We start from the raw sequence: 72,089 nt of genomic DNA, 5'->3' as shown, positions 1-72,089 counted from the left end.
ATTTTACATATTTTATCTCATTTGATCCTCACAACAATCTTATGTGAGATGCTAGTCATCCCCATTTACTGATGAGGAAACTGAGAATCAGAATCAGCATGTTACTTGCCCAGGGTCCCATATTTATAAGTACCTGAGGTAAGTTTTGAACATATGTGTTCTTAATTCCAAGACATGCATGCTATTCGCTAAACTATAGTCTTTTTTATTTTTAATTTTATTTATTTAATTTATTTAATATATTTAGTTTTCAGCATTGATTTTCACAAGACTTTGAATTATGAATTTTCTCCGCATTTCTATCCTCCTGCTCACTCCAAGATGGCATATATTCTGGTTGCCCTGTTCCCCAGTCAGCCTTCGCTTCTGTCACCCCACTCCCCTCCCATCTCCTTTTCCCTTCCTCTCTTGTAGGGCAAGATAAATTTCTATGGCCCATTGCCTCTGTATCTTATTTCCTAGTTGCACGCAAAAACTTTTTTTTGTTTTTGAACGTCTGTTTTTAAAACTTTGAGTTTCAAATTCTCTCCCCTCTTCCCTCCCCACCCACCCTCCCTAATAAGGCAAGCAATTCAACATAGGCCACATGTGTATCATTATGTAAAACCCTTCCACAATACTCATGTTGTGAAAAGACTAACTATATTTTGCTCCTCACTAACCTATTCCCCTTTATTGAATTTTCTCCCTTGACCCTGTCCCTTTTCAAAAGTGTTTGTTTTTGATTACCTCCTCCCCCAATCTGCCCTCCCTTCTGTTATCCCCCCTTTCTATCTTCTTCCTCCTACTTTCCTGTGGGGTAAGATACCCAATTGAGTGTGTATGTTATTCCCTCCTTAGGTCAAATCCAATGACTGCAAGATTCACTCATTCCCCGTCACCTGCCCCCTCTTCCCTTCCTGCAGAACTGCTTTTTCTTGCCACTTTTGTGAGAGATAATTTACCCCATTCTATCTCTCCCTCACTGCCTCTCTCAATATATTCCTCTCTCATCCCTTAATTTCATTTTATTTTTTTAGTTATAATCCCTTCATATTCAACTCACACTGTGCCCTCTGTCTATATCTATCTATATCTATATATCTATATATACATATATAGATATATAGATATAGATAGATATAGATATAGATAGATATAGATAGATAGATATATACAGATAGATATACATACACATACACACATATATCTATACATATATATACATATACATATGTATATTCCCTTCAGCTACCCTAATACTGAGGTTTCATGAATCATGCACATCATCTTTCCATGTAGGAATGTAAACAAAACAGTTCCACTTTAGTAAGTCCCTTGTGATTTCTCTTTCTTGTTTACCTGTTCATGCTTCTCTTGATTCTTGTATTTGAAAGTCAAATTTTCTATTCAACTCTGGACTTTTCACTGAGAAAGCTTGAAAATCCTCTATTTTATTGAAAATCCATATTTTGCCTTGGAGCATGATACTCAGTTTTGCTGGGTGGGTGATTCTTGGTTTTAATCCCAGCTCCATTGACCTCCAGAATATCGTATTCCAAGCCCTTTGATCCCTTAATGCGGAAGCTGCTAGATCTTGTGTTATTCTGATTGTGTTTCCACTATACACAAATTGTTTGTTTCTGGCTGCTTGCAGTATGTTCTGCTTGATCTGGGAGCTCTGGAATTAGGCGACAATATTCCTAGGAGTTTGCATTTTGCGATCTTTTTGAGGAGGTGATCTGTGGATTCCTTCAATTTCTATTTTACCCACTGGCTCTAGAATATCAGGGAAATTCTCTTTGATAATTTCTTGAAAGATGCTATCTAGGCTCTTTTTTTGATCATGACTTTCAGGTAGTCTAATAATTTTTAAACTATCTCTCCTGGATCTATTTTCCAGGTCAGTGGTTTTTCCAAGGAGATATTTCACATTGTCTTCCATTTTTTCATTCCTTTGGTTCTGTTTTATAATATCCTGATTTCTCATAAAGTCACTAGCTTCCACTTGCTCCAATCTAATTTTTAAAGTAGTATTTTCTTCAGTGATCTTTTGGACCTCCTTTTCCATTTGGCTAATTCTGCCTTTCAAGGCATTCTTCTCCTCATTGGCTTTTTGGAGCTCTTTTGCCACTTGAGTCAGTCTATTTTTAAGGTGTTGTTCTCTTCGGTATTTTTTTGGGTCTCCTTTAGCAAGTCATTGACTTGTTTTTCACAGTTTTCTCTTATCATTCTCATTTCTCTTCCCAATTGTTCCTCTACTTCTCTAACTTGCTTTTCCAAATCCTTTCTGAGCTCTTGCATGGCGGGAGACCAGTTCATGTTTTTCTTGGAGGCTTTTGGTGTAGGCTCTTTGACTTTGTTGACTTCTTCTGTCTGTATGTTTTGGTCTTCTTTGTCACCAAAGAAAGATTACAAAGTCTGAGACTGAATCTGAGTCCATTTTTGCTGCTTGGCCATGTTCACAGCCAACTACTTGACCCTTGAGTTTTTTGTTGGGGTGTATAACTACTTGTAGAATAAAGAGTACTTTGTTCCAAGCTTGAGGGGATGTGCTGTTGTTTTCAGAGCTATTTTTATATAGCCAGCTCTGCCACACCAGCACTCCTCTTCCCCCAAGAACCACCAACCTGTACCTGACTCAGATTTTAAGCAGGTTCTGCACTCCTGCTCTGATCTGCCACTTATTTCCTCCCATCAGGTGGGCCTGGGACTGGAAGCAACTGCAGCTGTAGTCCTGTAGCTGTAGCACCCCCACTGCCTCTGGGGCGGTGGCCAAACTGCGAACTCCTTTCACTCTGTCCCGGAAGCTTTTCCCACTAACCTTCTCTGTTGTCTTTGGTGTTTGTGGGTTGAGAAGTCCGGTAACTGCCCCAGCTCACTGAGTCAGGGCTCTAGGACCTGTTCTGCCTGGCTCCTGATCTGGTTGGTCCTGCCACCACCCACACTGGTCTCTGCTTCCCTCTGCTCCCAGCTCCATGCTCAATAGACCTCACCCAGCAACCATCCAGGCTGTCCTGGGCTGGAGCCCTGCTTCCCTCTCCTATTTTGCGGGTTCTGCAGTACTAGAATTTGTTCAGAGCCATTTTTATAGGTTTTTGGAGGGACCTGGCAGGGAGCTCATGCAAGTCCCTGCTTTCCAGCTACCATCTTGGGTCTGCCCCCAGCTATAGTCTTTCAATATCATGAAAAAAAAGACACACCAACATTTTATTGAAAACCTCAAATAAGTGCAAACACTAGAATCTTTCCCCAATAAGTATTGGTATAAAGCAAGAATAGCCTTTCTCTGCTGTAATGTGATATAATTCTAGAAATTTTAGGAATAGCATCAAGAGAAAAATAATTAAACACATGATAGGCAAAGAGGAGACCAAAGTATCTACATTTGATGATTACATGATGCATTATTTAGAAAATCCTGATTAAGGTGACAGTGGTGGGAAACTGTACCCTTTTCCTCTCCACTCAGTGAACTCTTTCAGTTCTGTGTCCTTGTATTTATAGTTGGACTGGATTCAGGGTTCTTTACACCCAAGCTTGATTTCTCTGGGAAAATTACTTCAAGATTAGGTTTTGACTCATGTTTTAGGGCCTCTCCAAAAGGGCAGAGGGCAATAAAAGAACTCAATGTATAATATATATCATGTATGGGACAGTTATTTATTCCTATACGCAAAAGAGATGCTTAAAATTAAAATCACAAATTGCGCATTACCGATTATTTAAAACTAGTGACAATAACAAGTATTACTGTTTTCTCCCAGAATTTTGGGACTTAAAAACCATCAAAACAAAAAGCTTTTGGCGGGACTCCTGAATAGATATTTTTATTATACTTCATCTCCACAGTGCCCAAACAATTCACTCCAGCTCCATATCTTCTATGATGTAAGGCTTCTGTTCATCTTCTTTTCAGTGGTTGTGTTCACAGATTTGGAAACATTGTCACCAGTCAGTGAGCTCCATCTAAGGGACCTAAAATGTACAATCTCTCAAACACAAGTTTGCCCCAAGGTTTGATGTGTTATTGGATTGCTGTTGGGTATCAGGCAAAGAAACACAAAGCATGAGGTAGCCAGAAGCTCTGGCTTGAGGTTCCCTAGTAGGGCCTTTCTGCTCAAGTTGATACACAAGAAGAGTCACCATGCTACTATGTGGGAGAAAAAGTAGTAGCCTCCTCTCCTTGTGACTCAAGAGATAAGTTCAAATAGTACTTACCTGATCTGTGAAAGAGAAGAGACTCGTTCCATTTTAAGTGTCCACTGAGTCAGTAGCTCTTTCAGATTAGTGGCCAATAACGGATTGTTTTGTTATCTCAAAGCTCCAAAGTCCTTCAGCTAAGCCCACTTGGATGGGCCAGAAGCAAGAAGGTTGACTGTGGACATGCTCACTGGAGATTTATACCAATTCAACAAATGCACACATGACTTCAAACAATACAAATGGAAATTTCAACAAGAAATATTTGAAACTGAATGAAATATAATTATAATGTCCAAGTTTTGCCACAAAGAGGAAGCATAGGTTTCTCACTACCTTCTTTGTAGATGTGGGGAGCTGTAGGAGTAGAACACAGCCAATAATGTCAGACTTTACCTGTGTGGTATTTAATTTTGGTGAATTGTTTTTTTTTCTTCTTTGCTATAAGTGGTTGTACTCTACAAGCAGGAGAAGAAGTGGACATACTAGAGATATAAAAAGAAAAAATCAATAAAATTATTTTAAACAACAAATAAAGAAGCAATATATATTCTAAGCCACCACTCTATTGAAATAGCTCTCTCAAAGGTTACCCATGACTTCTTTATTGCTAAACCCAATGATCTTTTCTCAGTTTTCATAATTTGTTAGGCACTTACCTGCTTAGCAATTTTGCTGACATAATTCTCAGTTGATACTGAATTGCACTTTGGGATATGGGAATCATAATTCACCCCTTGGGTATATAATTTCACTGAGGACAAAAGTTGGGCTCCAATGTCATAGGATTGATAGAATTAAGGAGTTGATAGCATTAAGAAGTAGTTTTTCTGTTTTTAACAGGGCAAAAACTCCTTTACTGAAATCTGATCTGACACTTAAAAATAGTATTGGTAGATATTATACATTAGCCCTTAGAGCTTGGAAAATAGAAGATACCATGTTTCTTTTTATATTCAATTGGGAAGTAGTTTAAGATTAGGATGAATAAAAAGGAATGACTAGGAATGCATGACCCAACTAGATTAGAAGTAGTGATTAAAGTTTAGAGATGATATTCTGAGGGCTCTGATACTTCCCCTGTCTCTTCTTCCTGTTGGACAGAAGAGAATAGCATTTCTCTTTTCTCATCTGTTTCCTTACATTGGATGGGAAAAGAAACACTCCTTGGCTTTACCACTCATCTCTTGAGGCTTTGTGAAAGGGTCTGCTAAATCTCCAACAATTATCAGTTGATAAACCATTTCCAGACTGCTTTCAGAAATATTTATGTTCTCAAATCTTCAGAATAACTTTTAAGGACTATATTCTCAATTTATAAAATTCATTTTAAATTGTTTTATCTGTTCATTGTTAAGCTAGAAGGTTCCTCAATAGTCCACATGCTTGGCACTTCTATACTATATTCCATTCACCTCTAATCTCAAATTGAGTTTTATCTCCAGCGGTGAAGGTCATGACTCATCCGTATCTCCCCTTCCTATATTACTTTTGTCCATGCATCACTATAAATCTCCTAAATTTTACTCTGTACTGAGACTTGTCCTCTAAATCTTTTAACATTACATAGATACCAAAGTATTGATGCACTGCTACTCTGTTGCCTGGGGCAGCTGAAAAATAGGTTGTCCATTAAATATCCTTTAATCTCACTTCATGGCCAACCTACCTCTTTTCATAGGTAATACATTTTTTCTGACATCCATTGTACCATTTCTCTTGTATAATTACTCTTTGTTAATATGTTGTAGCTACTCACATTTGCCATGTACTTCTCCATTCTTGGTATATCTTACTATCAATTCTGTAACTGTAACCCACCACAACATCCCACCTTTACCCTGGAATAATACCATCTAAATCAAAGTCTAAGGTTCTATCCTTGGGCGAATTAATTCCAAATTACTTTCAAGAATGGTTATGTAGTAATCTATATTTTTTTAAGCATCAATTTATCTTGTTTGTCTGCAAGTCATTCCACAACATTCAACTCAAGCACCATTTTATTCATTATTTCCTGATCCCCCAGATCATGTTGTCTCTCCCATAAAAACAGCTTTTATTTATTTTGTTTATATTTCATGTTTACATGTGTACATGTTGTTTGCCCCATAGAATGTAAGTTTTTTTAAGGGAATATATGGTTTTTATTTTTATATCCACAACATCTGGCAGTGTCTGTACATCAATGACAAACATTCATTAAGAAGTTACTGTGTATTGGGGAGACAAAGAAAGGCAAAAACATTATCCCTTCCCTCAAGGAACTCATATTCTAATGGGAGAAACAATATAAAAACAACATACATAATACATACAAGTATATAGGTTGTGAATAGTCCGTTAATAAATGCTTGTTGATTGACAGTTTATAGCGGATTGTTATTATATTGGATTATTTAGGAATTAGGCAGTTAATGACTGATAATATCTATAAATATCTATTTTTTAAAAATCAATTCATTATTTTCAGCATGAAAAATTTATTTAGGTGAGATCTGAGTAGCCTCAGTTGACTACCATATATTCTTATTTTATTCTTTTATATAATTCGACATTCATTTTGACCTTTCCTCTAACAGGTTGGACTACACAAACAACATATTTAGAAATTACTCCCACGTTGGTAACCAATTATTTGCTATCCAGTAAAATCTTGTCAACTTGATTTTTTGTGATATTATTTGGTATATGTAATTTTAACAACTCTCAATTTTCTTACTGAAATGTTCATTTTATATAGAAATGAATTCTCAACATGATTTTTTCTGCTTTTCTTTCTTAGTCTTGAATTGTGTTTTTTATCTCATTCTCTTGAATTGAGGTCCCTGTTAAAATGTGATTTAACTTAAAGGGTCTTATTTTGTTATTCACAGAGTTTCTCTACCTCCTGATCTGTTCTTAAGCTATAATTATCTTCATGGTCATCTTTTTGCAAATACTTATCATGGGCACTGAAATTCCGACCGAGTGTCCCATGAGAGAGTGTTTCCTGTTGATTTTGGACCCATGATAAAACCAAATCTTCAAGCCTAGATGGAACTATTTTTTTTTCAGATTAAACTAGAAAGACACTGAGTTCTCTCCTAAGTCTGAAATTTCTTGATTTTGTGAACTATTTTCTTTTCATCTTCAAGTTAATCCCATGAGCCATCATTCTATTTAGTGACAGATTCTTTTTTTCTTCTGTTTTCATTTATAATAAGATTGTCAAGTTTAATAAGATTCCCTTCCTCCAGTAGTATGCCCACTCACATGTCACCAGATAAGGATCTCACAGCTGGAATATGAGAGTTGATTCTGATAGATGGTCTAATAACTGTGATTTCTGCTTCTTTTCCCAATACTTTGCTTCCAACTCTGCAGGGGCATAGGACTGAAGGTTGCTTTCTATTTTTGTTTCATGGGTAGCCATGGACAAAAAAAATCTTCACTGTGTGACAAGCCTATTGGTGATGAGTCTTGCCACACTTAGCTAGGCTTGTTCACAGAAAAGAGATGGAACTTGTTGCCAGAATGGATAGACCTAAAGTGCAGGTCTAACCATGTTCTGTTACCTTCCTCTTGCTTCTAGAATAAAATACAAACTTCTCTGATTGGAATTTAAAGCTTTTTTTACAATCTGTAGCCTACTTTCTAGAATTATTGTATGTTGTTGTTAGTCCATAAACAATAATTTCCCTCTATATTCCAGGCACTGTGCTAAGCACTGGTAAACCAAAGTCTAAAGACTATCCCGCTCTCAGGGAGCTCACAGGCTAATGGGAGAGACAACATACAAACAACTATGTACAAAACAAACTACATATGGGATAAATTAGACATAATCAACAGAGGAAAGGCACTAGGATTATTTGAATCAGGAAGAGATTCCTGTAGAAGGTAGGATTTTAATTGTGATTAGAAGAAAGTCAGGGAAGTCTTTGAAGGAAGGGGGCAGAGATATACCTCACATTCTTTACATTCTTGTTAATATAGACTACTTGTTGGACCCTATATGTGGCATTTAATTTCCCATCCACATGCTTTTGCACAAGCTGTCCCCCATGGTTGGAATCCATTATTTCCTCGGCATGTTCTTACCAAATTCCTAACTCTTTTCAAGATTCAACTACAATGTTATCTTCTACAGCATATTTTTTTTTCCTGATCCCTCCTAGTTGTTTTTCCTTCCCCTGAATATTACATTTATTTTTCTCTGTTCCCAATGTACATTGTACACCCATCAGAGATATTTTTCTAGGCACATGTTTGATTGTTGTTCAGTCATTTTCAGTGATGTCTAATGCTTTTTTTACCCCATTTGGGGGTTTTCTTGGCAAAGATACTAGAATGATTTGCCATTTCCTTCTCTAGCTTATTTTACAGATGAGGAAACTGAGGCAAGCAGGTTTACGTGACTTGCCCAAGGTCACACAGTCTGAGGCCAGATCTGAGCTCAGTAAGATGAGTCTTCCTCATTCCAATCCCATCACTCTATCCACTGTGCTACCTAGTTGCCCCACATGCTTGTTAGATCTCATCAAATATCTTTGTCTCTTGGGACAACCATCATGTAAAACTGTAATTATGCCAATAATGTATCTAAAACGTCCAGGTATACTGATGTAGAAAATACGTTGTTAGGCACCCATCACAATAGTTCAAAGACATAAAGGACTTTATATACAGTGAAAGTCTTATAGTAGCATTTTCTTCCTTTCATTGTATTACATATCTTTGTAAATCTCTTTATTTATTTGAAAATTTATTTTGTTTCACCCACAATAGAGTTAAAATAGCACCTTAGGGTGAACAAAGTGTGGGTGGAGACAAAGAAAAATAGGGGCACAACCGGGGTCTTCCTCAGACAGTTTGAGAAGATGTGAAGAAAAACCACAGGACCAGGTTTGGTCCCTGCAAGGAATGAACACCTCCAGGCTAGCATCCGTTTCAACAACAAGTGGCATGCTGCTTAAATAACTAGTGGCAAGCCCCAGGGGTAGTTGGCTTGAGAGGCTGCTTTGGCTCCAGCCACTGGGACTTTTCACTCTGGGATAGGGAGGGGAGTAGTGCATTTGAGCCCAGGAAGATTGCGGGAACCTCTGCTGATGAGGAACACCAGACCCAGCTGTGCTCTGAAGAACGTTGGGGGCAAAAAGGAACCAGCATATGCTGGGTGAGTGCATAAGCAGTGGGGCAGAAAGGCCCTCGCTGTGGGCACTTACAGGAGGTTGGAGGTTTGGCTTTGGTTCCAGGCTAGAGGGGAGAACTGAAGATCTGGGGCAAGAGGTACCATTTCCCATACCCCTGGGCTAGAGGCATTATAAAAATCAAGTCATTACCACACACACACACACACACACACACACACACACACACACAGAGAGAGAGAGAGAGAGAGAGAGAGAGAGAGAGAGAGAGAGAGAGAGAATCCAACCATAGAGATCTACTATGGGAATACAGATGACTGGGGTTCATCTTCAGAGGAGGGTATTGAAGTAAAGAAACCCCCAAAGAGCAATGTCAAATGGTCACTTGCCCAGAAAGAATTTATAGAAGATTTTTAAAAAGACTTTAAAAATCAAATGACAGAGATGGAGGAAAAACTAAAAACTAAAAACGATCCAAGAAAAACAAGAAAGTTATGAAAGGAAGGTCAAACAATTAGAAGAGGAGATCCAGAATCTCAAGGAGGAAAATGCCACCTTCATTGGGCAACATGAAGCCGGTAAAATTAGAAGAGATCAAGAAATAATTAAAGAAAATATGAATAATGAAAAAATAGAAGAGAAAGTGAAACATCTTATAAGAAAAACAACAGATTTGGAGAACAGATCAAGAAGAGAAAATGTAAAAATAATCAGAGTAACTGAAAGCTATGATTAATAAAAGAATATTGATACAATAATACAAGAAATAAAGAAAATTGTCCTGAAGCATTAGAATAAGGCAGGGAAGTAGAAATTGAGAAAATCAATCAAACACCACTTAAAAGAGATCCTATGATGAAAACTCGTAGGAATATCATAGTCAAATTCCAAAATCCCCAGCTCAAGGATAAAATATTAATAGCATCAAGATTAAAACAATTCAAATATGATGGTGCCACAATTAGAATTACACAAGACCTAGCAGCAGAAACATTAAAGAACTGTAGGTCTTGGAACACAATATATTGAAGAGCAAAAACCTGGGGCTTAGGCCAAAAATATCACACCCTTCAAATTTCAGTATTGTTTTGAATGAAAAAAATGGACATTTGACAAACCCTCAGACTTTCAAGACTTTGTTAAAAAGAATCCCCAACTTAATAAAAGATTTGACGTACAAGAACTAAGAGAAACACAAGGGACATACCAAAGACTGACTATAAAGGATTCATAAGAACAGACTGCTTACATTTAATACAACATAAAATGTAAAATGTATATCTAACATTCTTATTAATAATTGTTGAGCTCATAAGAAAAAGGGGTATAAACCTGACTATGATACGAATTTAAAAACTAAAACTATTTGAAACAGCTAAAAACAGTAACTATTTTATACAAAAGAGGTGCAAGGAGAAAGGATACAGAGGATTTAGATGGGGGAGGAGGGCTAATAGTTCTGGTAACCTACTTGCATTGGGAATGGGTTTAAGGGAACAATACATATATATTTAGAAGAGTATAAAAGTCTTCTAAATTTAGAAGAAATTAGATGGTAGGGGTATAGTGACGGGGGAGAGGACAAGGGAGGGATTTTTAGAGCAGAGAATGAAGAAATAGGTAAAGGAAGTTCAGATCAATGGGAATGGGAGAATAGGGAAGGGATCCTTGGAGGGGGGAGGACAAATAATAGGAGGGCAGGATGGTTGGTGGAGGAGTTGGGTAGGCAAGTAATAGGAAGGTGATGTAGTGAGTAGAAGTAAAGTAGAGGAGGCAGGAGGTATAGGAAACAAAAGATATGTACAAATATAAAAAAAAAACAAAGAGCAGGAGTAGAGTATGTTTGGGAAAGTATATGTCTATATATGTATGTATATATGTATAAGTGTGTGTATATATATATATCTGTATGTGTATGTATATATCAAGAAACATATCTAAATTATATTGTAGCCTTCTGGGTGGGGAGTGGTGAGGGAAAAAAAGAACAAAGTTAAAAAGTGCACAGCAGAGAACAAAAGAAAACACAAGGAAGCAAAAATGGACAATTTTCAACACAAGGCATATTACTTATCATACAGGCTTTCTTGAAATGAAAATTTGTTGTTACATATTTTGAATCCTCTCCTATGTTCTGCTATGCACATAACATGCTTTTTTCTTTCTTACTTTATATTTAAGTTGCAATATTTAAGTTTATGATATATTTTTGTCTCTTTTTTTTTCTATTTTGTATTTCTGTTCTGGTAAAATAAAAGAACTGTTAAAAAAAAGAAAGTGGCCAAAAGAGTCAGTGATTCCAGGTGCCATCCTGCCAGCCTGAAGGAGCCGACCTAGGGAACTCAAAGAGGTAAGCCCCACTCAGTAAATCCTGATGAAGCTGCTCCTACTGTGTGGGGTGGTAGGGGAGGGTCATGCCATGTGGAACACACTTGCCTCTGCGTGAAGAGAGCTCCCTGAGGGAGTATAGTAAATGCAGAAGACCCCCACCTGGATTACAAAAAATAAACTTTATTTTATTTTTAATTTATGGAATAAAACTAGCATTTCTCTTTTTTTGGAGGGGGGAAGGCAAGGCAATTGGGGTTAAGTGACTTACCTAAGGTCACACAGCTAGTAAGTGTCAAGTGTCTGAGGCCGCATTTGAACTCAGGTCCTCTTGATTCCACAGCCAGTGCCCTATTTACTACACCACCTAGCTGCCCCAAAACTAGCATTTCTATAACTTAGTATAATAAGAAAGGTGATTGCACATAAAATTATAAATCTGTTATGTGCAACTTGCTATTCCTTTTAAATACATAATAAAGTTATGCTGTGCATTTCGTTTTTTCTTTTTTTTCTTCTCTCCCCTCCCCTCTGCCCTAAAGATGGCTACCATTAGAAACCCACACACACATACACATATCCACAAGTAAGATTATTCTACACATACTTCTATTTATTGGTTCTTTCTCTGGATACAGATAGTATTCTCTTCATATGTCCTTTATTTTTAACTGTGTATTTATCATAGTCAAAACGCTTCATTGCTCAAAGTTGTTCTTAAAACAATATTGCTGTTATCATATACAGTGGCATTTTTCACAATAGCAAAGAATTGAAAACTAAATCAGTTTCCATTGCTTAGAGAATGGCTAAATACATTATAATATATGGTGTATGTAATGGTTATTAGGGCAATGTAAGAAATGATAAATGTGAAGAATACAGAGATACGTTGGAGGATTTAGATGAAAGGAAGCTGAGTAAAAAAGAGAAATGTTCTAGAAATATTCCCAATGAAAATGGTGATGTGAGAAGAGCATTAACAATCGTAACTTGCACTTCTGTGTAATTATGAAATGAAACAATATGCCTCCCTTCCTTCTTTGTGGAGGTGATGGACAAGAGGTGTCGAACACCAGCAAAACTAACCAAGGCATCCACCAAATCCTACTTTTAATATTCTTTGCAATAAGGGATAATTTCTTGGCTTCCATGCCATTGATCTCTCCTGTTTCTCTTACTTGTTTGACTTCCCCTCATTTATACCCCTTGATGTTTCTCCATCGTCTTGATTTATAAGTCTAGGTATTTCCTAAGGTTCTGTCCTAGGCCCTTTTGCTTTTTCTTTCGCCCTCTCTCAATGATCTTTTCTACTTTCATGGGTCCAAATATCATACATATACAGATGACTTTCAAATCTATATACTCAGTCCTCACTACCTCTGAATTCACCTTAGTGGTACCAACTGGCACCTGGATGTCTTTCTGACTTCTCATGTTCAACATTGCCAAAATGGAACTTAGTATCATTTACCCAAATTTGTCCTGCCTTATGATTTCCTAATTTTGGATCCTCCCCTTCTAACAAGCCTAAAACCTTGGTCAATTTTAACTTCCTTCACAATCATTTCTAATATCCAAACCATTGCCAAATCCTATTGATGCTACCTCTACATCTCACTCACATGTACCTTTATCTCCCCACATATTGTCAACTACCCAAATTCAAGCCTTTATCATCTCTTGCCTAAATTATTTTAATGGCATCTTAAGTGCTTTCCAAGCCTCCTCTCATCCTTACTTATGCCGTCTTTTTCACATCTGTCAAAATAATCTTCCTCAGAGACAGATCTGAAGATGGATCTGCTTTAACCACCACCACACACCCCACCTTCACATTAACAATAGCAATAGCTCTATAGTTGTTTCCTGTTGTCTGTAGTGTAAAATATAAACTCCTGAGCTTAGCCTTCATAGTTCTCCACAATCTAGTTCTAAGCCTACCTTTCTAGCTTTATTTCACATTACATACTTCTCTTCTTATACTCCGTATTTATATACTCTCTATTCCATCTAGAATACTACTAAATTGTTCTCTGAATTTGTTTGGTTAACTTTGAGCTCTACATTTGTGCAGAGGTTATACAAATTCCCCATATTGGGAATGCATCTTCGGAACATTTAAGAATTTAATAATCCTTATTTTCTTTAATTACTCACCTTATTTATCGCCTCCTTTCAATCCTCCCTTTCTCCATTCCTCTTCTTTCCTCTCTTCCTCTTTCCTCTCTTTTTTATTCTTACTTCCTTTCTTTATCTTCCTCCCTACCTCCTTCCAATCCATTTTTTTCTTTCTGCCCACTGACTTTCCTTCCTCTCCTCCCATCCCTTTTTTGTACTTTTATTGCTTCCAAGTACTAGGCATATACATTTTTCAATGTATTACTACAGAACTGGTATATTTGCATAGTTTACCTGGTGCAGAGTTAAACCTTGCTTACATAATATACAAGTTAAAACAAAGTGTCTGCCCTGTCAGATTTTAAAGTATATATGCCTTTTATTTTATTGCTATGAAAAACAGGGGGAAAATGATCCTAGCAGTTGAAAACAAAGAATGAGCTTATAAACAAAAAAAAAGATGTTTCAGGGACTAGGATGTGTCCTCTCAAAATATTCTTAAATAATTAGACTGAAACAATTGGCAGTTTACTAACTTGAGTCACCCTAAGGAAAAACTAGTAATGTAATGGTAAATATTCTTTCACTAGCAATTTCCTTTCTTTATGGCTTCCAAGGGCAATGCTTATGTAAAAGCAAAGGCAAAAGAGTCATCCAAAGCTTCTTGCTTTATCTTGTGTAAAGACGACCACAAATCAGCATCAACAGGTATACAGAAGCTATTTGTCTTTGTTTAATGACTATATCAAAATCTCCTGGAATTTGTCAATGATGTGTCGATATATTGGAGAAGTTGCAATTTCAAGCAGTGAGTAGAGCACCTGATTGGGAAGCCAGCAAATATTGTTCATTTTCCATTTTATTGGCTACTTTTGTGGCATTTCAGAAAGCATATATTTTTCCACCAGAATCTTTTGACACGTTTGTAGGATGTGCTGCAAAATTATTTCTCAACAATTTTCTCTTTTGTACTTCGATACTAAGAAAGATGATAACTAGCATCTTTCTGTGTGTGGTTGGTGTGGTTGGCAAAAAGGGTACTCTGTTCAATTTGCTGTTCAGGGGTGTAGATACCATTGGAAAATGTGAGCCTGGGGAGGATATCATCAAGGTGAGGTTGGACTAGAGAGGAATTAACCTGGGGTGAGACTACCAGGGGAAGGTAGCTTTCATCTGGTTACTTTATATTGTAACCACTTATTTTTACCAACTGGTTGCTAAGCACAACCATTTTTCTGCTGCCAAAGGACTATAAGACCTTTCCTCACTATTCTAAATTTCTGTGCCCTGGGATAAAACCTGGTTGCCTAGGCTCAGTTACAGCTCTGTACTTGGGCAAACTCGCCTGGGATTAGCTTTAAGGACAGTTAAATCATTTCTAGGTAATCTGAGAAAACACAAATAGTTCAATAAAAGGTCAAACAGTTCCCAACTTACTCTCTGAGGATGACTAGAATTACAAAGCAGCATCATGTTACTTCTATGGTATTTCTAAAAATAATAGGCTTTATCACTTATACATGCTCATCAGAGGGGTAGATTTTATCAAGGTTGTCCAGTTGTAGCTTTCAGGCCTGTCCTTGATGAATCTCTGGCCACCCCTCTTAATTTTCTAAATGCTTTCTATCCTCCTTTCTCTGTCACCCATTTTATATTTATATACATTAGATAGTACTTAACAGATAAGTGTATAAATTATTTGCCTTCAGTTGTGGGAGGATAAATTCATTGTGTTGAAAGAAATTCCAGGTAACATTTTCAATTTAGCTTCCTAAAATGCTTAGTGACATGTTAAATGAAGTTCTGTAGACAAGCGATTGTCTATTGGCTATTAGGCTGGGTTTTAAAATCCAATTACATATTCATCTATGCTTAGTTATTGAACCACAGAAACACCTAAATAACCAATTTGTAGTTATCCAATGTAAAGCATGGTTATCCTATTAACATGTAATTTGAAACATAGAACAAAGTACACACACAACAACAATCCTAGTACCAAAGATAAAGCAGAATTAGATATTTGCTTGAGTTGCTAATGGAACCTAAAGTCATTAACCTAATTCAAGCAGTTTATTCTAGACTAACTGCTGTTGTTCTCTGAAAAAGATGCATTAACTTAGCAAATTAAGTTCTGTTTTAGAATCTACCTGATGCTCCCCACAAGAGACAAGATCTGCTAAAGCAGAGATTCTTAATTTTTTTTTGTGTCAGGGACAGTCTACTAAAGTCAGAAATTTGTCACTCTGGTGAAGCTAATGAATCCCTTCTTGCAATAATGTTAGTTCAGAGCTGAAAAAAATGCTAAATTTAAGGTAGATTATAGTGATTTTATTTTTCCCATCAGAGTTCACAGACCCCTTGAAATACATTAAGAACCCCAGATGGACTGGTCTTACAATCAGGGAGTCAATCAGCTCAGCTTTAGAGCTGATGCTGATTACAACTTTCCTAGTTGCAAATGGGGTGTGTGTGTGTGTGTGTCCACACATAAATCAACCATACTTCAGTCTTCTAACAGTGATCTGCCACAACTTGCTCTTTATCACTAAAACCAAGATCAGAGACTCTGCCTTTATATCCTCTACTCCCCGTGCTCTTCCAAAACAATAATAATCAACTCCATTTTGGAGCTAGCCCTGGGCATAGGTATCTTTGCTATTGATCACTGGGTGAGTAAATCAACAAAACATCAACTTATATATAATAAGTCAGGCTCTAATCTAAAAGCTAACTCCATCAAGCCTGTAGCCCCTGGCCAAGACTGTGACCTAACCATCAGCACCATAATTTCTGTTAATAAATTTCCCTTCATTTCCCATTTCCATCTTATAAGATCACTGCTGCCCTGGAACTTATACTTCAGAAGAGTCCTGCACTTCTGGCATTTCTCCCACTGATTAAGGGAAGCACCCAAGCTTGCTATCTCTTCATTAGCCACTAGACTGTACTCCTCAGGACTTCATCATAATCCTCTTTTCAGCTTCTTTTTATGTATTGTATCCTCCATTAGAACATAAGCTCCTAGAGGGCAGACTACCATATTTTTTCTGGTTGTCATTCTATTACAGCTGCTTACCATCATGCCTGGCACTTGGCAAATGCTTAATAAATCTCTGTTGATTGACTGACTAACTACATGGAACTCTATCATTACCTGTCATTGCACAGGCTATTTCCCCTGCCTAGGATGTTCTTCTTCCTCACTTCCACTTCATATAAAATCATTTTAACATTTACTATATTAGGGTCTGAAAGAAAATATAATTTCTTTACTCCAATCACTAGTGAGATACAAAATATAAGTCCTACCTCTGACACAGCATATCTTCAGGACCATGGACAAATCATTTAACCTCAGTGCTTCAGAAAGGAAAATGAACATTTATTAAGTGTCTGTTATATATTCAAACCTTTGAAAAGTACTGTACAAATAATGTCACACATGATCATTACCACAACCTTGGGTGGTAAGTGGTATTATTTCCATTTCATAGTTGAGGAAACTGAAGAAATAGTTTTTTTCATCTTAAAGTAATTGCCCAGGGTCACAAAGCTACTAAGTATCTGCAGCCAGATTTGAACTCAGGTCTTCCTGGCTCCAGGCCCAATATTCTTTCCATTGTACCACCTGGTTACCTCAACTTCAGGTAACTCTCAGGTGTATAACTTGGAGACAAGATAAGGATTTAAGTTGCTGGAAGAGTTTTCCATAACGGTAGTGCCCCAAATGAAAATACTTCTGTATTCCCCATATCTCAAAAAAATTGCTAGGGAAGTAATATCTGAGCTATAAGAGCTGTGCCATTTTGGATTATTATCTGCAAGGTACCTAGCACAAAGCCATGCATATAAGGTGTTTAATCAGTTCCATCAAAGAGCTGGTCTAGTTACAGTAGAGTGCATATTGATTCAACAGTTTAGAGTACTAAATATTTGTGGTTTTGTCAATGTATAGAAAATCTTCAAGCATTGTAACTTACTGTTCCTCTATAATTTTGGTCTAGCCTGTTTGGTGAATAGATGTTAATTGTCTTACTCAGGGCCACACAGTTATTAACTGCCAGAGATAGATTTGGACCCAGATTTTTCTGACTCCCATCGCAGACTTTATTAACTAATTCAAACTTCATTTCTTATACTGTAAGCAAACTGAAAAATGTGAATGTAGAAAAAACAAGTATCATATTTCCTAGCATTGAAATTTAAGTGATCCACACCTATTCCCAAAGATAAATCACATCAGATATGGCAAATTTCACAACTTTTTGATTTGAAGCACTTGATTATCCATCCACACCCAAGAATCCACCCACCTCATAACAACAAACGTTGTTGTTAACCATTGACATAACTTACAATATTTGTACCCATTTCCCAGTCCTTGACCTAACTGAAATTGGGCTGAGGTAAAGGGACATTTGTTCATGCATTAAAGAAAATTGATTCTTGGCAAAGAAGCTCTCTAGAGTCAACCATGTGCATAAATCTTATCTCTGTCACTGGGCCAGTGTCATGGATTTCAATTTCTTCTCATTTCCCCAAAGGATGCTAGGATTGGTTATTAGATGATACAGCTAGAAGATGGAATCATTAACTCTAATCCTTAATCATCTTATACCTGCCTTTGATATAGTTGTAATTAGTATTTTCACTGATAATTGTAACCAGTTATGAAAATAGAGATCAATATCAACCTAGAGAAGTGTCCTAAGTGAGATGAGGACTCTTTTCTTGGTTCTGCTATTAAATACATTTAGCAATGACTTCTTCAATTCTCTTTAGCATTCTGGTTTTAGATTTTTTAAAAAATATTACGTCTATCTAATTTGTGGATGACTCAAAACTGGTAGAGTTAACTAATACATTGAAAAACAGAATAGGGATCAAACAGTTTTTGATGGACCAGAAATATAGGTCAAAATTGATAAGATGAAATTTAAAGGGTACTAATACAGACTTCTGTGCTTAGTTTACAAAATAAAATGCACAATTATCAGTTTAAGAGGAAATGACTGAAGAGCAGTTCATAAAGCATTAGAAAACTTTTAATATGTATTTTTGTAACTACATCCATGTTGCAAATACATGATCTATAACAAATTTGACCCATTATCCAAGTAAGCCATGTGTTCATGACTAGTATATTATTAGATAAATTAAGATGTACATGACCTTATCTTTCTTGATTGGTACTTCTTTCATGGGCATACATTGAAGACTCCTCTATTCCTAATCATCCTGTGTGATTATTGTACATATTTTCCCATAAATCCTCCATAAAACATCTACCAAAAATGTTAGAAGTTTTCTTTTTGTTCTTGCAGTATTTGGAGGATACAGGTGTGGTGCTTTGGCAATTCCTCTGTCATCCTTCATTTTTATACATTAACAAATCATTTGTTAAATGACAGTAATTTCATACTAAGCCTCGCACATGAGTTATCATTGGTAACATGTCACAGCCTATTTATGCCTACCATATGTACATCAATTTCCATTTGGGTGACCTGCAGTCTTCCTTCCTTGAGATTATGGTGTTCCATGATTTTCATCCATGTAGTATTGCCAGAAATATGGCTATTAAAGAAGGTGGAGTTTTGTAGCTAAAAATAGCTTGGGATTTTAAAGTACTTAAATAATTCTGTAAATCTATCTAAAATATTTTTATGTTTAATTGTGGTCCTAGTTTATCATGCTAATGCAATTGGCTGCTGGTGAGATAATATTTGCAAAACACTTATCACAGTGCCTGGCACTTAGTAAATTCTTATCCCCCACCTCACCCCTACCCCATTCTAATTGAATGCTGTAATCTCGGTATTTGAATATTTGACATTTTTCTTCAGTTTGTATTTCAGAGAAACACATAAATAGTTAAATTTTAGAGTGGAAACATTCTCATCAGTTTCCTCTATTCCTTTGATTGGTGAAAATTGTCCCAATCCTACATTTTCATTCCTTTCTGCTAGCATTCCCAGTAAGTTTCTTTCATGTCTTTTTATTCAATTCTCTAACACTTATTTATTGAATGCCTACTATATGCCTCAATCTACTCATTTTATGGTGATCTTGAATTATTCCTACCACATCCTCTCTCACTAATCTCAGGAGGGGCTTCCTGTGATTTAATCACTCAAAAAGCTTTCATTAAGCACCTACTATGTACTAGGCACCATTATAGGTACTGGGATACAAATGCAAAAATGAAAGTCTCTGCCCTCAAGAAGCTTGTATTCTATTGGAGATTATAATTTTATACTTGGTTTATTTCTTTCTCTTTGCTTCTTCATTTGCCATTCTACTTGTCTACTTTTTCCCTAGATCATTGTTGATGAGGCCCTTTTAACAATTATACTTGTTTGATTTCTTCCCTTTAACTCCTTAATCTGTCTTCCTTGTTTTACCAATTGCTTTTTTTTGGGGGGGGGCAGAATAAGGGGTGTGGTGAGGAATATCCATCATGTAAACAGTTCATATATTTATCTAAAACTTTCCAATATTTACTCTGTAAAAGGCAATAGCATTTTGAATTGCTCATTTTCCAATATTGAATTTTCATTTTCAGTTTTGTTTGCTATCTACTATTCATTCTGACATACCTCTCCTGGTTCCAAAGAATAGACCACTAAATGGAAGAAAGGAATCTTATTCTTTTGTCTATCCCCTGCCTTCTTCTTCATTTTTTCTTGGTATAGTATTTTTGACTAATATTTACCTTGTCATTGTCCTCATCCTCTTATAGCTTAATCTATTCATAGATACCACCAGAAAAACTATAGATATGAAGATAGAACAAATGACATTCATTTTAAGGACAATCCACATTGTCTTTAAATATGCATTGACAGCAATGTGTGCATTGCTGTATATCTCCATAATTTTGATGAAGAGTTTGAAAAAGCTAGATCTGAAAAATTTATGATTGTCCACATACAGTGGCATTTCTCCAGTCATACACATGAACAAAAGCAACAGAAATACAACTTCCTTGTTACTCAGTTTTTCTTCTTCTTCCCCCAAGTCAGCCTGATCACATGTATCTATCTAATGGTTTTCCTTATGTCCCAGATACTCACCAACCATGGCTTTGGTCTTGTATATATTTTCATTCAATGCTTTATCCCCTGTCAACTACTGAGCATCCACTGGAACACTATTATAGCCCCTTGTGGATATTTTGTTGTGGATGAGCTCTGCTGGTGATCATTAGCCAAACATTTGTGAATCTGTTTCAAAAGCCTAACTCCTAAAAGCTTTTGTTTAGTCTGTTGCTTGGCTGAACAGGGTATACTGGCACATCGAGACAAAGCAGTTCCTGTCGGAGCTAGTATTTACCATTAGTCATCCTCTAGCCCTCTGTTTGACACTGTAGTGTGTGATGCACCACCCTTCTGACCAGCCTTGGCAGGGAAATGTAAACCTGCCAACAGATTTTCAGCATATGAAATGGGGCTATCTTTCAAGCATTAAATTAAGAAGTCCTATCTGGTTGAGTTTTTTGAAATGTAATGAAATTCTTGTATAAAATATTGCACATGAGGCATCATTTACTTTAAAATTCAACTTTACCCAAATTCAGTTTCAGAAACAAGACTTTATGTCCATATATATAGAGAGAGATTGAGGGCACAGTGTAAGGCCTACTGGGCATTAATTCACATCCTTTTGCTGACGGTTATTAGCTGTATGGATACTGACAAATCACTTTATAGCTCTGTTTCAGTTTCTACATCTGTAAAGTGAAACTAATACCTGACATGTTGACAAGGTCATTGTAAGATTCAAATAAGATAAAATGATTCAAGTACTTTGCAAACCTTAAAGCACTATGTAAATGTCAGCTATATTTTGCACATTGTAACTTAAAGGAATAAAGGATAGGGATTAGATCTGTGATTTAATTGGTATAGGAAATCTTTCAGATGAGGAGACCCCTATAGCCATCTAGTTTATAGTCTCAGCTCCCTAGAACACTGAGAGGTTAAGTGCCCATCCCATGGTCACACAGACAATATGTGTCAAAGATGGCACTTGAATGCAGGTCTTCTTGGCTTTGAGGCTAACTCTCCTGATTATGCTGTGCTTCTCAATAAAGGAATATAATAAAATTTAAGTAAACCATATCAAACTTTATATTATGTCTCTCTATCTTTGAATTTTATTCCCTATAGTATCCTATCAATCTGAACAGGTAGGATTTTCTAAATTTGGTATCTCTCCCAAGTTCAGCACAATGCTCTTCTCAAAGTAGGTGCTTGATAATTGTTAAATTACTCATTTATGAATGAATGAATGAGAAATGAGAGTTATTTTTCAACATGGTACATAGTAATTTATTCATGTGAATAGCTATTCATATTATTTATCTAATCATAGACATTAGGGAATATACATTCTTAATTTATTGTGTCATATATGCAGAATGGAACCACTTGGAAATGCAAACTTAAAAAAGACCAAGTGCCTCTAGGGCACCCATTGTGGAAGTGCAAGGGCTTCTCACCTGTGCACTTTCCTTTCTTATTTGTCAAGGGAGTTCTGACTTGCTCTGTTTTTGGTCTGGACTGTTGAGTCTCTCCTTAGGCAATCTGGTGGTCTGCTCCTCTACCTGGGGGCTCACCATTAGTCCTTTGGAGACAAAACTTGCAAACTGAAGAGATTCCCCCAGCCTCAGCAACTCTGGGAGCTGTGGTCCACCATTCCCAGATATGCATATTCTAAATATTCCATGTGGATGATTTGACTCTTATGAATTCTGTCCTAACTTTAGGCTTGTTGGATTAGGAGACAATACATAGATGGAGACATCTAGATTGACTAACAAATATTTAAAGTAAAGAGTGGAAGGAATTCTGACTAGCCTTGCCCTTAGTTTAATTTATACTTCTTTTTTGGTAACAGTTCTCTCTTTCAAAAATATTTATTAATATTTTATTTTTTCCCAGTTACATGTAAAAAAATTTTAACATTCATTTTTAAAACTGTGAGTTCCAAATTATCTCCATTCCTCCCTCAACACTCCCACCATACCACCACCACTGAGAAGGCAAGCAATTCAATATAGGTTATACATGTGTAGTCAGGCAAAACACTTTCATAATAATGTTGTGAAAGACTTAACTGTATTTCCCTCTATCTTATACCCCCCATTTATTCTATTCTCTCCTTTCACCCTGTCCCTCCTCAAAAGTATTTTGCTTTTGACTACCCTCTCTGCCAAACTGCCTTCCTTTCCATCAACTCCCTTTCTCTGATCCCCTTCCCTCCTATTTTTCTGTAGAGTAAGATAGATTTCTATACCCAGTTTAGTGTGTATGTTATTCCCTCTTTGAGCCAATTCCGATGAGACTAAGGTTCACTCACTCCCCCTCACTCTCCCTCTTCCTCTCCACTGTAAAAGCTTTTTCTTCCCTCTTTTATGTGAGATAATTTATCCCATTCTACCTCTCCCTTTCTATTTCTCCCAATGCATTCCTCTCTTACCCATTAATTTTATTTTTTAGATACCATTTCTTCTATTCAGCTGACACCTGTGCCTTCTCACTGCTTCAGCCACCCTAATAATGAAAAAGGTTTTATCAGTTGCAAATATCATCTTTCCATGTAGGAATATAGACAGTTTAATTTTAATAATTCTGTTATAATTTCTCTTTCCTGTTTACCTTTTCATGCTTTTCTCGAGTCTTGCATTTGAAAGCCAAATTTCCTATTTAGCTCTGGTCTTTTCTCAAGAATGCTTGAAAGTCCTCTATCTCATTAAATTTCCATTTTCCCTGATGGATTATACTCAGTTTTGCTGGGAGGTAATTCTTGGTTGTAAATCCTAGCTCCTTTGACCTTCAAAATATCATATTCCAAGCCCTCTAATTCTTTAATGTAGAAGCTGCTAAATCTTGTGTTATCCTGATTATGGCTCCACGCTATTGGAATTGTTTCCTTCTGGCTGCTTGCAGTATTTTCTCCTTGAGTTGGGAATTCTGGAATTTGTCTATAATATTCCTGGCAGTTTTTGTTTTGGGACCTCGTTCAGGAGGTGATGGGTAGATTCTTTCAATTTCTATTTCACCCTCTGGCTCTAGGATATCAGGGCAGTTTTCCTTGATAATTTCTTGAAAGATGGTGTCTAGGCTCTTTTTTTGATCATGGCTTTCAGGTAGTTCAATAGTTTTAAAATTATCTCTCCTGGATATATTTTCCAGGTCAGTGGTTTTTCCAATGAGATATTTCACATTGTCTGCTATTTTTTATTCTTTTGGTTTTGTTTTATGATTTCTTGATTGCTCATAAAATCATTAGCTTCTATTTGCTCCATTCTAATTTTTAAGGAATTATTTTTTTTCAGTGGTTTTTTGTACCTCCTTTTCCATTTGGCCAATTCTACTTTTAAAGGCATTTTCTCCTCATTGGCTTTTTGGACCTCTTTTACCATTTGGCCTACTTTGTTTTTAAGGTGTTATTTTCTTCAGGATTTTTGTGTGTCTCCTGTAGCAAGCTGTTGACTTGTTTTTCATGATTTTCTTCCATCACTCTCATTTATCTTCCTCTACTTATCTTACTTGACTTTCAAAATCCTTTTTGAGCTCTTCCATTGCCTGAGACTAGTTAATATTTTTCTTGGAGGCTTTGTATGTAGGAGCTTTGACTTTGTTGTCTTCTTCTGTGTGTGTGTTTTGCCCGGCCTTATCACCAATGTAAGTTTTTATAGTCAGAATGTTTTTATGCTGTTTGCTTATTTTCCCAGCCTATTACTTGACTTTTTAAGGTAGGGCTTTGCTTCCAAGATGGAGGGGAACTGACCAAGCTTCAAAGGTTTTCTGTAGCTGTTTTCGTAGATACTTCAAGAGACCTGTAAATTTTCAGTTCTTCCAAAGTGATATAATCTAAAGAGAGGCCTTTATTCCTCTCTTGGTCCATGCTTTGGTTTGTGAATGACCACAAGCATTCTTTTCTCCACTGGAACTGTGGAGGGTCCTCCTCTCCTGTTGCTGCAAGCTCTGCTATGCTAGTTCTCCTCCTCACCTTGGGACGGCTACCCAGGAATGCAACCCAGATCCAAGTATTGGCAAAGCAACAGAGTCTTGCCTCAGTGCTAGCAAAAAGACCCCTATAATCTTAATCTGCCCAATTGTTCAGCCCCTTACCATCTATGGGCTGAGAGCTCTGGAAACAGCCACTGCTGCTGCTGGACTGTGCTCCTCTCTCACCCAGGTCCAACAGACCTTTCCTGCTGACCTTCTAAATTTTCTTTGTGTCTGTGGGCTGAGAAGTCTGGAAACTGCCACTGTTGCCAGTGATTCAGCGACCCCAAGCCCTGCTCTGAGTTTGCTGGGGCCAGGTCTGTGCTGGACTGTGCTTCTGTCTCTCCCTGGTGCAACAGACCTTTCCTGTCAAACTTCCAGGTAGTCTTGGGCTGGAAATTTGTTTCACTCTATCTTTTTATGGGTTCTGCCACTCTAGAATTTGTTTAGAGTAATTTTTAAGAAGTACTTGGAGGCATTTGGGGGAGAGCTCAGGCAAATCTCTGCCTTTACTCCACCATCTTGGGTCCATCCTCCTAATCTGTAGTTTTAAAAGGCTTTGTCTACCTTATTATAAAAACTGCATCCTTTTAATAGCTGGAGGTCATCTAGAATGCTTCAGTGAGACAATTAGGTGGTATGGAACAGAGTATGGGACTTAGGAGTTGTTAACTTGGGCTCTGTAATGACTATACCATATGTTAGAAGAGTCCCTTCTTCACAGGGAAGGAGGACAATGGAGTTACATAACAATCAGCCAATTAGAAGGATTTCTGAGGTTCAGAGTTGCTTGATATAAGAGTGATCCTTTGTGAGTGAACTCTAGCTGAATTTGGAGATGCCAGTAGCTCCCAGAAACCACAGAAGCGACCTTGTTCAGCACAAGGACAACCTTGGGCAGGGGCTGCAGACTCATGACCTTGTTCAGGATTTTCTAAACATCTAGCTCATCAAAGCCTTGGTTTCTCTTCCTCTTCATGCTTATCTTGTTTACTCTTCAATGTACCAGGAAGTCAGTGCTCCTTGTTCCTGGAATTCTCACCAAGAACTTGCCCTGTTCCCTCTCCAGATCAGCCCATTTCCCACCTCCCTTTGTAGAAAAATATATAAACAGCTCCCTGCTTCTCCTGAGCTGAGTGAACACCCGGCATTAGGTTGTCTGCTCCACATGATCATGTATGTATCTGGTTAACAAAGATATTTCTTGACTTTTACAGGCACCGTTTCCTTCACGTTTACTTCCCATTTGGAAAGAGAAACTTGGGTCCCATAGGGCTGGCCTATGAACCCTCCAGTTTTCTTCCCTTTGGGAAAGAGAGATCCAGGTCCCTTTAGGGTTCATACCTCAGTTTACAGAATCAAGAAGACCTGAACTTGAATCTTGCCTATGATGCTTGCCAGCTATGTGAACAGGGAAAATCACTTAACCTTTGGAAATCGGTTTTTTTTTTCAATCTAGAAAATGAGAGAGTTGGGCTTGAGCCCCTCATGTTCCTTCAAGTTCTAAAACTATGATCCCATGAGCTCCCTGGATGTGATTCATGCTTCTGGAACTGGGACAAAATTTCAGCTGAGATGGCAGTGACAAAGTGAGCTTATATGTTTTATACCTCTTTTTTTTTCCTATGAGTGAGTATGTCTAGTGGATATGTTTGTATACTATCAGTAAAACTTGTTCTTAGATTAACTGAGTATAAGGACATCTGGAGTCCATGAAATCCTTGAACCCAATACAATATCTGTATTGCACCAACAAAATTCTTAATACTACCCTTTAAGTGGCTTCCTGCCTTATACTTTAACTCATATTTTTCCTTGCAGGAAGCAAAATGCTTTATTAATTGTAAATAAAACATTGCCTGTTTAAAATTATTTAAAACCTTTGCTGCTAGATGTCCTGATTAGATGTCATGGAATTGCAACAAAAGGACTATATGATCAGAAGCCAACCATTTAATAATTATGAGCCTACTTTTTGACTTCTTGAATGATGAGAAAATAATGAATGCTGAGAATAAAGAGTCTCATGGTAACTCTGCTTTCCTTCGGATCCAGGAGAAGCAAGGTCATTGAATACTGGTGTCATTCTTCATAATGGTCATCTTCATAGCACCAAAGCTAAAGCTGGAAAAACAATCTTTGAAATTACTTTGTACAAATCCCTTTACCTTCTTTGAAATGCAGCTGGGTGGGTGGGACAGTGGATAGAGCACCAGACCTGCAGTCAGGAAGATCTGAGTGTCTAAGACACTAGCTGTATGACCCTAGGCAAGGCCCTTAGCCTTTGTTTCAGTTTTCTTCAATTGTAAATGAGTAAAATAACAGACAGTACCTATTTTGCGACTTTGTTGTATGGATCAAATAAGGTGATAATTCTAAACTGCTTAGCACAGTGCCTGGCATGTAATAGGTACTATATGAATATTTATTCCCTCCCCTTACTTATCCTTCCTTTTCCTTCTTTTTATGTAAAGAAGTTTTGATATCTGTTAAATGAGGAAATTGGCTTGGAAGATCTCCAAGTTCCCTTGTAGTTCTAAATCTAGATCTTATGACCCTACCTAGTTTACCCCTTTCATTTGGACAGATGAGTTATACTGAGTGTCTGATCCATCTAATAATAACAATAATATTAAAATTAATTTGACAGAATCCAGATGGACATCAAAGGACCACATTGTCAAGTGTTTTTATCTTGTCTATAATAAATGGACTTCCCTGATCTAATAATATTGATATTAAAATTATATTTAATAATATTAAATGGCTAATATTTATATAGTATCTTCATAATCCACAAAGTGCTTTACCCTAGGAGGTGGTGCTATTATTATTCTCATTTTATAGATAAAGAAACTGAGGCTCTGAGAGACTATATATTTAGGTTTGAAGGGACTTAGCAGGTCCTCTAGTTATGTGGAAACCATGTCCCAAGCTGTTAAACTGATTTTCCGGGGGTCACACAGCTAATAAGTGCTCTTCTTGCCTCCAACTAAAGCACTCTATCTACTATGCCACTTGCCAAAGTGATACAGCTAGTTAAGGATCAGAGGCAGGACCCAAACTCAAGTCTTCAGACTCCAAGTCCAACATGCTTCCCTTTATACTTCATTATATACTTTATACTTCATTAGCTATAGTAAATACTTCTTGAGCACCAGCTTTGTGAGGCCACTTTAAACCAGGATTATGAAGTTGCTTTCATTTAGAAATACACATTCTATCTAGACTCATGAATCACCTGGCCTCTCTACTAGATATCAATTTTGACCAGTCTAGACTAATAGATTTTTATGGAATTCTCACTTGTCATGCATCTGCTGACTGAATCCTTCCAGGAAGTGCATCTGGTTTTGAAAATTTCAATTTAAAACTAAGCAGAAATGGATTTCATTGTAGCTCACAAGTTTGATTCCCATCCAGAATATAACAAGAAATCTCTAACATGCTGTGTTAAAAAATGTTATATAAACACATGAAAAGCATACCTTATTAACAAAAGAACCACTGCATGAAATATGAGAATTCATTTAAATATTTTTAGGGTTATTATTGCTTAAAGAGTTTTTGGAGGTACATCCTGGGAATTGAAAGATACATTTAATATGTATCATATCACCTTTGTTATTTAGGATTTTATCACATGACCTCACCAAAGTTCATACTTGATTCTTATTGTGGATTAGAAATGATCTTTGTGTTCTCAAAAGTTTATAACTTGTAATACAACTTTTGACAGGTATTAACAACCTGGAAAAACTTCAAGTAGGGGTCTGCTAATGTACTATGTGGTTATTATCTGATGCATATCTTGCATAAATTCAAAGAACCTCTCCTTCAAAATACTAGACACCAAGTGATGAATTAAACAAAATTTTGGCCAAAGGAAATCATGAATAGCATCTACTCAGGTATAAAGTTATTGTGAGCTTCATCAATGGAGTAAATAAAATTATAGATCAGGGAAGTACATTGATTATGGATGAGATATAAACATTTGACAATGTGGTTCTCTGATACCCATCTGGATTCTGCCTAATTCATGTGACCATTTATCTTTACATGGTAAAGGTCTTGGCTATAGCAAACCAAACTAGATCTTTTTCTTAAATGGTACTTCAAAATTTCAAGGATCTGTGATTTTGTTAGCACAGATGCTTCCCTCAAACACTTGGAACTTAATTGCATGTCTTTGAGAGTCATTCTGTCCACAAAATTCACTATGCTGAAAACAACCTGGTGATAAACATCTCCAAACTCAGCTATTTTGTTTCTTAGAAAACAGATATGCAGTGTTTGAGTTAAGATGTTGATACTAAAGGTACTACTAGCTAGTGTAACTATCAGCTAACAAAATTAACAAAACTAACAAGAAAACATGTTGAATGGGAAATATTTAACAATTATCAGATTCCCTGGAAACAATGACCAAACAAAGAAAATACCTGTATACTGTATTTCAAGAAGTCAGGTTTAAAAGCTGTTCTGCTCTATTATAATCGAAGGCCAAAGTAAAAATAGAAAGCATATACTAGTCACATCTTGAAGGTAATTCCAAGTTATAAATATCCAGGAATATCTTAAGCAAAATCCAGAGTCTAAGTCAAGGAAAGAATACCTCAGTCCTCCAGAAAGAAAGAGTTCAATAACCAAATGATTATGTTGAGAATCACACAAGACTATGCTTCAACGAGTATAAACAAGAGGAAATTTTGTAATATGATTCTCCAAAAGGAAATAATAGAGAGCTCTTCCAAACAAGAATAGAATCCTACAAAACTGATTATAATTCTGTGGAAGAAAAATGGATCTTTAATAGGTAGCAAAATTATGATAGTTGTGGGCCTCAATATGTCCTTTTTAGACCTAGATAAATCTAAGGAAAGTTAAATAAGATGGAAATTAAAGATCTGAATGGAAATTTGAAGAGTTACTATGATAGATGCCTAGCAGTTACTCAATGGGAATCAAAAGAAATATACCTATGTCAATGCTTCATAAAACCTTCATAAAAATTGGTCATATGTTCCAGTTTAACTAAATTCCGTCAACCTTATACAGCCTGTACTTTCATGCCTTTGTACCTTTGTTCATATTGATCACTATGCCTATAGTATTCTTGTTCTTCTCAATATCCTCAACTTTTAGAATCAAAATTATATTCTACCACCTAGGAACCAAGATGTCCTTGTAACCTACAACATCAATGCCATTTTGTTTGTATCTCATGGGTTTATCATATGTTAAGGTTACAACCATATTTACCTTGTCCCCTTACCAAAGTATAAATTTCATGAAGAGAGCAACCTGTTTTATATAAACTTGGTTATCTTACACAGTAGGCAACTTATGCCTAGCACAGTCTTTTGTGCAAAACAGGTACTTACAATTCTGTCTTCTTATGAATTGAATTGAGTTTTAATGAGAACAGTCCTATGTAGAGTGAGATTAGACTGGATGGACTATATTACCACAATAGATTTTTATAATATATGGATATAAAGTGGTACAGTAGACATAAAGCTGATCTAGAAATCAGGAGAGACCTATAGGATACTGAATCTGACTTTTTTTTACTATGATGAAGTCAATTAATCTCTATGAGTCTCAGTTTTCATACATGGAAAATGATGAGCATAATATTGTTGTGTTGGTTGTTTAGTTTAGTCATGTTTGACCCTTTGTGACCCCATGGACCATAGTTTGTCAGGCCCTTCTATCCTTCACTATCTCTCAAAGTCTGTCCAAGGCCATGTTTGTTTCCAGCACACTATCTATTCATCTCCTCCTCTGCCATCTCCTCTTCCTTTGTCTTCAATCTTTCCCAACATCAGCATCTTTTCCAACGTGGCCAAAGTGGTTAAGCTTCAGCTTCAGTATTTGACCTTTCAGCGAATAGTCTGAATTAATTTCTTTGAGGATTGATTGATTCAATCTCTTTGCTGTCCAAGGGACTCTTGAAAGTCCTCAAAATTTGAAAAGCATCAATTCTGTGACATTCAGCTTTCCTTATAGACTAACTGTCACAGCCACATATTGCTATAGGAAAAAAAAATCATAGCTTTGACGATATAGACCTTTGTCGGCAAGGTGATATCTCTGCTTTTTAGTATGCTATCTAGATTTGCCATAGGTTGAAGTCCAAGGAGCAAAGGTCTTTTAATTTCATGGCTGCAGTTACCATCTACAGTGAACATCGAGACCAGGAATATAAAAACTGACACTGCTTCCATCCATTTCTCCTCCATTTGCCAGGAAGAGATAAGACCAGTTGCTGAGGTTTTAGTTTTTTATGTTAATCTTCAAGCCAGCTTTTAGACTCTCCTTTTTCACCTTCATCAAATGGCTCCTTAATTCTTCTTCACTTTCTTCCATGAGAGTAGTATCATCTGCATATCTGAGATGGCTGATGTTTCTCCCAGTAACCTTAGTTTTGGCTCTTGATTCATCCAGCTCAGCATTTTGAATGATGTACTGTGCATATAAGTTAAATAAATAAGGTGACAACATATAGTATTATACTCCTTTTCCAACCTTAAACCAATCAATTGTTCCATGTTCAGTTCTGTTTCTTCTTGACACTCATATGGGTTCCTCAAGAGACAAGTAATTTGATTTGGTGTTGGGATTTGGGTGGGGGTGGGACGCCGCTTAGGGCTGGGTGGAGGGTGGGGCAGGGACTACAGCTTTCCGGGTATAACGCTTTTCCGGGTATATCGCTGGGCGGTGCCGGCTTAGGATGAAGCCCGTCCATATAAGGCAATGTTATAGCTCTCGCCACTGGATTGGCTGCAATAGGTTATATAATGTACGGGGATAGGGGAAGAGTAGAGTCGAGTCGAGCAGTCGCCGTGGAAGATGTACCAATAAAGACCGTGAGCGAGATCCTCTGGCGTTCTGTCTGGTGAATTCCGGTCTGGGTGGAGGCCAGGCCGGCCGGTGACGACTGAAGGCTCGGTGTAGGAGCAGAAGAGGTCCCCCGGGGAGGACTGCCCGCAACCCCCGGCCCAGGAAGAGGCCTAGGGGGAACGCGGCAATTTGGCACTCTCATCTCTTTGAGGACTTATCACATTGGCTTTAGTGTAGTAGTCAGTGAAGCTGAAGTAGGTGTTTTTATGGAACTTCCCTGCTGTCTCCATAATTCAGAAAGTGTTGGCAATTTGGTCTCTAGTTCTGCCTCTTTGAAAACCAGCCTGATCTTCTGGTAACTCTCAAGTCTCATATTATCAAAGCCTAACTTTCAGACTATTAAGCATAACCTCACTGTTGTGTGAGATGAGTACAATTATTCAGTGATTTGAACATTCCTTGGAATTGTACTTTCTTTCAGATTGGGATATAATTTAATCTTTTCCAATCTAGTGGCCACTTTGGAGTTTTCCAAATTTGCTGGTATGTTGAGTGCAGTGTTTTAACAGCATAATCTTTCAGGATTTTAAATAGCTTAGCTGGAATTCCATCACTTCCACTAGCCTTATTGTTAGCAATGCTACCTAAGACTCACTTCATTTTCTAGGATGTCTGGCTTTAGATCAATAACTACATCATGTGGTTATTGGTGAGGTTAAGATCTTTCTTGTATAGTTCTTTTGTATATTCTTGCTACCTATTCTTAATCACTTCTTCTTCTAAGTCTGTACTATTTTTGTCTTTTATTGTGACCATTTTTGCATGAAAAGTTCCCTTTATATCTCTAATTTTTAAGAGATCTCTTGCTCATTGCATTGTTTTCTTTGATTTTTGTGCTGCTTGTTTAACCTTCTTATCTCTCCTTGCCATTCTCTGGAATTCTGCGTTCATTGGGTTTATCATTCCCTTTCTTCTTTCCCTTTCCCCTTCCTTCTTTTCATAGCTATTTGTAAAGCTTCATCAGACAGCTATTTTGCTTACTTGTTCTTTTTCTTTGAGTGTTTTTGTTGCTTTCTCCTTACAGGGCAATTTGAATGAAAGCATTATCAAAACATTCAAGCACCATGTAAATGAATTATGTATTATAGAAGCACTATATTCTGAGGATGGTCTTATCTATGCAAAGAAAGTAGGGATGTTAACTCCCTTACTCCCTACACCTACATTTTATTTCGAAGTCCTACATTTTGAGAATACTATTATTGTCCAGTGTCAGGTTCACTCTTCAACTCTGTCTAAGCACTTGGCAGTAGAAATATTCCCTATCCAAACTACATTTGGGGATGAACTGATTCAATGTGATTCCCTTTTCTACAGGCCTCCTCTCCAATGTTTTTTTTTTCTCCGTGACTGCTAAAGCCTCAATTGTACCTCCATTAGGAAATATTCCATGAAAAACAACAACAAAAAAGGACTAGGGGAAAGGTGATACAAGTTGATAACATTTTCTTTAAATCTTCCATCTAATATCCTTTAGGCCTACTCTGATTTATTTTGTGCCTTGGGCACAATCTAATTTGCATGACTGGATTAAATAACCTAAGGAACTCTGACCCTTTTGTTTGTGCATTAAACATTTCAAGTACCCATCTGGGTCTTATTTATATTATGTTTCTTTCTGAATATTATTTGTATTTGAAATCTTTCCAGCATTAGCTTGAAAAAGAAAAAGATGCATAGGTCATTTAACTAAGAAAGCTGACAAGCAGGAGAGGCAATAAATCACAGTATTATGGCCCATGATTGAACTTTGAATATATTCCAAAAGGCTCTTTACATTACTTTCTATCTCATACTGATATGATTGACTTCTGCTAAAAATGTTTATAATCTCAAGTTACATAGTAGCTTCAGGTTTTCTGGCTGATGTTGTAGTATGCCATGTAGACAATGATAATAAACTATAATGAAGGTTGTTAAAAGTGCTGGAACCATTAGCAAAACAATTGCTTGTGGGTGTTTTACCCCATAAAAGAATCCAATGATATTTGTCATAAATATACATTTTAAAAATATGTCAGACTCCATAAACATTACAAATACAATAATTGGTTCTGTGCTTAATAGATTTATGTACCAGAATAACCCCACAATACAAGAGAAAAACTTCGACAGAGATGCTACCACTGAATCAGAAGGTTATGGAAGTGAACCTCAATATCATGGAAGAAATCTTCTTTCCTGTTGGATTCTTGCCTTTCTACAAATAGACATTAAACAACCAACCTGGAGAGTCAAGTAGAGCATGAGAAGGTGATTTCTAGGGTCTAATTACAGATAGGAAGACGGAAGACAACAACCACCAAAAAATACCCAGGAAAGAAAGCTCTCATTTATCAAAATGTCAAAGCAATGTATGCATGAAGTTTATTGGGCCAGAGGCCTTGCTGTATTCTAAGAACTTCAGAGAATTTTAGAGTTGTGTGAGAAGGGCAGAAGAGATGTCAACTATTTTCAAGAATTTAATATTGTATGAAAAAGGAAATCTAAGTCATTATTAGAAAACTTAATAAGTAAGTTTAGCTGTTGAAATGTTTCTTTTTTCTTTTCATTTTTTCCCCTTCCAAAAATGAGACTTTTCCTTCTTCCTGATAGCAAATAATTCTTCAGAGGTCTTAATGAACTGGCATTCCCTTCTTTAAAATACAGTGCTTCCTCAAAGATGTTATGGGGAAAGAGGGTATGGTATTTACATTTAGAAACTAAACTTTGGTGACCTACTAGAACTCATTGTAAAAATCTGCTTAATTCCAGTTGGCAGATATGTCCATAGCTGACTAAAATGAGCGCTTTTGTTTTAAAAATGAAGATTTCGTTATAACATGCCCCATCCAATATAGTTTATGTGAAATAACAGAAAAGCCTTCAAATAATCTTTAGAGGAAAGAGAAAGTACAAGACAGTCATCCCTATTGTCCCCAAGGAATCCCTGGGTGCATTATTATATATGGGATGCTGCAATCGTATATCTCTGGAATGATTTCCAAGCTCTGTTTGTAGTCTACATGGCAAGAATAATAAGTATAATATTTTGCCACAGAAGAGTCAGGATCATGTACAGAGGTAATGTGTTAAGGCAAATGAAATGCTTGAATAGAAATTCAAGGCCCTAGGTTCTGGTATTGGCCTACTCATATCAGAGAAATACTTAACTAATCTGGTCTCAGTTTCCTCATATGTAATCTCCAAGTGACATTGATAGCCATTATCCAGACCTTATTAAATGAGGAGTATCAGTCTTACTTTGTTTGCCTCAAGAGAAAGGTTTTTACTATTCCTGACACAGAGGAAGAGAGTACTCAACATTTCCTCTTTCTTTCTACTTTTCTTCTATAGTCTCTCAGAGAGAATAGGGAGGTCTCAGCAACGAACTTCCACCCTCCCATCTCATTCTTCATGCAGTCTACATCCTCTGAGAGGCAAGGACATGGTGAAAAGCTTCCCCAGCTCCCTGTCCTACTCCCAAGTAAAATGATGCAGAACAAAGTAACATTTAGAAGGACATTTGGAAAAACAAACCATTTTGAAGACATAACATAACAAAGAGAGCAATTTATACAATAACAACACTCTAAAAACAAACAAGCTTGAAAGTGCTAAGAACTCTTGTTGCTACAATGACACATGATTCCAGAGGACCCATGATAAAGTATGTTGTTCTTCCTCTGACAGAGGTGATATTAGACTTATTTTTCTGGATATGACCAATGAGGGAATTTGTCTTACCTGATTATTCACATTTGTGGAAAGCAACTTTTTTTATTTTTTTCCAATAGGGTAGAGAAAGAGAGAGAAAGAACATAGAGTTTTGTTAATTAAAAGTAAAATTTATTTAAACTTTTTTTAAAAAGAAAATAAACATGGATCATGATCTTGGAAAGTCCCATGCTCCCTCTCATAGTTATATCCTCTACCTTGTTCTCTAGCAGTTTTTTTTTTTAACACATTTTGTGTCATGGAATCCTTTGGCAATTTCAAAACAAATGTATAAGATAATACACTTAAGATTACAAAGAAAAGCAATTTCATTTTTTAAAAGCAAGTTCAGTCTCCAGAGTAAGAACTCATGCTCTAGAGAAAATATTAGCCTAGCACCCAATTCTCTATGATACTCAGAGAGGATATTCTTCTATTCTCCCAGCTGCAACTCTTCCTAGGTGACCTTTCCTCTCAACCCTAGTTGAAGTTATATGTTTGGTAAAGATTTATTCTATCAGGATTAACCCTTAAACTCCCAAATATTAGAAATCCTTCTTCCTTTCTGATTTTCTATAACTAAATTCTAGTCACATTCTTAATTGTATGCATTGTTTTTATTCTTTGCAAAGAAATAAAAAAAAAGAATGAGACAGTAATAGAGTGCTTTCTGGGTGCATGCCTACAGCTTAATGTAAATTCTGCTAATCAGTATAAAAATGAGCTGCAAATCCATGTGTTTCAGGGAAGATGCTGTTCAATCATTTAACTGCATCATGAAGCACTTCCAGGAATAGTCAAAAGGAAATACAACAGAATGTCCAACTTACATTACAACATCCAGTAGAATTAGTCATTAAGTAAAGGAATTAGGAACACTGAATAGTTTAAGGGAGGCAGTGGTCAGAAGCAAAACAGAGTTTTGAGGAGAGACAGCTAAACAGAGAGAATGAAGGATAAAGAAAAGAAGACAGATTTGAAAGAAATACACAGTTAGCAATCATAACTGTGAATGTGAATAAGATGCATGGATTCATAAATGGAAGCGGAGAGCAGAATGGATTGGAACCCAGAATCCAACAATATTTCATTTAAAGAAACAGATTTTAAAGAAATAGACATATGGTTAAAAAAGGGGATAGAGCAGAATCTATTATTATTGAACTACAGTACAAAAGGCAGGGAGAGCAATCATGAGTTCAGACAAAGCAAAAGCAAAAACAGATAATTAAAAGAGATTATCAGGGAAACTGTATTTTACTAAACGTAGACAATGAAGTAATAACACTAAACATACGTACTTAAAATGACTGAGCGTTGAAATTCTTAAAGGAAAAAATGAGTTATAGGAGGAAATAGTTATAAAACTATACTGGTCAGGAACTTCAATTTACCTCTCTCAGAACTAGATAAATCTAAACATAAATAAGAAAGAGATGAATTGTTATGAAAAGTTGAATATGATAGACCTCTTGAGAAAACTGAATGGGAATTGAAAGGGGTATAACTTTTCTTAGCTGCACATGACATTTTCACAAAAATTGGCCACATATTAAGGCACAAAACCACCTCACAGACAAATACTGAAAACCAGAAATATTAAATGTGACCTTTTCAGATAATAATGTAATAAAAATTACATACAATAAAGGACTATAGAAGCATAAATTAAAATTAATTGAATACTAAATAAGCAAATCTTAAAGAATTAGTTGGTGAAAGGATAAATCATACAAACAATAATTTTATTAAAGATAATGATAATGAGACAATATACAGAATTTTATGGTAGGTAACCAAAGCAGTACTTAAAGCAAATTTTATATCCCTAAATGCTCTTTGTTCATTGTTATTGTTCAATCATTTCAGTCATGTTTGACTCTTTGTGACCCCATTTTAAATTTTCTTGGCAAAGACATTGGAGTGGTTTGCCATTTCCTTTCCCAGCACATTTGACAGATGAGGCAAACAGGGTTTGACTTGCCCAGGGTCACACAGTTAGTGAGTATCTGAGGCTGAATTTGAACTGAGGTCTTCCTGACTCCAAGTCCAGTGTTTTATCTACTGTATAACTTTACATCAATAAAAAAAGAAAGAACAGAACAATAAATTGAGCTTGCAACTAAATGAACTTAAAAAAAGAACAATTTGAAAATCCCCAATTAATCACCAAAATGGAAATCCAAGGAGAGATTAATAAAATTGAAAGTAAAAAAAAAAACAGCCATGGAACTAATAAATAAAACTAGAAGATAGCTTTATGACAAAAACAATAACATGGATAAGCCATAGCTTAATTTGATTTTAAAAAAAGAAAACCAAATTGCCAGTATCAAAAATGAAAAGGGTGAATTTATCACCAAAGAAGATGAAATTAAAGAAATTATTAGGAGTTAATTTGCCCAATTACATGCCAATAAATCTAACTAAGAGAAATGGGTGAATATTTACAAATATATAAATTTTCCAGGTTAGCAGAAGAGGAAATAGAATACTTAAATAACCCTATCTTAGAAAAATTAATTGAACGAGATATAAAGGAGCTCTCTAAGAAAAAGTTCCCAGAAGAAGATTGATGTGCAAGTGAATTCTACCAAATGTTTAAAGAACACTATTCTATTTAAACTATTTAAAAATAGTTACAGGAGTCCTGCCAAATTCCTTTTATGGCACAAATATGATTTTAATACTTAAACTAGAGAGAAGAAAAATGGAGAAAGAAAACTCTAGACCAATTTCACTAATGAATATTGGTGCATGTTAAAAAAAATACTAGCAACAAGATTGCAGCAACATATCAAAAAAATAATAAACTATGATCAGGTAGGATTTATACCAGGAATGCAGGGCTGATTGAATATTAGGAAAACTATAAGAATCATTGACCATATCATTAACAACATTAACAAAAATCTATGTCTTTATCAATAGATGCAGAGAAGGCTTTTGACAAAATATAGAACCCATTCCTATTAGAAGCACTAGAGAGCATAGGAATAAATGGAAGCTTTCTTAAAATAAATAGTATCTCTTTAAAACCAAGAGAAAGCATTACCTCTAATGGGGATAAATTAGAATTCTTCCCAATAAGATCAGGGTGAAGTAAGTATGTCCATTCCCACAATTATTATTCAATATTGTACTAGAAAAGCTAGCTATAGCAATAAGACAAGAAAATGAAATTGGAGGAATAAAAATAGGCAATGAGGAAACAAAGCTATCACTTTTTGCCAATGATATGATGGTATACTTAAAGAACCCTAGAGAATCAACTAAAAACCAGTTGAAACAGTAAATAATTTCATCAAAGTTGCTGGATATAAAACAAACTCACATAAATCATCAGTATTTCTATATATTACCAACAAAACTCATTAAGCAGAGATAGGGAAATTTCATTTAAAATAACTATAGACAGTATAAAATATTTGGGAATGTACCTGACAAGACAAACATCAGAACTGTTTGAACACTATTACAAAATACTCTTCACAGAAATAAAGATAGATCTAAATAACAGGAGAAATTTTCGTTGTTCATGGGTAGGCTGAGCCAATATAATTTAAAAATACAATTCTGCTTAAAACAATTGACTTTTTCAGTTCCATGTGAATCAAACTACCACAGAATTATTTTATAAAGTTATAAAAAGCAATATTAAATTTAGCTGTAAGACCATAAGGCTAAGAATATCAAGGGAATCATGAAAAAAAATGTGAAAGAAGCCCAGCTATCAGAACCATATTTCAAACTCTATTAAAAAGTGGTAATCATCAAAACAATCTGTTACTGGCTAAGAGAGTGGTGGATCAGTGTAATATGTTAATTAATTATTCAGTAAAAAATTAGCATAATAATTTAGTGTTAATAATTCCTTAGATCCTAGCTTTTGGTGTAAAAACTTACTATCTGACAAAAATTGCTGGGAAAATTGGAGAACAGTTTGGCAGAAACTAGGCATAGACTAACATCTCACTCCACATACCAAGATAAGGTAAAAATGGGTACATGACTTAGACATAAAGGGTGATATAATCAAATTAAAGATACATGGAATAAAATTTACCCACTTATGCATAAGAGAAGAGTTTATGACCAAACAAGAGATAGAGAGGATCACAGAAAATAAAATGGAAACTTTTAATTACATGAAATTAAGTTTTTACATAAACAAAATCAATGCAGCCAAAGGAAGGCAGGAAATTGGGCAAAATATTACAGCAAGTTTATCTAATAAAAGTCTCATTTCTGAAATATACTGGGAGATGAGCCAAATTTATTTTAAAAAAAGAAGAGCTGTTTCCTAATTGATAAATAGTCAAATGATATGAACAGGCAGTTTTCTGAAAACGAAAACAAAGATATCAATAGTCATATAAAAATGCTCTAAATCACTAATAATTAGAGAAATGCCCATTAAAACAACTCTGAGGTATCTCCTCCCACTTATCAGATTTGCAAACATGAGGAAAAGGAAAATAACAAATGCCAGAAGGGATATGGAAAAACACAGGCACTAAAGCACTGATAGGTAGAGTTGTGAACTAGTTCAACTATTCTGGAGAACAATTTGGAAGTATGCTTAAAGGGTTACAAAATTATGTATAGCTTTTGACCCAATAATGCCACTACTAGATTTGTAGTCCAAGAAGATCAAAGGAAAAAGACCTCTAAGTACAAAAATATTTATAGCAGTTCTTTTTGTGGTGGTGTTTTAACAACCCAGCTAGCAGCTCCTGTGGGGGTGTAAGATCCCCCCACAGCCAGCACCCAGGAAGCTGCTGGCATGCTGGGAAAGCACAGGTTCTTTTTATCTGCTTAAACAAGGAAAGCACAGTGAAGGGGTTGACCAGCTTACTTTAATCCAGCATTCAGTTAGCATATAGACAACATTCATTTAGTTCAGGGGAAAACGACAGTATTTAGTTCGCATTCAGTTAGTTCAGGGGAGCAAAGAGACAAGCATCAAGAGACAGACCAAATACAGGTTCATTCACTTACTTCAGGGGAAAAAGCCAGCACCCTGAGGTTCAGAACATTCATTTAGTTCGGGGGAAACGAACCAGCACCCTGAACCTCAAAAACCAAAATACAAACAAATTACAAATATCAACATACAGACCCAATACAATTCATAGCTACCAACATCTGGGCTCGGCCCAAGAGCAAGGGCTGGCCCAGAGTCACGCTTGCCACTGCTCCCACACCAACCGGAAAAGGAAAGAGGACTCTTCAAGCTGTCCTCTCCCCTCTTATAGAGTTTTTGACATCATCAAGTGCCGCCTGAATGACCAAGGCCTATTGGTTCTTGAGCTGGCCCCTCCCCCTAGCATACACTAGGTTAACACCCAATAGGGCGTGGCTCTGCAGTCAACACCTCCCCTCAGCCAACCCCATGACTCATCACACAGGAAGTTCTCTGTTCCCAGGCATGGTCGCTGGACTTCCTGCCCCAGAAGAGAAGCCTCAGCACCCAGCGAGGCTCAATGAGGTAAGCTGAGTCACTCAAAGAAAACAAAGGCCATTCTGGCCACAGGTGGCAAAGAACTGGAAATTAAGAGGATGCCCAGCAATTGAGGAATGGCATTTCATTGTGATGCAACACTATTGTATTGTAAAAAATGATAAGGATGAAGTTTTCAGAAAAATCTGGGAATACATATGTAAACTGGCGCAAAGTGAAGTAAGCAGAACCAAGAGGACACTGTACACTCTTGTAACTATGATCAGCTGTGGAAGACTTAACTACTTTAAGTAATAGAGTGATCTGAGTTAACTCTGATGGACTCATAATGAATATTGCTATCTACTTATTGAGTGCAGATTAAAGCACATTGTTTTTCACTTAAAATTTTTTCTTGTATTTTTGTCAATAGCTAATAGTGCGCTTTGGATGGCCAGTTACCAGGGGATGTTGGAAAATTTCCAGGATACTGGTAAAAATGAGGAAACTGACACTCTGGGATTTTAAATGACTCCCCCATGGTTATTTATCTAAAGCAGACCTGCAAAACTTGTAAACTTCTTTGGGTACAGAGAGGTTAGACTAGAGACAGAATGGTGATGGTTGGTTGCTGCAGGTCACATGACAAATAGGAGCATGTATAATGGCAACCCTACATTTTTCACAGGCTGCGGGAAATCCTTTGGTGGGTCATATGTTGTGTAGGCCTGATCTAGAAAGTGACTTTAAGTCTGACTTAGCAAATGCTTAATAAATATTTAATTAAATGTTCTAAATGTTTCACCTATAAAATGGAAGAGGTGGTGGTGGAATGTGGCATGACAAATGTTTTTAAATTTTTAAGATATACCTAAAGAGTAATTAGACTTGTTTTGCTGGGCTTGAAAGGCTACAATTAAGCATTAGTGATAGAAGTCCTAGGAAGGTGGATTTTTAGTCAAAATATGATTAAGTTCATAAGATGTAGTTGAGGAAGAAGTTTCTAATAATTAGTGTTGCCCAGAAATGGAAGGAAGGAATAGTTGAAGGAATGAAAGTAGGTAGGAAGAAAAGAAAGGAGGAATTTAAGGAATGAAGGAAAGGAGGGAGCAAAGGAGGGAGGTAAGGTGGAGAGATGAAGGAAGGAAGGAAAGAAGGAGGGAAGGAAGGAAGGAAAGAAGGAAGAAGGAAGGAAAGAAGGAGGGAAGGAAGGAAGGAAATATAGAAAGAAGGAAGGAAACAAGGAGGGAAGGAAGGAAGGAAAGAAAGAAGGAGGGAAGGAAGGAAGGAAAGAAGGAAAGAAGGAAGGAAGGAAAGAAGGAGGGAAAAAAGGAAGGAAGGAAGGAAGAAAGAAATAAAGAAGGAGGGAAAAAAGGAAGGATGAAGGAAAGGAAAAGAATGGGAGAGAAAAAGCAAGGGAAACTGGGAAGGGAGAGAAAAGAAAGGAAACATAAAGGAAGAAAAAAGAAAGAAAATGACACAAAGTGTAATGACTGTCTTAGGATGCACTTAAGGGGCTGTGATTTTCTTTTCATATGGAGGTTAGTTAACTACTTGTTATCCATCTTGTATGGGGAGGGTTTATACTTTATGTAGAGGTTGGATTAAGTATCTCTGAAATTCATTCTATTTTTAAGATTTGCTATTTTCATAAGGGTATTAGAGGCAGTTTGGAGTATTGCATAGAGGGCTGACCAGAATCAGGAGATGCCTCTGACAAATACTAGCTGGGTTTTGATAATCAATCTCTTAGAATTGCAAAAATACCTCTTTAAGACTCCAAGTTGTAGGTAACTTGCTGATCTGCATTGTGGAGAGAGGTTCCACAGCAGGAATTCCCCATACTAAAGAAAGACACAGGTCTGTATTTCTGCTCCCCTATCAAAAAGTGATGAGGACTATTCCCTAGTTATCCCATCCTGATAGATCTGCCCAATTTCCTGTGTCCTCAAGTTGCTTGGTACTTGCCCCATCCCATAGTAAAGTGACTACTCAAATCTCATCTTGCAGTTTTTATAATCTCCTAAATGCCTTAGATAGATTATAAATAGTAATATAAAATTCCCACTAACAGTAAATGGAGAGGCTCTACCAGTTAACCTGTGGCCAAAGAAACTAATATTTGGCATACTCTGGTAAAGAAAATTATTTTAGATAAGTGTCTTGGCAAGTAGTCAGCAAAAACTAGGGTTGAAAAGAATCTATTTTTTTCCTCTTTCAAATCAAGATGAATATTCATCAAATGTTAGCTATGAATGCATACAATCAGATAAGACAAATATTCAGAGAAATGTCTTAGAAATTGGTTTATATTACATTAAAGGCACATTAAATTTCCAATTCTGAACAGAACCTGAACAATTATTTGGTAGTTATATGTAAATCTGTTAAAGTGATATATAAATATGAGATAATATGTTACTGAATATTAGCATGTGATTTTCATTCAGAGCACTTTTTTTTTGCTATTGTACATAATGAAGTGTATTGAGAATATGCCAGCTTATTTAATTGCATGTCATTAAAGAAGATATGTAAAATATATTCTTCTTCCTCCCAATTACTGCCTCCCAACAGCATGATAGTAAACATTTGGAGCATTACCTGAAAAGTAGTTAAATCTGGCTTTAAACCCACCTGCAGCTACTTGACTTTTTTAAATAGAAAAGAGATTAAAATTCTAATATAATATTGAGGGAAAATAATATTGGATTTGAAGAGTATACATCCCTCCTCAATAGTACCCCACTTGTGATTCTGTAACTGAATAAGAAGCAGCATAATTTATCAAAGAAATATTAAGAGAGTTCACACTCAAGACGTTGTACTTCACCACCAGTAACATAATTCTACCAGGTGTATCAGCTATGTATATCCAACTGCAAAATTCATGATGACCTCTTTCAAGGGTGCATCTGCCTTATTTAGAGCTTCTCAGTTCTAGCTATTATATTAATTGGACCCAGTACAATCACATCTTTCACTAGTCACCTTCAACTCAATAAAAATCTTCCTTTTGTATTAGCTAAACAATGAGAATTGCCCAGAATGGCTCACTTCTTTTATCATAACAATTTAGATCTTAATGTTTAAAGGCAAGTCCACAAGCATTTATTAAGAGCTAACTATGTCAGACATTTTCCTAAGCTCTGGGGATACCAAGAAAGGCAAAAAACAGAGTTGAATTAATAAATCAGAAGATCATCTGCATAGAGATAATAATTGAATCTATAAAAGCTGGTGAGATCATCAAGCAAGATAATAGAGAGCAAGAAGAGAAGAGGGCTCATGATAGAGCCTTTGGGGATACACACAGTAACAAGGCATTAACTGGATGAAGATCAAGCAGAGGAAACTGACAAGGTATGGTCAGGCAGAGAGAAAAACAAGGAGAGAATGTGCCATGGAAACTTAGACAAAAAAGAGTAACAAGGAGAAAAATATGATGAATAGTTTTAAAGGCTGTAGAGATATCAAGAAGGATGACAAGCAAGAAAAGGCCATTAGACTTGACAATTAATTGGTAATTTTGGAGAGAATAGTTTTAGTTGGATGATAAGATCAGAAGCCAGACTGCAGAGAGCTAAGAAGACAGAGGAAAAGAAAAGGTCTTAATCGTAGATGACCTTGTCATGGAATTTAGCCATAAAAGAAAGGAGAAATATAGACAATAGGTAACAGAGATGAATAGAGCAACTGAGAATTTTTGGAAGATGATGGAGACATGGGTGTGTTTGTAGGCCATAGGGAAGCAGTCAGTAGACAGGGAATGAAGCTTAATAGGAGAGTAGGTGAGATTGAGGAGGCTATCTATTGCAGAAGACAGGATCATTTGATCATTTAGAGAGATTTGGAAATAATTCCAAAGAATTATTTAAGAGAAAAAAAGAGCAAGAAGAGGGAAAAAAAGAGCAAAATCAATCTATGCATATAAAAAATTCTAACATTATTGGACGTATTCCACATATGTGGAACCTTCCCCACTCCAACCTCTGCAAAGCAGTGGGTAGAAAATGTCTTCTCATATTTCTACTTTGGAGACAATCTTGTTTTTGTAATTTTGTAATATTCATTTTCAATTGTTGTGTGGTTGTTCTTTCCATTTACATTGTTGATGTTATTTTGTATATTGCTTTCTTGGCTCTGCTTACTTCACTTTGCATCAGTTTATGAAAGTTTCCTTGCTTCTCTGCACTCATCATATTTATCATTTCTTACAGTACATTAATATTTCATTACATTTATGGAGCACATTTTGTTTAGCCATTCCCCAATTAATGAGCAGCTATTTTGATTCCAAAAGTTTGACATTTTAAAGGATTTATTCTAGCGTGATATTAAAGTCAGCTAAGCTGGTAGCTGTTATTTGAAAAATAGTTCTGTATTAGTATAATATCACAGAAAGAGCACTAGAACAGAATTCAGGAGACTTAGATGTGTGAACTCAAAATTCCAATCCAGTATGCAAGAAAAGTACACTGAGGTACTTTGAGTATTTTCATTTTATTAGTTAAACCAGTAAGAAATTGGATCTGAAACTTGCCTATGCAGTCATGGATCCCTCTAGCTCAGTACTGAGTTGTTTTTTTTATAGCAATTAAGGGATGTCAAAGATAGATTGAAGTGGTACAATTCTTGGATTGGTCAATTCCAGAAGGGGGGAATCCATATGATTGTTCAGGAGAAGAAGTGGACTTCCATGTTTTGCGTAAGGAAGGCACTCCCATTTGGTCAAGGGAGATGTCCATCAATCACAAAAGTTTAGTCATCAAGCTTTCCACATGTCATCAATCATGTGTGTTTAGTCACTGACTAGGCAACAGGACTCTGGGGCTCTCCACTTGTTTGTTATGACCATCACGTGCAAAAGGACAGAGAAGCTGTGGTTTTCTGGAAGATAGCAACTTCCAGGGTACAAAGGAGTGAGGAAGGTAGTGCAACAAGTCTCTATCCCTTTCCCTAACACAAATTAGTACAGGCCTAAATAACAAACTATAAATCTACATAACATAAATCTATCAGTTACAATAACCAATACATGGATATTGTCATCAATGCATAGTAGATTAATTATACTGGCAGCATTACCTACCAGAACTTATTAACTTAATCTTATTCTACATAATTCACTAATATAATCACTGATGCCCTTTGAATGACAATGAACTGAGTAAATACTGATCACATTGAGTAGGAATATCAAAATTATTCTCCCAGGTGGACTCAGACAAGTCAGCTCCTCCCTCTAGGCTACAGTTTCCTCAGCATCTGTAAAATTAAGTAGTTGTTACGCATAATATCTAAGGTCCCTTCCAGTTCTATTGATGGGAGGCATGAGTGTTGGATTTGGAACAGAGAAGATTTGGGTTCAAATCCTCCCAATGGCTATAGTACTTATTAACTGTGTGATAATGGCAAATCAACTTCTCAACTCTCTTTTTTTTTTTTTAGCAGTATTTAAGTTTATTTATGCCTGTGGAAAGGTAGATGTCACAGGACACATACCCCTCAGGAGTGGAGTGCCGCCATTTATCCAAGGGGCCCCAGCCATCAGGAATGAGTGGCTTCTCAGCTATCATATCCTCAAATTCATCAGCATTGAACTTGGCGAAACCCCGTTTCTTGGAGATGTGGATCTTCTGGCGCCCAGGGAACTTGGACTTGGCTCTCACAAAGCTTCAATCACATGTTCTTTATTCTGAACCTTGGTTCGAATCAACATGATAACTTGGCCAATGTGTACATGGGCTACAGTGCCCTGGGGCTTCCCAAAAGCTCCCCACATGCCAGTCTGGAGCCTATCAGCCCTAGCACATGACAACATCTTATTGATGCAGATGACATGAAATGGATGTAGCCGCACATGACTATGAAAGCCATCCTTGCCACAACTCTTCACCCTTTACTTATTGGCACAGATCCGAGTGGCCTCTAAGGCTTCTGATGACAGCTGTTCATATTCATCTGATACTATGTGACCACACAATGGAAATTCATCCACTTTTGCTTTCTTTCTACACAGATTGAAGTTTCGTACCTTGGCATCAGGAACTCCCCTGCAGAAATGGGACTTTGGGCATGGCTTATTTTTACAGTACCTATAAGAGTGGGTGGAACGCCGGCCCATGGCACCGGCGCCAGCAGGGACTGTGTCTCACTGTAGGGAAAGGGCGAACTTCTCATCTCTTGGCATCAGTTTATTCATCTGTAAAATGGAATGAATGAGTGGAAAAAATAACACTTTTTGGCATTTTATGTGCTAAACTCTACACACACACACACACACACACACACACACACATGCACACATACATACACACATCTATATAAATATATATGCTAAGATAGTATATGCCATCAAGGAACATATATTCTTATGGGAGGAGAGAATACACCTAATAACATGGGAAGGGTACTTTTGGATATCACAGGGCTGGTAGTGAGTGGAACCATCAGCAAGTAGATTAATATTGCCTTTTCAGTAGCAATGACAGTATTGATTTAATCATGATTCCATTACTGGAAAATCAAGAAAGGTGAGGGAGGGGAGGAGGTACATGCAACTGTGTTGGTAAACAAGATAGGCTCTTAGCACTCAGTTCAACCAAGTGCCCTTGAAGAGTTTGGCTTTTGTTTCCCTTGATTAATTCAGTGTATTTCATTGAGTCTTACTAGGTGCTAAGCCCCAGGCCCTAACTCCTATTGGGTGCTAAACTTATGTGGGTGTGAAGCTTCCAGGGTCCTAAGGGGAGGTGCTAACTCCTGAGCCAATCATAGCAGCCTAAGTTCTGGTTATTCAGATGACTTTTGATGATGTCTGAAATGGCATAAGAAGAGAAGACAGAGTTATTTGCTCAGGGATCTCACTCTTAATGGCTCACTGATGCAGAGACTCTGGGCAGCTGTAGCTAAGAGCCCTCCAGCTCGTAAATTCGGATGCTGGGACTTTGTTAAACTCTGGTAACTATGTACTGGGATTTGAATCAGACAAGGTCTGTCTGTCGATGTTTGTACTTTGTTTGTATTTTGCTCTGAAGTTGAAGGTGCTGGCTTTTTCCCCTGAACTGATTTCCCTTGAACTGAGTGGTATTTGTATGCTGAATTAAAGTAAACTTGTCAACCCCTTAACATTGCTTCCCTTAGTAAATCAGATCAAAAGAACCTATGCTGGCAGCGTTCTTGTTGTTGGGCTTATGTTGGTTTTTCACCCCCACAACAGCTGCTAGCTGGATTGTTGAAACAGCAGGTGGAAGGCAATTAGATTTTGGGCAGTTAAATCAAACGTAGCTAAAACCACCAAGATTTGGTGCATCATGATGGGATAATAGTGTATCTTTTTTGAGGACATTGCTTTGAAAATTTTATGGTATTTTATAAAGGAAAGCTGTGAATATCTCTTTGGTGGCGAAATTTCATATTTTCTTTATTTTTCTCAATTTATCGCTATCAACAATACCTTTTTTAATAATGAGGAGGTTGGAAGGGGTCTTTTCTAGATCAAAATCTATGACTTACAATAATCCAGTGAGATGATGTTAATATTATCACCATGTACAAATGAAGAAACTGAAGCCATGAGAGGTTAAGTGACTTGTCTTAGGTTACACAGATAGTAAGTATATAAGAGAGGCTTCAAACCCAGGTCTGTTTTACTCCAAGTCTATCACTTGATCCAGTACACCATATTGACTTTAAATGTGTGCCACAGTCAACCTGATGCATTTGGCTATTATCTTAGAAGGAATGTTTGTATGTCTTGACAACTGATCATATATTTTATCATCAATTTCTCGGTAGATTTGCTCTGAGAGGAAAAAATAATTCCAGAGTTATGATAAATATTTATAATCACATGCAATGTGAAGCAAGGATCCATTTAGTTGGTCAATGCATATGAAAACCAATTTAGAAAATTCATGTCCAATACATAAATTAAATCCTATTTTGGTTTGCTCAATTTTGGGGGGGAATTGTTTTGGATCTTCATGTTGCATTATTGGCATGGACAAATATGATTGCACCTACTAGCAACTAGTAGTGTGACATTGCTGTTCATTTGTTTCAATCATGTCTGACTCTTCATGACTCCATTTGGGATTTTCTTGGCAAAGATACTGGAATGGTTTGCCATTTCCTTTTCTAGCTCGTTTTACAGATGAGGAAGATAAGGCAAATAGGATTAAGTGATTTGCCCAGGGTCACATAGGTAGTAAGCATCCAAGGCAGGATTTGAACTCATGAACATGAGTCTTCCTGATTTCAAGTCCAGTGCTTTCCCCACTGTATTCCTAGTATCATATTAATTGCTGGCTAAGTGCTGTGAAAACTTACAGAGTTTTGGTTAGTTTGGTTCTTAATTTACATTAGTAAGTAACAACAACACCATTATTGATGAACTATTTTAAAAGTAGCAGAGGAATTGAGTTTGATGTTCTCCCTGCATGAAAATTTGTAGATTACCCAATTTATCCCTGAAAAATCAATGAGCATTGCAAATAGTAAAAACTTTCTCAAAGGACTAAAAGAAAGAAGAAAACTCCAAACCCTCCACATCTTTCAAAAACACCCCTCCCAGTTTAACAAATTACTTTTGATCTATGGAAAAATGAGGCTTGAGACTACGTGTTTACGTATTAGGGGATTATGAATTATTTTTTCCAGCCACATGTGTAGTAGCATGTGTCCTTTTCCATAAAAGTCTAAGAAGATGCATTGAAGTACCAACTCTGACAGGGCATGCAAACTGGAGAAATGATGTATGGACCAAGTGAGAGACCACATCATTTACCAGAAGACTAGTTGAGCTGTGTATAGGGAAGCTCATCTTCAAAAGGTTGTACATTTAAGAGGTGATGAATTTTGGCTATGAAAATTAATGAAACAGATAAAAATGCTAAGTGGCTCACTGTCTCTGTCCTGCAACTCCATCTACTGCTTTAATAGTAAACTGACAATAGAGTTATCTGAGGGCCCTAAGGACCACATAGTTTTCAAATTGCAAAATTTTATTTAACCTCTGGGATTCTAATGTGAGGTTATTGAATCCAATAACATTCTTTAAGTATATGTACTACTAGAATAATTAAAACACAATCGTATTGTCTAAAAGGGTGATGCACAGCATCTTTCAGACTTTAATTGAATACATCTGCATGTGAAAAGGACAGGCATTTAGTCTAGGCATGCAGGGGACACAGTGATCTAGTTTAGCTTGTCTCTAACAATCTCTACCTTTTCATCTATGTGGGAAGATGGTAGGTCCCTGGAGTTTGAAAACCAGAAACCTTAAGCTTCAGAGCTGTTTGAGAGTTATTAGGAAAATAATCATTATCTGTCTCTTAGTTTAGACTGAAAATTGGGAAGTGTAAGGAATGTTCACCATAATGTAAGTTAAGGTTTCTGACAGAGGTAACATTTAAGTGCCCCCCCACCAGAAAAAAAGGAGTCCAAATAAGATTAAGTTTGAGGGGGGTTAGCTATCCAGGAAAACCCTGCTTTTTGTAAAGAAGACCTTGACCATGAGGTAAGAATCTTCTGAGGCCTCTAAATCCAAGGCGGAAGAAAAAGACAGGGAAGACATTTTGCCAAACCTAAGGTCAGGGCTTTCTCCTTTTTCTAATAGAGCTGGAAAACAATTATGTATAGACTTTAAAATGAAAGGGTGTGGTAACAACCCAGCTTGCATTACATCTGGAAACACTCTAGAATGTACCAAACTAAAAAAAATAAAAATACAATAGAACATAGATAATGTTAATGTGTGGTTTTCTAAGTCACTATGTCCCTCATTGGGAACTTTATGTATGGTTTAGTGGTCCTCATCTCTGAGTTTAACACTCATGCACTAGATGAAATGGGCAGTTTATCAGTGTCTGGTGTAGTTGCATCCAACGGACCAACTTTCAGAGACTTCAGTTCAGCACCATCTTGTGAAGATTACATGCCCAACTGAGAACCATCCTAAAGATCAGCAAAGTGTAGATATAGAGGAAGCAAAGCTTTACCAGAAGACATCAAGGACCCTTCAGTATCAGAGGCATGAGTTGTGCTTCAAAATATCTGTCTTGGTCATGTATGTTCCCTACACATACTCACCTTCACATGTTTCATATGAGTATCTACTCTTTTACCTGATATTTATGTATATTTATGGGAGAATATGTCCCAGGTTTATGGTGGAAATCTTTTGCTGCTACTTTTCTTACTATGCCATTTCACTAAGAACCTTTATTTTGGACTAATTGTGTCCTCTGATTATAAAGGATGAACACATTGGTGGGGGCTCTGTAACTATGGTTTTGGGTGATTCCGACCCATATACTAGTACCTTGAACCTAGGCTAACAATTCCCCAGAGGACCGTCATGTGAATTTGTGAGTGCCTCAAGCACTATATTTTCAACTATACTAAAAATGAAAACATAAAGAAGTTAATACTAAATAGAAAAATGACACAGTTTCTCCTCAGAGAGGCCAATAAACGATTTGGCAGAGTTGGTTTTATTGTGTACCCAAATAATTCAACTCCATTTCAACAACCATTTATAAAGTACCTACTATATGCAAGGTACTGAGACAAATAATTATTAATAACTAATTACTAATATTGGGGGATGCAGGGTTTTTTTCCCTTTCGATTTCCTCATTTAGTTACTAGGTCAAGGTAGCCTCTGAAGGACAGGGCCAGTGCTAAGGTTGGGTTCAATCTTTGGCAGGACCCTACCCCACTGGGAAAGCTTAATTCTGATTAAAGGGTTTAAAGGGATTAAAAACCATCTTCTCTAGGTAGAATTCTTACCATAATCCCACTATTGTTCTACTCAAGTAAGACTGAATGGAGAATAGATTCTTTTGTCCTTATAAGGGAGCACTTCCATCCTTCTTAATTTTCCAGTAATGGAATCATAATCAAATCAGTGCAGCATATTGCTGTATTAATGTATCCCACTATGGCTCCACTCACCATCCAAATCAGTTGTTATTAATCACCTATATGTATAGAAATGCATTAACCCCACATATGTATAAACAAGTAAACCACCATAAAATTACTTGAAGTTTATGTGTGTACCAAACTCTGCTCTAAAGGATGAGAAATTAGGGAAAGCTTGTGAAAAAGTTGACCAGATTCTCCAAAGTAAACATATACTTTGATATCTTCAATGTCATGGTGACAACATGGAGGAATTATGAAAGCTACATTGAAAACATTGTCTGGGATCAAGAAGTGAGTAGCCAAAGCCATGTTGATTATGTAGAAGCCTTATACTTCTATATTGCATATATTTCCTTGAAGAACATAATTAGAAAACATTAGACATGACAGCAACCAAGTAATACCACAAAATGAAATTAAGTTATCTTAATGGACAAGAAATGACTAGTTATCAGTGTGATTGCTATCTCAGAATCAGCTGTCTACATGTAGTGTTATAATTGAATAGAGCAAAGGTCAAAATCAATTCTGAATTTGAAGATGAGAAGACACTTGACCTGAATATGACAGCTCCAGCTTGCCTGTTTAAACAGCCTATCAGCTAAGATGATTGTAGAATGGACAAAAGTACTACCACTTACTTTGATTATAGCAATTTCTTAGAGAAGTTTAGTTGATACTAAATAGTTGTCATAATAAGAACGCCAAAGGAGTACTGAAATCAATAAATAAACATTCATAAAATGTCTTCTCTTTGTCAGTCACTACTAACTACTGGGAATACAGATTCCAAAGTGAGACAGTGCCTGCCCTCAAGAATTTAATATTCCATAGAATTAACCTCAGCCAGCAAATATTTAATCACTTTTCTGAGTGAGACATCTTATTATTAACAAGAGACTAGAGAGGAGGAAATAGAAGATTGTGAGCAGCATTAGGTAAAAAAAAAATAATAAAAAGCAGTGGAAGATAAAGGCAAACCTAAAGACCTTTTGGGGTGAGAATAAGGTAAGAGAAAACATTCCAAGAGCATTAGTAGGTTAAATTGGAAGTAGGACATCAAACAGGTGTGAAATGACAAGGATCTGCTTCATTTCTATAGGGATCTAATCTCATAAGCAAATATAGTAGAATAACTGCATTTAGACTTTTTTCCATCTACTACCCAATTTATTTACTTTTTCTTTTCTTTTTTTTTGTCTTCTCATTCACCTAGTACCCAATTTATTGAACTCCTTGAGGATAGGAACTGATTTCCAGTCTTGTATTCTCAGTGCCCAGCATAATAAAATGCTCATTCTGTCTTTAGAACTAACACTGGTATTTCATTGACTTGGGGTTGTCCTTATGGACTCCCTTTACCAATGCAGACCAGCAACTGCTCTGCAACTTTGAATCTTATGTAGAGTAGTGAAAGTTTAAGGGACTTGTTTAGAGTTACAAAAGCAGTTAGCTGTGTAGCTGTGGCCCAGATCTTCCTGACTCTGAAGCAAAGCTCTCTAGCCAATATATTATGATGTCCCCTGCTTGATTTTCTTTCTATCATAGGTGTCTATAACCAAAGAATATATTGCCGACTGATGAGCTCCTTCATGCTGGGCTAACTGATTTTCCCAATTTTATTGTCTCTGATCATAAGTATTATGAATTTATTAGGACATATATTATATTTACTTACCTAGGAATATGTTGTATCCTACTAGTAGAATGGTGGCTCCTTAAAGAAAAGCATTGCCTCACTTTATACATCTCTACTGCCTTGAACAAAGTCAGGTATATAGTAGGTATTTAATAAATGCTTATTGATTGATTGGTAGCCTGATCCTTAGATAGTAGACACAGTTCATTGGTGGGAATATACTTGAAAACTTTCTAGCATGGAAGACCCTGGCAAAACTTGAGTTTCTGAGTCTTACTAGCCCAGGGTCATGTTTACCACATGATAAGGCATTGGAGTAGAATGCCATGGCATTACTACTGTTATCAGTACTGCTTATAGTTATAATCAGAAATGTTTCCTCCCTTAGCCTTTCAACTGGGCACGTAAACAGAAGCAGAATACATAAAATCATAGAGTTGTAAGAAACCTAAGAAATCATCTCTTAAAATACAAATATATAATATATATTTACATGTACATATATGTATATATGTATATACATACATACATACATACATATATATATGTATATATGTAGGTAGTGAGTGATGCAACTGGACCAAACTCAGATCTTTGTTGACAATTTGAAAATAAAGCCAGACTCATGATTATACGTGGTGTGTGTGTGTGTGTGTGTGTGTGTGTGTGTACACATACATAATATCCCAAAGACACTCCTTACAGGAAAGAGAGAGAGTGGGAAGGCAAGAAAGAGAGAGACAGAGAGAGACACACTCACACAGAGACAGAGACAGAGAGACAGAGAAAGAGAAGATAGAGGGAGGATTTTTTTCTTGCTTTTTAATTCCCTGTTCTTTTCTCTCTCTCCCTTTACCCTTTCATACAACTGCACTTTTAATATAAACAGAAAGTAAGAGTTGTCACCATCCATACTAGCCCCTCCCTTCACTAGATCATGCAGCAGCCCCATATTATCATTTTTACAACATCTAACAATATAGATGCTCTCTTATCATGACATTTCCATATCCAACCTGGTTGTCATTTATCTATTTTCTTTTCTTTTTTCTTTTGAAGTCCAGTTCCAGAAAAAATCATTAACTGCAGTCTGGTATAGGATTTCCTTCCAGCATCAGCAAAACTGTTTTAATCTTTGCACAAAATATTAAAAACATTCAGTCAAAGCACTTTCCCTGCTGAGTTTATTAAAGCACAGTATTTATCTTGACAGCACAGCGTTCCAGCATTGCACAGCAATACATCTTCCACCTGGGAAATCTTTAGATTCAAGCGTAATGGAGACAGTAAGAGTGGTCACCATCTCTATATGAGAAGGGAGAGCAAAGGGAAGGATGTAGAAGGGAGTGTCTTTTTTCCTCCCCCACCCTGTGAGGAAGCATTGATTAGAAACAATTTCTAAATCCCTGGGAGAAGTCATTATCCAAAGTGTTTTTGGTAGCTCTATTTTTGGCAGCAACTAAAGGAAGCATAGCAATAACCTGAAAAGACAGTCTAACACTTATCAAGATGCAGAGGAACAGTGAATGCTGTAAACTTGGAGAGGTCTCTTGATATTAGTAGGACAGTTCTGTTTATGGATTTGAGACATTCTAAAGAATGAGTATGTGTCACACAGAATGAGCAGTTTGGTTAAATAATGCTTGTTCAAATGAATTCTTCCAGAAATAGTACATTTGTTTGGTGGGTTGGCAAAGAAAGATGAAAATTTATTTTGACAAATGGCTGCCTAATTTAATCCATCTTAATAAGGTCATAGACCTAGACCTGTGAAATACGATTAAGGTTATCTAGTTCAGAGGTGCTACACATCTGGTCAATGAGCCACCTGCAACACTCTTGAGTGCAGCTTGAACTATATTAAAATCTAATTGGTAAATATTTATCACAATAAATAAAAAATACAATAGAATATAGATAATGTTAATATGTGGTTTTCTAAGTCAACATACAATCTGAAGGGATTCTTATGAAAGGTTGTGGTCCCTTTTTCTATTTGAGTTTGACAAACTAATTTAGGACATTTTTCAAATGAGAAATTTGAGATTTAGAGTGATTAAATGATTTTCAGAAGATCACATGTTCATCCTTCCTTTTGGAAGAGGACCAATGACATCATAGGACAATGTCTTGACTTGTGGGTGAATTAGATTTAAGTGAGACAGAATGGCACAAAGTCATCAACGTCTCTCTCTCTTACAGAGTCAAGATCACATAGATAGTGAATGGCAGAACTGAGATAGCCACTCAAATCCTCTGCAAGCCAATTCACTGTTCTTTCCACTGTCACCGTGTTCCCTCTCAATCATAATACATTTCATATATTCAATAATTTACAATTCACAGAGCTCTTTTCTCATAATCATCTTGTGAAATCATTCTTTTCATAGTTTTATAGAAGAGAAAACTGAGGCTGAGAGACACTTAGGAACTGGCCTGTGGTCAAGTAGTTAGTAAGAGGGTGAGCTGGTATTGAAATTCAGGTCTTCTGATCCTGGATCCCATGCTTTCCCTCCCTCAACCATGCTGCCTCCTCTTAAAATAACAGAACGGGCTATTCCCTGTCTGACTGAGCAAGTACATGAATTGTGCTCAGCTGAGTATGCTGTTATTTGTATCTGAGAAGGAAGATGCTGATCTGTGCCTTTTATTTTGTACAGGAAGAGATGGCAGAGAAGAAGACACTAGCATATTCAAGAGGTTGCTTTTCTGGGATGAGATGAGAAATGGTAATTGCAAGGCCATGGCTTAATAGCTTATGTTCATTGCACTCTGGGGAAACACTAAGGTCCTACAGGAAACCATTGTGCTGATTAAGCTAACGTCTCTCCTCCCTGTTAGCCCTCAGACAAAGCTCCAGAAAGAAGACTTAAGAACCAGAGTGCCTATGACAAAGCCTTCTTTCAGAAAGGATGCTGAACCCATATATATGCATTTATTAGAGATCTGGGACCCATTACTTTTTGCACGAGAGTAAAGATGTGCTAGTCTACCACCATCTGAATTACATAATTACATACACTCCTGGGTAAGCAGAAATTTCAACCCCAGAAGATATGGAATGGGAAAAACATTGCCCACTCAACACTCTACCCAATTCCACCACTGCCACTAAAGACAACATCTGGAGACATCCCAGAAATAAGGAAAGAAGGTTTGATCTTACCTAAAAAAATGGTGGTTTTGTTTCCTTTTGTTTTTATTCTGAACTTCATGGACATCAAGTAAAATGGGCATTTCTGTATCTATAAGACAACAGAAGAAAAAAAGGATTGTATGTGAAACTGTGGATCTCTGTTATATATACCTTGATTTTCCTTTCAATGTATAATAAATTTAAGATGTAACTTTAAAAGCTGTCCCAATTGTCTGTTTCTTTTTTTAACTTTTCTTCCTTCCCCTGTACATATTTTGCTTCGATGACTCTTTTCTGTCTTTTGTACTTTTCTTTTTACTATTCTATCTCTGTTCTCTACCTTCCCTTCCCCAGCATCAAACAAAAAAATAAAATAACCCCCTAAGTACCCCCAACAAAATCCTCATAAAAATATGAAAACAAATTCTTGCTGTGTACCAAAACATGTGTCTTATTCTACATTTTAGGTCCACCAACTTTTCATAATTAAATACCTTCCCTCCTCATTAGATCTTTGGATTTGTAACTGGTCATTGCCTTAACTAGACTTCCTGAGTCTTTCAAAATTGTTTTTGTTTAAAATGTTATTGCTATTGGATAAAATGTTCCCCTCCTTCAGTTCACATCCATTTCACTCTGTATCAGTTCACATAAGTTTTCCCAGATTATGCTGAAATTATTCATGTTGTCATTCAGACAAAAAATAATATTTTTCTGAATTCATATACCCTAATTGATTTTGGCCATCCACTGATTGATGGATAGTCCCTTAATTTCCAGGTCTTTGCTAAAACAAGAATTGCTATAAATACCTCCATACATATTCCTTTGTCATCTCTTTGCAACATAAACTGATTAGTAGTATAACTGGGTTAAAGGGTACACACAGTTTAGTGACTTTTGGGGCATGGATTTTACTTTCTAAAATTTCTAGATTACTTAATTTTCCTGCAGCATCCTCAACAATTGCCATTTTCCTTTTTTTGTCATCTTTATTAATCTAATAAGTGTGAGTTGGAACTTCAGAGCTTTTTAAATTTTCATTTCTTTAAGTACTAGTGATTTGGTTATCTGGCAGCTTCTATTTCTTCCTTTGAAAACTCCTTGTTCAGTCCCAAAGGAAGAGCAACCATGAATCAGAGAGAAAGGTACCACTAGCATAAAGAAGGGAGTTTGGTGGGATGGGAGGTGGTAATCTAGAGAAAGGTTTTCTTGAGAGAAATGAATGTGTTCCAGGGTAGTCCTCAGGGAATAGTTTATGAAGGGAATCCTGAGATGCCTGAGGATGAAGGGCAAGGTGTAGAACAGAGTCACATGAAAAGCCATAGAATTAAAGATGGCGAACTGGAAGGGCCATTAGAAACCAACAAGACCAATGCCCTCATTTTACAGATGAGGACCCAGGAATCCCTAACACCAGCATGAGCCCCAGGGGCAAGATGAGTCCCTGATGTCATTAACACTGCATCCAACCAATATGCCCCATTTTCTAGCTCAATAGAATTTCAACTGACTAGTTCAAACAACCAGCCACCTCCTTCTGGTGGGTGAAGTTTTCTCTACCTTTACGTTAGGTGTTTGCATGAAGGTTGCATGGTGCTTGTCATGTACGAGAGCTCCATAAAAGCTTGATGACTAACTGACTGATGGGATTGCTCGAGCCTGCACTCTCCATATCACTGAGCCCTACTGTGGTTGGAAGCTTCCTAAGAGAAGGAAATATGTCTTAGCCAAACTTTGTATCTACCTCCACAATGAACAATAAAAAGTATCCTAAACACTGTAGTCACTAAATAAATGTTGGAATGATGAAAAAAAAAAAACACCCAACAACTCCTTGTTCAGATCCTTTGACCATCTCTCGGTTAGGAAATAACTTTTGTCTTTATAAATTTGTATTTGTTCCTTATGTGTCTTGGAAATGACATATTTATCAGAGAAATTTGATGCACAGACTTTTTTGTTCTCTGGTTAACTATTTCCTTTTTAATTTTAAATGTGATAGTTTTATTTATACAAAGACTTTTAAATCTTTCATAGAATTAAAATTGTCCATTTTATCTTTTGTAATCTTCTCTATCCCTGTTTAGTCATGAACTCTTCTCATATATAATATCATCCCTGATTCTCTAATTTGCTTATAATGCCACTTTTTATGGCATAATAAATTCAATTACAGCTTATCTTGATATATGGTATTGATGTTGGTATATCCCTAATTTCTGGCAGATTGCTATCATTTCACCAGCAATTTTTTGCTGAATCTTTACCTCTATGACTAGTGTCCTCAGGTTTACTAAATACCACAGTCTGTTTGTTTCTCTATGCTATATAACTAATTTGGTCTACTAATCTACTTCTCTAATTTAAACCAGTGCCATTTTTTTTCAAAATAGGCTACTAGATTTATCAATTGATGATTTGAGATATATACTGCTAGGCTCCTCTTCCCAGACTTTTTATTATTTGGCTCTTTGTTCTACCTGGTAAATTTTATTATTATTTTTCTAAATCTAAAAATCATTTCAGAGTTTGATTGATATAGCAAGAATAAATAAGTTAATTCAGGTAGCATTGCCATTTTTATTTATATGGGCATGACCTACTCATAAGCAATTAATATTTCTCCAATTATTTAGATTTCCATTTCTATTGTGTTTTGTGATTTTACTCTTTAGTTCCTCTGAACATTTGAGTAGACTATAAAATACATCGTATATTTGTTAGTTATTTTGAATGGAATTTCTCTTTCCTTTTTTTTCCTGCTCAGTTGTATTGGTAATATTCAGAAATGCAGATGATTTATGGAGATTCATTTTATATACTGCAACTTTGCTAAAACTATTACTTCAATTAATTTTTATCTGACTCTATTGAATTCTCTGGATAGAATAAAAAGCAAAAAGTAATAATATTTTTTCCTCTTTGCCTATTTCCCAGAATGTCTTTTCTTTGTCATATTGCTATAGTTAACATTTCTAGCATTTTGTTACACAGTAGTAGTGATAGACATCCTTTCTAACCCCATTTTTTATTATCAAGGCATGTAGCCTTTCTATTTTGTATATTTTAGTTTTAAAAAGGTGCTCATTATCTTAAGGAATCTATCCTTTTCTCTAAGATTTATAATCAATTTTAGTAGATATGTGTGGATTTTTGTTATAGTTTTTCAACATCCGTGATACTGACATCAGGTTTTTTTTTATTACATTGCCATTAATATGGCCTATTATTTTCATAGTTTTTTAAATATGGAATAAGTCCTAAATTCCTTGTATAGATACAGTGTAGTTGTAGTATATGAGTTTTAAGATGTTATATCTTCTTTGCTTATACTTTAATATTTTGGTGCCTATCTTCATTAGATATATTGTTCAATAGTTTAATTTCTCTTTTTATCTCTTCCTGGCTTAGGTATCAGGATAATAATGGAATATTAGAAAGAATTTGGCAGAATCTTTTCCTCTCCTATTTTTGTAACCAGTTTATGTAATACTGGAATTAACTGTCTTTTGAAAGTTAGATAATCTTAATTTGTAAAGCCATGTGGTCCTGGGTTTTTGTCTTTTGGTTTTGGGGTTTTTTTGAGGAGTAGAATGAGGTAGAGGAATTCATGTCTGGCTATACAAATTATTTTTATGACAACTAGCTTTTTTTAAATAATGTAGCTCTGTTAATCTTAGTATCCTATATTTTTGTAAATGTTCATTCTTTTGGTTTAAGTTATCAATTTCATTGACATGTAACTGGGCAAAATGGTTCCTGATACTATCTTTGTCTTTAGTTGTTGTCAATACCCCCTTTCCATTTTGATACAATTAGATTTTTTCTTTTTAAATAAGAGTTACTAATTGATTTTTAATAAGTTTTTTTTAAAAAAATCAGCTACTAGATTTATCAACTGAACATTATTGCAATTTTTTAACTTATAATTTTGACACTCTCCATTGACTTTTTATAATTTCTCCTTTGGTAGAAGCCTTTTTTTGGGGGGGGAGGATTAAGAATTATTGTTTTTGGGGGACAGAGCCAAGATGGCACCTGGAAAGCAGGGACTAGTGGGAGCTCCCTGCCGAGTCCCTCCAAAAACCTATATAAAATGGCTCTGAACCAATTCTAGAACCGCAGAACCCACAAAACAGCAGAGGGAAGCTGGGCTCCAGCCCAGGACAGCCTGGATGGTCTCTGGGTGAGGTCTATCCCACACGGAGCTGGGAGCGGAGGGGAGTGGAGCGAAGCGGAGCAGAGCCCAGCATGGGCAGCGTGGACCAACCAGACCAGGAGCCAGGTGGAGCGTGTCCTAGTGCCCTGAATCAGTGAGCTGCAGCAGTTACCAGACTTCTCAACCCACAAACACCAAAGACAACAGAGAAGGTTAGTGGGAAAAGCTGCAGGAGTGGAAAGAGTTCCTGGTTCGGCTACCACCCCGGGGAGAAGTGGAGGTGGGGCACCTACAGAACTACAGCTGCAATTGCTTCCAACCCCAGGCCCACCTGGTGGGAGGAATTAAGTGGTGGATCAGAGCAGGAGTGAAGAGTCTGCTGAAGATCTATGTCCAGTCCAAGTTGGGGGTTCTTGGGGAAGGAGGAGGGCTGGTGTGGCAGAGCTGGCGCATCCCCCCAAGCTTGGAACATAGTTCTCTTAACTCTACAAGCAGTCATACCCCACTGAAAAACTCAAGGGTCAGGTTAGTTGGTTGGGAACATGGCCAGGCAGCAAAAACGCACCCAATTCAGTCTCAGACTCTGGAATCTTTCTTTGGTGACAAAGAAGACCAAAACATACAGCCAGAAGAAGTCAACAAAGTCAAAGAGCCTACAACAAAAGCCTCCAAGAAAAACATGAACTGGTCTCAGGCCATGGAAGAGCTCAAAAAGGATTTGGAAAAGCAAGTTAGAGAAGTAGAGGAAAAATTGGGAAGAGAAATGAGAAGGATGTGAGAAAACCATGAAAAACAAGTCAATGACTTGCTAAAGGAGACCCAAAAAAATACTGAAAAATATACTGAAGAAAACAACACCTTAAAAAATAAACTAACTCAAATGGCAAAAGAGCTCCAAAAAGCCAATGAGGAGAAGAATGCCTTGAAGGGCAGAATTAGCCAAATGGAAAAGGAGGTCCAAAAGACCACTGAAGAAAATACTACCTTAAAAATTAGATTGGAGCAAGTGGAAGCTAGTGACTTGATGAGAAATGGAGATATTATAAAACAGAACTGAAGGAATGAAAAAATGGAAGACAATGTGAAATATCTCATTGGCATAACCACTGACCTGGAAAATAGATCCAGGAGAGACAATTTAAAAATTATTGGACTACCTGAAAGCCATGATCAAAAAAAGAGCCTAGATATCATCTTTCAAGAAATTATCAAGGAGAACTGCCCTGATATTGTAGAGCCACAGGGCAAAATAGAAACTGAAAGAATACATCGATTGCCTCCTCAAATAGATCCCAAAAAGAAATCTCTTAGGAATACTGTTGCCAAATTCCAGAGCTCCCAGATCAAGGAGAAAACTCTGCAAGCAGCCAGAAGGAAAGAATTTGAGTATTGTGGAAACACAATCAGAATAATCCAAGATCTAGTAGCTTCTACATTAAGAGATCAAAGGGCTTGGAATATGATATTCTGGAAGTCAATGGAGCTAGGATTAAAACCAAGAATCTCCTACCCAGCAAAACTGAGTGTCATGCTCCAAGGCAAAATATGGATTTTCAATAAAATAGAGGACTTTCAAGCTTTCTCAGTGAAAAGACCAGAGCTGAATAGAAAATTTGACTTTCAAACACAAGAATCAAGAGGAACATGAAAAAGTAATGAAGAAAAATAAATTGCAAGGGACTTACTAAAGTCAAACTGTTTTGTTCGCATTTGTACATGGAAAGATGATGTGTATGATTCATGAGACCTCAGTATTAGGGTAGCTGAAGGGAATATGCATATATATGTATATATGTTTATGTATATATATGTATATATGTGTGTGTATGTATGTATATATGTATGTGTATATATATATATATATATATATATATATATATATATATATATACAGAGAGAGAGAGAGAGAGAGAGAGAGAGAGAGAGAGAGAGAGAGAGAGCAGGCACAGGGTGAGTTGAAGATGAAGGGAAGATATCTAAAAGAAATAAAATCAAATGAAGGGATGAGAGAGGAATATATTGAGAGAGGGAGATAGGGAGAGATAGAATGGGGTAAATTATATCGCATAAAGGTGGCAAGAAAAAGCATTTCTGTAGGAAGAGAAGAGAAGTCTGGTGAGGGGGAATAAGTGAATCTTGCTCTCATCAGATTTGACTTGAGGAGGGAATACCATACATACTCAATTGGGTATCTTACCGCACAGGAAAAAAGGAGGAAGAAGAAGATAAAAAAGGAGGGGATGATAGAAGCGAGGGCAGATGGGGGTGGAGGTAATCAAAAACAAACACTTTCAAAAGGGGACAGGGTCAAGGGAGAAAATTCAATAAAGGGGGATAGGTTAGGAAGGAGCAAAATATAGTGAGTCTTTCACAACAGAAGTATTGTGGAAGGGTTATACATAATGATACATATGTGGCCTATGTTGAATTGCTTGACTTCTTAGGGACAGTGGGTGGGAAGGGAAGAGGGGAGAGAATTTGGAACTCAAAGTTTTAAAAACAGATGTTCAAAAACAAAAAAAAAAGTTTTTGCATGCAACTAGAAAATAAGATGCACAGGCAATGGGGCGTAGAAATTTATCTTGCCCTATAAGAAAGGAAGGGAAAAGGGGATGGGAGGGGAGTGGGGTGACAGAAGCAAAGGCTGACTGGGGAACAGGGCAACCGGAATATACGCCTTCTTGGAGTGGGGGGGAGGATAGAAATGGGGAGAAAATTTGTAATTCAAACTCTTTTGAAAATCAATGCTGAAAACTAAATATATTAAATAAAAAAATAAACAAAAAAAGAAAAAAAGAAAAAAAAGAATAAACCCACAAAAAAAGAATTATTGTTTTCTTGCTTTTAAAAAGGTTGTGTGACCAAGTTATTGTACTTTTTTTCTTTCTTTGGTTGGTAAAAGCTTTTAGAGATATAATTTTGCTTATAGATTGCTTTAGCTAAATCTCATAAATTTTGATAGGTCGTCTCATTGTTGCTTAATGTGACAAAGTTTATTACTACTTCTATGATTTTCCCTCTGAAACAATATTTTTAGGATTATCTATGTAGTTTCAAATTATTTTTAATTCCTTCTTTAAATAATATTTGTTGAACATAATTTTTATTACACTGTAATTTGTAAATTATACATTTGTTATAAATGCTTGGCTGTATTTGTATGGTTTTATTCCCTAATACATGGTATTATTTTAAAGGTGCCACTTGTATGTGTTTATATATGTGTAAACTCCTTTCTGTTCCCATTGTTCCTAAGTTTTTCTTAAATTTCTTTATGATTTCTCTTATAATAGTTTTCTAGTTCTAAAAAAGTACATTGAGGTCCTGTGCTACTTTAGTTTTACTTTCTATTTCTCCCTACAATTTGATTGTGTTTTACTTTAACAATGAAGATGCAATGCATATGTAATATATATTGATATTGGTTCACTGTCTATGGCACTTTAAAATTTAATGTAGTTGCCCTGCTCATCAATTTTTATCATGTGAATTTTTACAGTTGTGTTTTCGAAGTCATGATTGCTGTGCTTGCTTTATTAGGTTCACCTGAAGCATAATAGATTTGGCTTCAAGCACTAATTTTAATTCTAAGTAAGTGTTTATGTTACAAGTATGTTTCAAGTAATATACTGTTGGATTAGGATTTCTAGTCCATTCCCACAATTTCCAGTTAAAATTCATTCCATTAATTTTCATGGTTATGATTGTTGATTTTTCATTTCCCTTGATCCTTTTGTCTTGTACTTTTCCCTCTCTTTTCTCCATCTTTATCTTTGCAAAGAAGATCATGGTAAAAAAGAGATATGCTTAACACTAGTCATCTATAATTGATTTCAGGGATTCCTGACAATGTCCTCTTCTCTAAATAAATACCCCTCCCATTCCCCATATGCTGTTGCCTGAAATTTCATTGTTTGAGTGTCATTCTATTAGCTGAAACTGCTATTTGAAAAGCATTGCTAGCATATCTGAAATTTTATTTCTTTTAAAAAATAGCAGTTCTGTTAAGCTTAGCACATGTGAATGAAATTTTATGACCTAAGGCTGACCCCTTTAAGGAGGTTATGGGTGGGACCAGCTTAGTTGTCCCTTCTTCTATTTATCATTTCTGAAATTGGCAAAGCTTTGTGGGGGAAAAGTCTTCACTTCCATCCTCAGATTCCTTATATGGATTCCTTCCAATTTTCTTTCTCTGGAATCTTTGAGGTGTCTGACCTTTTAGTAGGCAGATGCATGCCATCAATAGCCACAGTGCAGCCTTCTGGGACCAACTGCTCCCTCTTCCACATGCTGACTAATGCCAGAGACATAGTTTGCTTAATTAGCTTAGAATTTTCATTAGTTGTGCATTTGGGGAGGCAATTTTTTAGTGTTTTGCACTTAAAATCCAAGTTTATTTTGCACAGTTAAAACACCTGAAATTTTTATTATTCATCATTTGACACCAGAACATTACATATTCCAAAATCCAAGTCAATCGTTAAAGAACACTTACCACAGTTTCTCTAGCATAGACTATGTAATATTTTGCCATTGTATTTCACTTTTGAAATTTGTCTAAGAACTGAAAAGATGAAAAGGTTCTCAGTTTCATATTGACTCTAAGAGTTGTTTTAGGGAGATTGCATGAAGTTAGATAGAGAAGGCCTACATCATCAATTCCATATTTTATTGTTTGGCTCCTTGACCCTAGCATGAGGAAGATTGACTAGGTGATGTTTTAGCAACATTTCCAGAGGTAAATGTATGATCCTAAGGCACCAGCAAATTGGTGTCCTTTATTTGTATGTTAGTATGAATCAGTTTAAGAGTATTTCCTAAGAAATGGGTGTAGGTAGAGCTCATAAGGCCAGAGCTCTACAGTCAGATAAGACCTCAGGCCATCTAGTCCCACCCTCTCATTTTATAATGAGGGTGGGAGAAAAGGGATCAGGAGGGAAGATTGGACACTTGAAGGTTTATGAAGGGCAGCCTAGGAAAGGAGAAAAAAGATAAACAGAAAAATGAACTTCACCTACTTCACAATTTTGCCTATTACTGACTCTACTAAGGTGATTAGTTTAAATGTAACTCTCCTCCATCAAAAGATGTACTGATGACTTTTGACCTTCATGAAGAACTTTTTCCGGAATCCTATCTGAGGTGAAGCTGCAATAACAGATTCTGCCAACTTTAGATTCTAGAGCTAATAGCATGACAGAAACAATGATTTTCACTTTTCTTAATGGTTACATATAGATTCTAAATGGCTTCCTAATGTCTATAGGAGAAAAAAGGAGGAAGACACTGGCAAATCACAATTCTGTTATGCTAATATTGTTCATTGTCTACGTTGAATTGCTACTGAGACCATAGGGGCAGAAGTGAATGTGAGGGACTTCATGGTGAGAAAATATCAAAAGCAATACATAAATATTATACATTGATTGGTTGGTAGCTACAAGCTTACAAGGAAGCTTTACTGCAAAGTCAGCTAGACAAGATAAGAAATAGGTTAAAGAAGAAATGGTGAAGGAAGGGGACAATTGCAGAAGTGGAGTATGGTGGGGGAGAAGAAGTAATGATCTAAACTGGGGGATTCAATAATCAAAAACAAGGGTATAAGAAGCAAGCAATTATAGAAACAAAGATACAAAAATATAATGTGTATGTATGTATATATCTATGTGTGTATGTATATATGTATATACATACATATATATATATATATATATATATATATAGAGAGAGAGAGAGAGAGAGAGAGAGAGAGAGAGAGACAGAAAGAGAGAGAGAGAGGGAGAGAGAGGGAGAGAGGGAGAGAGCAGACACAGGGTGAGTTGAAGATGAAGGGAAGATATCTAAAAGAAATAAAATCAAATTAAGGGATGAGAGAGGAACATACTGAGAGAGGGAGATAAGGAGAGATAGAATGGGATGGATTATCTCCCATAAAGGTGGCAAGAGGAAGCAGTTCTGTGGGAGGAGGGGAGAGGGCGGATGAGGGGGGAATGAGTGAACATTGCTCTCATCAGATTTGGCCTGAGGAGGGAATACCATACATACCCAATTGGGAATCTTACCCCACAGGAAAGAAGAGGGAAGAAGATAAAAAAAAATGGGGGGGATGATGGAGGGGAGGGCAGATGGGGGTGGAGGTAGTCAAAAACAAACACTTTTGAAAGGGGACAGGGTCAAGGGAGAGAATTCAATAAAGGGGGATAGGTTGGGAAGGAGCAAAATATAGTTAGTCTTTCACAACATGAGTATTGTGGAAGGGTTATACATAATGATACACATGTGGCCTATGTTGAATTGCTTGACTTCTTGGGGAGGGTGGGTGGGAACGGAAGAGGGGAGAGAATTTGGAACTCAAAGTTTTAAAAACAGATGTTCAAAAACAAAAAAAAAGTTTTTGCATGCAACAAGAAAATAAGATACACAGGCAATGGGGTATAAAAATTTATCTTGCCCTACAAGAAAGGAAGGGAAAAGGGGATGGGAGGGGAGTGGGGTGACAGAGGGGAGCGCTGACTGGGGAACAGGGCAACCAGAGTATATGCCATCTTGGAGTGGGGGGGGGTAGAAATGGGGAGAAAATTTGTAATCCAAACTCTTGTGAAAATCAATGCTGAAAACTAAATATGTTAAATAAATTTAAAAAAAAAGAAAGGTAGGTCATGGCAATGGGGAAAATGAGGTGACACAGGCATGTGCTCATGTTATATAGGTTATATTTATATAGGTCTTAAGAATTATAAATTGCAACCTACACATGTATAAATCTAATTTAATCCTTAATCCCTAATGCCAGCAGAACTGAATTCATTCTAAATCCATGGTGGGTCACTTACTCTATGAGCCTCTTTAAATAAAAGGATATATGTGTATGTGTATGTGTGTATATGTATATGTATATATATATATATATCTACACATATACACACACACACATATATATACATACATATACACACATATATGCATATATATGTATGTGTATGTATGTATAGATAGAGACTGATATAGATAGATATAGATGTATGTAGTGATACAGAGATGAGAGATAGATAAATAGATAGAGATATAGATACCTATCTATATCCCCTATCTCCATCTAGCTATCTGTCTGTGTCTGTCCATCCATTCATCTGTCTATCTATCTATCTATCTATCTATCTATCTATCTATCTATCTATCCCCACATTTCCATTGAAGAAGAATTTGCAACTGGAAAGAAGACCAGGCCAGAGTTGAAAGCTTGGGGTCGATAAAGTAAATTGGGGATGAGGACATCTTTGAGTTGTGTCATATTTTTAGGAACTATTTAATGTCTTTTTAAAATTCTAAATGGTAAGGACTTTTATTCTAAATGGTAAAGGTTTTTATTCCATATGGTAAATGTTAAACATTCATCTGAAAGGCTTTACTCTTGCTAATATCTAATAACCATAAGATCACAGATTTAAAGTTAAAGAGGGCCTAACCCTTCAATCCCTTCATTTTTCAATGAGAAAACTGAGGCCTCTATTAGTAAAATGAGTTACCCAAGGTCACTCAAGTAGTTGGTGGAAGAGACAGAATTTGAACCCAAATTCTCTGACTCCAAATCTAGTACTCTTTTTATTTTTATTTTCATTTATCTATTTATTTATTTATTTATTTATTTATTTATTTATTTATTTATTTATTTATTTATTTATTTATTAATTCATTCATTTATTTATTTATTTATTTATTTATTTATTTATTTATTTATTTATTTATTTATTCATTCACTCATCCATTTATTCATTTATTCATCTATTTATTCATTTATTCATTCATTCATTTATTCATTTATTCATTTATTTATTTATTTATTTATTTATTTTCAGATCTAGTAGTCTTAAGGATTGTCCCATTGAGCCATAGTGAAACTTCAACTGGTCAATATTTGAGTCTTCTCAAACCAAACTTACCTTGAAAATGCTAGATGATTACCTATTAAATTTAACAATCCATTTTGAAAAGCATATACAATATTAAATATCTGTGATGGGCAGGGCACCATGCTGGGTGTTGGGGATTGAAATGTGTAAGTTAACATATCTAAATTGTATTAAGCACTGCTCTGAAAAGAGAAGTGACATAGCTTGAAAAATCGAGGTTTTAATAGTTATTGGTTTACCTTTTCTTTTAGAGGGCTATGGGTTTCTTTTCCATTGTTATCAGCTGAACACTCATTTTCCCAGGTGCAGATGAAGCATGAAAAAGGAAGAAAAAATATGCACATCTGATTGCCCTGCTCCCAGATGATTCTCCTATGCCTTAGACTGACTCTTCTTTTGTTGAATTATCACCTCTCCTTTCTCAGAAAACTGATCTGAAGCAGTTTAACAAGATAAAAAAATTTTTGGGAGCAACCACAACACATTCCACATTATGATAGTGGTATGATAGAAAGATACCAAAACCCATCTGACATGACTACTGGCCTTAAAGTAGTGATAATTTAATTTGAACATTTTTCCTAGATTTATTTTACCCTTTTCCACTAAGTCTTCCCTGTTCATACCAGCCAGATAAAGAAGGGCTCAAATCTAAGTCAACTGTTTTGGTGGTATATCATGAAATGGAGTTGGCTTTATCAAGAGTGAAGACTATATTTGGTCCTTTTATGTCACTCCCAACACATTGTAGAGCTCTGAACCATTATACCCAAGCTTTCTCAAAAATGGTTATTAGCTAACTCAATCAAAATAGCTTATATTTTATAATGTAAGGGCAGTGATTCTCAACTTTTTTGGGTGTGAGGACTCCTTTTTAATGTCTAAATGTTTTGAGGCCCCTCACATGATAGTTGTAGTCTCATCATCTTCTACCTCCATGCTTTTCACAGACTGTCCCCCATGACCAGAAGCAATTTTCCCTTAACCTCAACATCTTAGAATGCATGATTTCCTTCAAAGCTCAACTTAAATGCCACCTCCTACATGAGACCAATCCTTTTCCCCTCAGTCCTTTGTGCCTCCCCTTTTCCTGCCAAATGACAGTATTTATTTTGTACAGGCTCATATATTGTCACTATTTGTACACAGAGACTGCTTCATTTTTAATCTCTATCCCCACCATTAAGTATAGTGTCTGACATACAGTAGGTACTTCTCAAGAAATCTCCAGCCCTCATCTCTTTCCTGATCTCTTGACCCTTATATTCAACTGTTTCCAGACATCTCCACATGGAAGTTCATCTGGTACCTCAAACTTAATAAAATTAAAATTCATTACCTTCCCCCAAACCTGCTATTCCAATCTAACTCTCCTATTTTCCCAGTCATTTGACCTTGAAATCACATAACCATCTTCTGCTTTTCCCTGTTCTCATCCTTTGCATTCAATTACTTCACAACTAATTCTAATGTTAGATAATCTCTCAAGCACATCCTTTCTTTTATCGCTATGCTGCAGTTCAATTTCTCAATACTTCTCATTGGGAATGTTTAAATAGCCTACAAAATGTTGTCTCTTAATTCTCATTTTCTCGTCTCTTCAATTCATCCTTCCAAAGTCTACTAAAATTATTTTATAAAGACAAATTTGATCATGTGATTTGGAGAAGCAGTGTTGCATGGTGGGTAGAATGATCTACTTGGAATCCAGAAGATCCTGACTTCAAGTTTCATCTAGGTCAGTTACTAGCCCAACTTCTATGTACTGGTTTTTTCATCTATAAAATGGTGAAAATATTGCCTATAGAACCTCTCACAGGGTTGCTATGAGGCTAACATGGAGTGATGCTTATGGAAATCTCTTCTCACATTTTAAAGTACAATATGAATGTCTGTTATTACTATTATGCCATCACTTTGCTTGAAAACTTTCAGTGGTTCAGAATCATATACAGGATAAGTTCCTTTGTCTGGTATTTACAACTCTTTCCACCCCCTACCATGATATGGATTCAAACTATTTTTCTAGCCTTATATCACTCTATTCTCCTTTGCATGCTGTCTGTTTCAACCAACCTAGACAAATAGCTTTTCCATGATCTCATCTTGCCTTTTCGCAAAGCCATGAATCTGAACATAACTGTCCACCATGCTGGGAATTATCTCATTCCCCTTCCCTGAGGGTGGTCAGTGTTTAATGCACCTTCTTTATCTATAAAAACAAGAATCCAAAGGAGGCAAATATATTTTCTTTGAACGCTACCAGACATGATGATGTTTCGTTGGCTTATCAACTTGTGACATTTAACATTTCTGTTGGTGCACATTTTTAAACTAATTTATTTATTTGAATGATTGATTCCTTATCACAGTTTTATACATTTACAATCTCTTAATCTGATATGCAACCACAGAAAGGACTAAAAGGTTTTAAACTTTACATGATCTGAATTAAATATTAAAGATGAAACATGGTTGTTACTAAATACAAATATTTATCCTCAGGTTGAGGAGATTTTGTAGTACCTTTTTGACGGAGAATATTTTACATCTCTGAAAGAAGATTATTTTGAATGCAAGGCTGACCCAACTACCTTCAATGCAATTTATGCTGTGATAATTGGATTGTGGTTATCCCTCTGAAGACAAAGAGGCTTAGTTTATCATCCTGTGAAGTATGAAGAATGTCAAGCCAATGTGCTGTTAATTTAGCTTTAATGCAATTTCTTAAAACTGGTTGGGAAATCCAATATCAGGGAAATAGCATATAATGGATAATTTCTAATAAGACATCATTTCATATGTACATATGTATGTGTTTTCATTGTTTCTTTATTTCTTGGCAGTATAAAGTCAAAACATTTTTCTCTATATCTCTAATGAATTGGTTTAATAGTTAAGCTGTGATATGAACAAAAGAATAGGATAATGGTAATAGTCAATTTGGATAATTTAGACCAGTTTCTACTCCCTCCTCCCTCCTCCAAAATCCATATTTAGACCTCAATTATGAATTGTTCAATAGGTATTGATTAGGTACTTTTATATGCCCAGCACTGAACTAGGCCCTGGAGAGATAGGAAATATGGATAATATTCCTGTTTCTTTTGAGCAAGATTAAAGCCATCCTCAGCATGAAATTCTGAAACCTCAGGGCTTATCAATACTTTGGGATGTTTAGAACTTTCCTGTCTCAATTTTGAACCCCAACTGTCACGATCTATAAAGTAGTACAACAACAACAAAAAAGAACCATTCCTTATAATGGATCATCACAATTTTTAAATCTTGAAGTGATGTCTTTCCTCTCTTTCCATCTTGGTTTAACAAGATGCAGAAGGCCCATCTTGGGAAATAGGCATGGTTTCACAGGCAGGGCTATTTCATCCTGATCTGAGACTATTCCAGTTATGGACTTACACATGCTTTTCCCTCCAAAGCCATGTCTACATAGCAGAATTATCACGTTGACAAT

The 72,089-nt window shown here is 36.3% G+C and overlaps 1 pseudogene; it reads right to left on the bottom strand.

The window, feature by feature from the left end:
- Window positions 1-46,525: 46,525 nt before the first annotated feature.
- Window positions 46,526-46,959, bottom strand: LOC118833618 (annotated as a pseudogene).
- Window positions 46,960-72,089: the final 25,130 nt, after the last annotated feature.

Source organism: Trichosurus vulpecula, chromosome 1 (assembly GCF_011100635.1).
Source record: "Trichosurus vulpecula isolate mTriVul1 chromosome 1, mTriVul1.pri, whole genome shotgun sequence".
Classification (NCBI taxonomy): domain Eukaryota; kingdom Metazoa; phylum Chordata; class Mammalia; order Diprotodontia; family Phalangeridae; genus Trichosurus; species Trichosurus vulpecula.
The sequence above is the reverse complement of the archived record's forward strand: the minus strand, read 5'-3'. Positions and strand labels throughout refer to the sequence as shown.